We start from the raw sequence: 72,089 nt of genomic DNA, 5'->3' as shown, positions 1-72,089 counted from the left end.
TGCTTACGTTTTGCCGAAGTGCAAGAGAAGAAATTCAGCACTATGCAATTCAATTGTTGGGAAAAAACGCTTCAAGGACGGCTAGTGTTTCGTCCGACGTCAAGTGCAATCAGATGTATGCCTTTTTGTTGTTGCGGCTGCTTGCAGTGAGCGTAACCAAATCATACACTTATGTTACTGTAATTGACCTATGCTGCAATATACTGCAATGTATGAGAAGGGTAATCAATACTTCCCAAGAATAATGGATGCTACTCTGCATGATAATTGATTGTGTTTGTCAATCAATCAATCCGATAGGACTAATTCAATTGATGAATAAATTGTGATATATTTACAGAATGAAATTCGTTCCTCAGTCATTCGTTTAGTTCTAATTGACTATATTATAAGTGTGCAGTGTGCCTGGAAGTGTCGCATAATTTTATTGAATGATTGATCGTGAATTTAAACATATTGCATATTTTCAGCCGTATTCATTCATGACAAATCGAGATAAATTTTATGAAGAAATCATTGTTGTCGAAATAAATTAAAACGTATTTAGAAAAAAAATATTAAGTTCGATAATAAAATATTGAATCTTAAATAAACAATTCGGATATAATACACATGAAAGATATTCCAACACCAGTAGAATATCGGAATGGTGTGCTCGATGATTTTTTTTTACTTTCTCTAAAGCAAACAATTGTTCCTTCATGCATAAATTCTCTTGTTTGAATTGCCTTGCCAGTGAGCAGGTTCTTTGATTATCTAAATAAATATGCAGTAAATTTACCGCCATGATAGACGGATGTACAAAAAGCGCTGAACAACGTATCGTTCGCTATCGTTCCACAGCGCGCCTTCAAATACAACGCGAGGATTGATGGTTTCACGGTAGGAAACGTTTCAAAACTATTTGCTTTTCATCATCATCATCATCTTTCACCGCAAACTGCATTGGCAATTTCTCAGCAGCGTAAATTGAAAAAGTTCATTTCATCATATCCAGACGGTGTGCAGGTGCGTTCAAAAAACACAATTTATCATTTTCGTGGCATTAAATTTGCTCAACGATGCATTTTGGCGTTTTCTTTTGATGAAACGATAGTACAATGTGAGAAACGAGGGGTTATGTAAAAAAAACACCTCTAAATATTGTACAAATATAGCTTCAGCAGCATCTTTTGTCTCGAGATTAAATCCTTAGCATAAATTGAAAGCAGCTTTGAATAAAAGATTTCAAACCTGTCAGATTTCAGATCAAGCTATTGCCTCATTGTCCCGCAGTATATGACTACTAAAAAATACAAACAAACCCCCATTGTGGGTACCGCTATAGGCACGCATCAAATCGGATTGATTAATACCTCATCGCATCATCGGTTGCACACAGTCATGCCGCTAGGATGTTAATTAATTTTTCATTGCGATGGCAGCTAATTGATGTCCGCATTAAAATTGATGAAATAACCTTTACCTTCGTCACGCGGGGTGACTGATCGCAGGTTGTCGGGTTGACGAGTTGTGAAAATTCAATTTATTTTACCATAATTATTTTAAAGTGGTTGACACTTCACTACACACCGGTGGTTGAACTTTGTCGTTGCGGTGAAAATTCCGACATCGATCAGTGTGCGGTGTGCGGAAGTTATGGAACGCAATTCGATTAATTATAATACTTTTCCACCGGCAGGGAAGCAAAAATAGTTTTAAAAAGAAATTGTTGTGTTATTTCATGCGTAGACAAATTTCCAGTCATTAAAAGAGGTCTAAGATCTGGTGCTAAATTTGTGCATAACGATATTGTAACATTTCGTATGAAATAAAAGGAATACTTCTACTAGGAAAGGGATTGCATACTATTAGGCGTCATAAAAAGTTCCTTATTAGCGTTGAAAGTAGCAACACAGTTGTTACACTTTGCAGTAAAAGTACACCAAAATTCAGTAAAACCCATAAGCTAAAGTAGTTTAAATCAAAAAATGAAAGCAGTAGGAGTTACCATCCTCAACCGTACATTTGTTAAAGAATAAAATTACGTTCACGTTACAAGTGTTACAAGTGATATGAAATGGCCTACAGCGCATGAGGTATTAGTGTTACAGGCGTACATCAGCAAAGTAAATCAATCCCATTTTACGTTTGAACTGCATTTGTACTTGCACGATCCTTACCGAGAACACGGAACGTTTTCCATGGAACGGAAATGAATCCCTTCCACCGTGCCACTGTCTACTAAACAAGTTTTCACTTGCAAGGATCTGAAACACACTCAAAAAAAAACCCAGCACAATGTTCAATACACATGCCAAAAAAAAAAACACATACATACACACACGTAAAACGGATACCATTTCATATCGGAACGCATGAAGCGCCCGGTCCCGTTCATGGCAGTTTGGAATGATCGGTTCGACAGTTCGCAAGGAGTTCTTTTCGAAACCTTTCAAGTGTTACATACCGGTTTTGTGTGTAAGACGGTACACTACCGAGGAGGTACTATTTGTTCGCAGCCCAATGGTACTACACACACAGCCGCACCCGTGCCAACGCCGATGCCGGTACAGAGACTTCCGGGTGCGGAATTCCGTCTGGTTCGATGTCAATGATGAAGTACCTCGACGTGGTCGAGCTACATGAAGCGTGTGTGCTTGTGTGCGCGTCCCGGTGCCCTGGCGTTGGCTTTCAAGTGGGTAAACTGTACCGAAGGTTCGTTGTGATTTCATGTAAGCTGGCGGAAGAATCGTAATATTGATTTAGAGCTTCATCGGTACGCTGTCCGATTGAGTGCGCGGGCAGAAGAGGATCTGTTTTGGAGCACATCCTTCAACGTCAGAAGCGTTAGCACTTCCGTATTCAGTTTGCGTGTATGGTTCGATGTAGCACAACCACACCATAGATGCCAGAAACGGCAAAATTCGATTCAGTTTGCAACCCATTATTGTTCGGATGAATTTGTTCAAGTTACAAGAGCATTGTTTGGTGCTCCAGTTGTAAATGTAGTATAGTTTAGGTGAACAATTATTAAAATAGTTTCAATACACTTTCTATTAAACAAATATGCAAGGCTAAGAGTTACAAAACTTAACAAAAAGTTCCAAACTTTAAAAGTTCTCAGAATTTTTTTTACATTTAGTTTTATCTTTTCATAGAAGATCGGTGTCATTTATTCATAAATAATAACGAAAATTGCATTTTTTGTTACCACATTGCCAAGAAAGGCAAAAGCACTACCAAACAGATACTTCAAATTCAGCCACCATGAAGGACAGCCCGCAAACTCCGCACTAGCATTCGGTAGTGATCATAAACAAGAAAGTATCGACAACGCTTTAGCGCGTCTGGCCATAAAACGAGACCATAAGATTCATGTACATTGTTCCTCTTTGCAAACATATTGAAGATTTATGAAGCCAACCGGCGGTCCCTCTATTAACCGCCTACCACCGTGTGCCCGGGTATGCCAGCTGCGGTCATTTACTAGCGAACGTGTCCTCCGGTTTTGGGGCGGAACGCCCTTACAAGAACTTATTCGGCACGTGTAGCGGCTTCTCCCGTTCAGGCTAACCCTTCCCGGCCCCGCACGAATCGGTCGCGCCTGTACCAGAGGCGTGGTACGTAAAACACCCCAGAAAAGCTCACTTCCAGCCGGGAAACTGTAAACCAGACTATTTTTATTTTTCATTTTATTACGCTTCGTTATGCTCGGGCGAAATTGTTGGGCCCCGCGCCGTCACATGGCGGCGGCTTTACGAGCCATCGTCATAAAGCAATTTCGCTGACGGGAGAGAATAAATTAGATGAAGTGCTTTCATTTGCCGCCCAGCCCATTGAAGGGGCTGGCCGACAAGCGTGGTATAGCTTGAACGGTTTACAGAGTGGTAAATTCAAAATTCGAAGTAAATATCGGTTGTAACGAGAGCATTCGGATCTGCTAGGACGAAACACAATACGAGAGACGGACAGCTTATTATGTGCCACAGGCACGGGGTTGGCGACCAGTATACCCCATTAAAGATGCTGCTGCCTCAGTAAAGTCAAATATTAAACTTTCCTACCTAGAAAATGCCACTAAGCCCCCCGCTCAAACACTGAACAGAACACAGCACTGCTGCGCAAGGAAACTTTCCGTCCACTGTGTGAACACTTCTCCGATTTCATCGGTTTCGGGGTGAGGTGAGTGTTTGTGGCTCGCATAGTTGGTCGGTTTACTCGCAAGGTGCCATGTGGTTGAACCATGTCTACACTTTCCCACCGACGGTCATAGGTCATCCAGTGTTGATCGGTTGTTTAATGGAGGCAACACACGATGCAAGTGTGGTTAGGATGAATTCTTTAAGAAGCATTCGAAGTGCTGTTTGTTGTTTGCTGCCTGTGGCTACGATGTCTGCAAGTGCTTCTCATAAACTAAAACACACTGATTCTTCGTGCGAGTTAGCGGAACACGAGATATTTACTCTCTTTAAGGAGATTAAAGCACGTCGCTAGAGTAGCCGTTGCTTTTCGGGGTTTTCGGTGGTGTAATTCACATGAAAATGTTACATCCTTGTTGAATGCCTCAAACGGAATCAAAAAGATACATCGATCTTACCCGAATACCCAACAAAACCAGTTTGGCTGTACGAAAATTCCCAACAAGTTCGTTGATAAACTTATCCAAACCCTCCCAAAACACACCTTGTGGAAAATGGTGGAAAAAAGAAGCGCAAACAAATAAAACAAAATATCGTTACCGCTGCATTTCCAAAGACTTCCCTTTTACGCTGGCATCCATAAAATGAAACGTAACCCATTTCCCAAAACCGATCCGCAATCGAGATTTGATGTCGATGAAAGGGCGATAGCGACTTTTTCGAAAGGCTTTTAAGTGAATTAAAAATCGCTTTCTGCCCGAACGGGTTAACCGTGCGATGTAGCTAAAAGCGAATGCCGTTCGTTTTCTTTCGCCAGTCGGTTTCGTTGGGCCCGTGGCTGGTTCCTTTTCTTCGTGCGTTGTCAATTTTGTTAAGCTGCTAAACTTCAAAAGGACACCAGGCCAAACCGTGTCGGGTGTCAGTTTTCCACATTTTAATGGTATTTCTCTTCCGTGCGTTTGTTTTACTTTAGGTCATTTAATCCGGAAACGCGCGAAACGGCCTGAACTGCTCAAGATGCTTGGTTGGGGATTAAGAATAAGTGCTGCATGGCCCAAAACTGTGGATTAATGTTGCTATAATCTTGCGTCGGTAGATATCTTAGAGAGAACGAGCTGAAGATTAAAACAATGATATTCATTTAATCGAACGATAAGACTTCTTCGAATTCTAGGAACTTAACAATGTTGGATATTCTGATTAATACTTCGACTGGAAGGTATGATCAATTTGAAAAATATCTCTTCAATACCGAGTATTCCCATACAAATCATTTCAACTGCTCCAGTTTCTGTATCCTACCATTTTGTGGTCTGGATTGAGTGGATCTGAAGCTAAAAGTTATATTGTGCCTGAAAAAAGATATGCGATGCACTACGAATTTAATCATTACATCAACAATAAATAAAATAAAATATAAAGTCATTTACTATACCAAAAGTTATTGCTAATCATATTCAATTATAGACAATAAAAACACCTATTTATTATCTGTAGTCTCTTCTGCAATTAATCTGCAAATTTTTAGGAGGAAAACTCCGTTGCATAGCAACCAGACAAGTTGCAGATTTTTCCGCGACAATGTGGTGCAAAATCTGGCCGAGATTCCCGGCCTGCTATGCGCCTGCAGGTTGCGACAAACACAAACACTCGTACTAATTCACTGCACGGTTGATGTAGCATGAAACATTCTTTCCTTGCTCGGAAAACATCGGCAACCAGTTTTCCCGCATTTGCTCACCCGTGGTACGCAATGTGGTTTCCCCCTCCGTAGAAAGTCACCATTGATTTTTGTGTGGTAAGCCTTCCGGCAAAAGCTCGGCGTGCAGTAAAACTTGAATCGAAAGTATTTTTCTACCTCATCATCCGTCAGATCGGTATGGTGTGTCTTTCTGTGGCATTTTGCTTTAAATTTCTCAGTACGGCAGCACTGCAGGGTTGGAACACGCGCAGAAGGTGAAGCATGGGGAGAAAATAAAATGGTTCCACTGTACAGAGTATCGATACTGAGAAGAAAAGAAGCCAGGTTCAGGAAGGCCACAGGACATTGGGACGGGAAATCGAAAGTGATTGTTCGGTTGGTATCTGGAAGGGGTGATATGGCAACTTCCGGAAGTATGTGTTGAAGTCAGCCAACATCATACACACTGCGATGCGGGCTTTGTTTGTGGGAAAATAATGGAATGATGTAAAGCGGGAAACACTGTTACGTGAGTGGTAAAGGAGGAAACACTTGCGACTTCTTCTTTCCGATTACAACCTTAGCTTTTCTTCCTTTTTCAAAAGCTACACCAAAGCAATACATCTGTGCTGGCAAGTTGCTCGGTCTGCGTTGGTGTGTGTGTGTAAATATTTGAACTTAGCTTTCGTGTCACTTTTCTGTCAAAACTTAACCTTCAAAAGCGTTCGCCCTTCAATGCCATGTGCCGCCGGGTTTTGATTTATGTGACACCTGCACAACACTCATTGCCACATCGCCTTCTCGTGTGTTCGCTTCGTTAGTTTGTGCCGTAAGGTTTTACGGGGCACCATACCATATCGATAAGCAAAAGGACATCAGTTTCTAGTGCTGGGAAAAAGGGGAACAAACATTCTTGTAAAACATTCTCATTTCTCACGAGCCATGGCCAACAGCACGCGTACCCTAAACTTTCCCAAATGGAAAAAAAGGAAAATTAATCCTTGGCCAACTCGAAATAAATTGCCCAACTCATTACCTTCGCTTATTTCGATGTTTTTCTTTCACCGCAAGCTTGCAAGCCCGTACGCACACACAGGGACCGAAAGCGCGAAAATAAATTAAACCTGTGTCGTGCTTAAAGCGCAGCGAAATGTTGTCCCTTTTCCGGAAGCGGAAACTCACCACCGGGCGAAAACAGTCAAATGCCAAACACTTGTTGCTTGTCAGCCTGGTGGTTTGGGAAAATGGTTTATCTTTTATCAGCTCCCTTCAAATCACCGTACGCGGAACTGGGCGGAAATTGAAAAACGTCTTTTGACTGCGGTTCCGTGCAGCACACAGCAACAGCAGTGTGTGATTTTCGAGTGTTTGATTGGCCACTCCAGCAGTGAATGCTGATGCAGCTGACATTTTTCACGACGAAAGACGCGCTCAACAATCGGGAGACGCTTCGCGTAAGTGCACGTCAATGGGAAGTACCAGCCGGTACCCATTTTTCTGCCACGAGAATGGCAGGTAGAGCAAATGTATTGATGTTTGATGGCGTTTCGAGCAAACGGTGGCAAAAAAAATCAACAATCTCCACAACACGGTACGGATGTGTGCGCTCAACCAAGCGCACAGTTTACCCGTTGCCATTCAGCGTGGCTTCCGGTTAATGCTGAAGAATGGTGTTGTGTCAAAAGTTCCACTAGAAGGTGTTTTTCGCCATTCGCTCTTTACCCCACTGCCACGAATATTGGTGGCACATTTTCGTCACGACACGCTAACAGCGACGTCTGCTCGCCGAGAATTTGGGGTGAAAGCAAGCAAAGAACAAATAACTGGCGGGTAACAGCGCCACATCGTACACCTTCGCCATTCGGTTGGCAGTGCGCTAGTTGGGGTGAACCAAAAAACAAAAAATACAGAAACAGCAAACCGAAGTGGCTCGAGATGGTGCTCCTGCGGTGAACGATAAACAAGTCAATTGATTTTTGAAGTAAGTAAGCGCTCGCAAGCAGCTTGTGAGAAGCGATTGACTGTTGACAATATTTTGCGTACTCGGGATAGGTGCGCTTGTTCGATAAAGCGTACCGTTTCCATTCATGTCTTATGCTACGTGTGGAACAAAAACGTGGTATAAAGTGGATGAAGCTTAATGAAAGGAAAGTTAGGGAACGAAACTTAGTTTAGAAACTTGTGAAATATCTCATGTTTTATTTCAGAACTTTTAAAATTAAATAGTTTTCTGGGAGAAAATGTTAGTATGTGCAAAGAGACACTAAGCATTATACAAAACTGCTTGATAAATTGTGTATGTTTCGCCATCCCGTATCTTAGCTCTTGAAGTACTTCAACTTGGAACAGGTAGTGATTATTATGTTTATTCAAAATTTCTTCTAAATTGTTATCAACCAACCTTTTCTGTTAACCTATTACTTAAATACTAATTTACAATATTCCTAACTCTATATGCTTTTCCAATTACACACTGTCTACAATATATGCTCCAAAAAGCATAAAATCGATGCGATCCGATGCAACGAGGAAGAATCTTTTTTTGTATGAGTAGTGAAACATTTGTGTAGGTTATTTTTTTAAAGTTAAAGTTTGGTTGCTCTTCTAGCTGAACAGTTTTATTTTAACGAATTAACGTTGATCGAACTACTAGCGAATGGGAAGCAAAAAAAAAAGTATTCCTTTTTTCAACATCCAATTATATTCTCCTTTTATCTCCATGTCAACAACAGTACACTTCTGTCATGATGTACTAAACGCTCACCGTCTTATGGCCACTTATCGCACAATTACAGGAAACACATTTCAAAATGGCTCCACACCTCTCCACTTTACCCAACCGTCACTGCACTCAGCACACAATTATGCCGTCAGGTACTGCTGCACATCAGGAAACTTCTGATGCCGGTTGTGCTAGTTTAATTAGTGACCGGTTGTGTGTGTGTGTGTGTGTGGACAGCCTGACAGGTGCACAGGCAGCACACTAACCGGTGTGTACGGTCAAAAAGAATGGCCAGCAAGAGATAAGGCTTCACCGAGCGCTGTAAAACGTGATGATTTCGTTTCACTCCTAGCGACTTCTTGAACGGTAATCTGAGTGTAAGTGAGTACAAAGAGAAAAAAAAATGAATTCCCATTCCTTGCGTCCTTGAGCAAGCAAATTGTACGACGGTCCAAAACAATTCTCGCCCGCCTAAAAGCCAAAAGGTCCTATGTTTCGCTGCAATACGATATAACAACAGCGATACAACAAAGAAGCCAATAACACACCCATACAAAAGCTCAAACACCGAAAAAAAAAGCTTCGCGAGAAGCAAAAACGCTGCATAATTGCAAAGCCATTACGCTGACATTTCCGAACCCGAGCATTCCATCGTTGGGAGCAGCACGTTGCGCTGGAAAGCGTTCCGCTCTGCCGGGCTGGCCCTTTCACTGCTCCGCGGGTAATGGTTTCACATGCGCAGAAAACGTGCCCTGCCAGGAAGCGTGATTCTGGGGCATAAATTTATTGTTCTTGGCCTTCCTCAACCAGCTGCTAAGGGCCATCAAGTGGTCAAGGAAAAGGCAGGTTGAGCCGAGGTTGCAACTGCATTGTGACGGCTACTGCAAGCTGCTACGGCCAACCGTTTCGTACGGGTTGAATGAAGGCACGTGAAAGGTGCGCGGGACAAATGGTTTCTTAATTTCGAACCTATTTTGCTGCCCAGCACGGTGCAGGATTTAATTTTATTTCATCTAAAACAGCCTGACATTTAGAAAGAAAATAATGTTCATGAAGCAAGAATGAGCAATCTTCACCGGTATTGTTTAATAATCGCATCTTCTGAATTGTTTTGTAATAAAATCATTTTAAAAATTCAATGATTTTTCGTGCCCTCTAATTTATGCAATCCGTATTGCACTGCAGCAAAAAAAAAAGTCTGATCAAGAAAGGCGCCGGCACAGGAGCGAAAGATAAGTGGGTGACCAACCATAAAGAAAGAAATTCAATAAATTCACCTTCAACTTACTAGCAAATTGGCCCCCCCTCAAGCGCAGGGCATTGGAATAATTTCTTCCCGCAAGATAACTCAATGAAACAAAACGGCGGTGGAAAAATATGGAAAACAGTGCCATTGCCACAAAACCCGGCCCATGTCCAGCTGGAATGGAAAACAAAGAATACTGTGCCAGTGGCGCTTTTTCCAATAAAAATGGAAATTGGCCCCAAAACGTTTCACGAGTACTGAGTACCGTTCCTTTCGGATCACTCCAACACCGATCCCACTCTTGTTTACTCCACTCGGTACGTACCTCGGTACGAATCGCAAATAATCATTACAGACAAAGCGCCGGGAAAGCTTGCCGGAGGGTGCAAATGTACGGAAGGCGCCTATTTCGTACGGCGCCGCAGACAACATCGTTTACCGCTAGCTACTACCTTTGATCATTTGGTTGTATTAAAATAGCAATTTCCATACCTTTTTACTGTTTCGCTTCGTGCACGGCACGATGTTTTGGTTTCATACGATTTGACCTCGCGTTCTCTCGCTCGCTCGCGTTCTCTTTTGCAGGTGTACTTATACCATAGTTGGCCCTGGTCACTTTTCGTGAATCCATGCGACCGGATTCCGGTGTGTTGCGGTAAGTTCAAAGGAATTATGCAGAACAGTTCCGGGTTTGATCGTCCGTTTTGTTGGCTACACGGCTCCAATTAAAGCAATATGCTGTTTCGTTGATTCGCCACTACTTGTGCCCGTAGCCCAAAGCTTATTGAGTTTTGGTATCCTGCTTGAATAGGACCACCAAAGCCGGTGGAAAGTGTGCAGCAAATCACATTTCGAAGCATTTCTTAATTAAACTTTATCGCCGTCCCGCTTGGTTGGATATTCCCGGAATAGAGGGAAAATTTCGAGTTGTCCTGGAAATGATCCCGCGGGAAATTCTCTTGAAGTGAATTAGTGTTTGTTAAAAGTGGTGGAAATATACGGAGAACCCAATACCTTCTTTAAACGATCATGAAATGCCTACTTCGATTTAATTAATCGTTTGTCTTCAGCGAAGAGTCAAACATTTTTGATTAGTTTGACCTTTCGCATGAAAAATGTATGAAAGAAAATGGTAATAAAAGCATTGAAATTAATGCACAAACATTAAACATTCTTCTCTGGGACAAACGCAATCCTTTTTATCTATCTCTCCTCCTCTCTTTCTCTCTCTTTGAGTCCACAAAAGCGCTTACCAATGTTGCGACTTAAAACAAAGTTGGCTTTTTACGATTTTCCAAAGTTATTCTTTATTTGTTCAGTTTCCGATTTACATACGATTGTCCCGGGTGAAGCTGCCGTACCCAGTGCCAACCGATCGTAACGGATTATTTGTCTACGGTTTCGCTGGTTCGTTTGCATACACATGTGAAAGAGATAAAATTTATGGATTATGTAAATTATGTACAGCGCCTTTGCTTTAACAGCTACAGTCACACGATTTGCGGAAGCTTTGAAGAGTTGAGCGGGCGGGCTGGCTGGCTTGGCTTTATTGATATTTTATATCACAAAATAGATACAGTAGAACGTGAAACAAATACTTTCATGGACCGTTAAAATATTCTAGCTTTGCGTTTGTGACGGTTGAAGCAGGATAGATATTTGTAACGAAATAGATGCTGCTTTATCCAGCTGCTTATCAAATAAAAAAAGGACACACACCATAGTGTAAAAACGTTCGATCAATTTATCATCCATTTTATTCATTTTAATGCAAAAATGCTAATCGTGGAGCGGCTGGCTTTAGCTTTCTACTTCAAAACCCCATTAACCACTGCACTGAGTGTAAAAAGCTCTTATCGGATAAGGCAGGATAAATGGCATTTATCAATCACAATATTTTGTGGCGTGTAGCAGTGTAACGAAAATAAAAAGCTCCAGAGATTGATACAAAGGGGGCGAGGAGGACGAAGAGAGAGAGAGAGAGAGAGAGAGAGAGAGGTGGGATAAACCACCGCAAAATATCATGGTTTTCATGGTTTCGAGTTTTTGTTTTCGACTATGGACAGGTCGTCCATTTTCCCGCTGACCGATCTTGACATCTACTCAGGTTTCATCCTTTTTTTTTCTATTTCACCGGCTTTTTTTTACCGCACGATTTACAGAAACAAAAAAAAAAGAAAAAAGCCCCTACTCAGCTCAGGGGTATTTAAAGCAATCACATTCGATTCGAACTTCTCCAATCGTGACATTTTGTGGTTTTTGTGCTGGACGTCGGATGCTGCTTTTGCACTTCACGACCATCTCGAAATGCCCCCACAGTGCGGAACGGATTTTGAGGAGGACGAGGGGAATCAAAAAGAGCCTTGCTTGTCTCCCGGCGAAAGCTACCGTGACCGAGCGTGTCTTTGATCTTCCACCTTTTCCGTTTCCGCAGTTTGATTGATGGAAAGTGGAAAGCTTGCTTTTTTCGATGTGAAACTGTTGCCGATTGTCGATTTCATTCGTTTATTTCATTTCCACGGCCATGTGTTCATTGTTGTTCGTTTTTTTACTTGGGCCCACCCCGACGAGGTCTAGATTGAGGTGTTAAGAAACTTTCTGTTTTGTTCTTTTGCATCTTTGGTGGGCTTTTGGTTTTTTTTTCGTTTGAATCAATACAACTTATTTTTAAGATTCTTTTCGAATTCAGTTAACATGTTTAGCAGTTCAACTGGAAGTTTTTCGGAAGTTTATATACAAAGAAAACCCTTTAATGTGAGTCGTTACTTGTCTTCTTCCGATTAGAGTTTAAATCAATCGAAATAAATCGAAAAGTTAAACATGTCCTGTTCGGAAAAAGTTGACTTGCCATTTCGTTTGATCAAATCTGCATGATCTGAACCTTCGCCTTACGTCTGTATTTTTCCCTTCCAAGACCATCGCAATAAAAGCACAGAAATCTTGGTCAGGAAATTGTTTTAGCAAATGTTTACCAACCGTTCGAAATGCGCCGCTTGAAAGATGGCGACCCGGACGGCTCTACACGGCTAAGTAACAGCATTCGTTACGTGAAGAACCTTTTTGCCAAAGCACCATTTACGAGCTGTGTTACGCTAGTAGCATTCAACTGAAAAGCATCGGAAAATCTGTTGCTGCCCAGTCAGATGTCAGACGCCGCGGGAAGGAATCCGAATCAAAGCTTGCTGCGACCAAGCGAAGCGTATGTTTGCCTTCAGCGATCGGAAATGGGAGGGAGGTGCATTGAGACGTATTGCCGCGTTACATCCGACGGGGCTGTTTGCGACTTCCGACACGTGTGCATAGGTTTGGAAATGATTTGGTACCGATAAGCTGGGGTGGAAGGCATCATACAGAAAGCCATCTTTAGCACGCTGATCGGGAAAAATCACCCATCCCGATTTGCGTACACCGATACAAACGTGTATGATTTGTTTTTTGTGATGTTGTTTTGCAGAACATGACTAATACGTACGGATAACCTGTGTGTTTTTTTTTTTGCTGATGTATGCATAGCTTCGTTTGCCGGTATTTCCGTTGAAAGGTACATAAAACACGAAAGGTTGCGCAAGAAAGACACTACAATGTTGCTTGTTCTTCTTGAGTATAAGTGAAAGGGAAAAGGTTGTCTAAGGATGTTTGAAAGTGGGAAAGGGAATGCTCTATATGGTCTAAATAGCAATTCCGTGTGTATATAAAACAAAATTGGTTCAAAGGAACATCACATGGATCTTATTCTTGAGAAGAGTACAGAAGTGATATGAAACTTGTTAGTCCATCAATGTGCAATATTATCTTCCATCCATCGTCGAAAGCCGAATTTCTGCAAAATATATAATGAAAAATGATTCACTTAAAGCTCCGCACTTAAAGAAATTGCGTAATAAAGTAAACGATATCAGCCAGTTTCGAGAAGCATCTGCCACCTTCCGCAGCCATCGATCGAATGTTAAATTGTTGGCACGGTGAGAAGGTTAAAATGCGAAAGGTTAAGAGCACTGCTAGATAAATTGCAATCAATGCTCAATAATTCTTCATCCCTTTTAATGGCTTTTGCGTTTTTTTTTCTCTCTCCTCTGCTCTTACACTTCTCTACACCGGCACTTGAAGCACTCTTTTTTTCCCCATCTGATTCTGCATATAACCCACGTTCAATTTACACTCGTCCATCGACGTCACGATTCCTTTACCAATAGAATAAAATTATAGTAAAAAACACTAAACGCTCGTGAAAGGACGGTGGTGACAGGGAAAAACTTTAAGGATGCTATGCTGCAACCTTGCGTCCCGTGATTCTCGAAGAAGCAAAAGGACAACTCACGGCAAAAGTGGCAAAGTGGTTGTACAAACTGAACCGATGTTTAGTAGCACCGGCAAACCGATGCGCTATGGCACGGGCCCTCGGCAGCCACTTGTTTTTTGTCCGATTTTTTCCTTAATCTTGTTGGACCCTTTTTGTACCCCGCACGCTGAATCTGGGGCCCAGATACTGGTACGGTAAAATCTGGAGAAATTACGACATTTGCATTAAATGCGAGATTCATTAGTAATGCCAGTCCGGAGCGCACGGTGCGCATGTTGAAGAAGGAAGCCATAAGCTGCCATTAAAATAAATTGATTTTCCAATGCCTTCGACGAAAGACAGCCATAATCGGTATCGGTTTACGATGCGGTACCCCGACCGGCACGGGTGGCACTGTCCTTTCTGTTGTCTTTCTTTTTGACATTTTTGTTCTGCGAATGAGTTTTTATCGTTGATACTCCAGCATTCAAAGCTTTTTAGGTCACGGGGACAAACGTGAATGGAACCGTACGCAAGGGCCTAAACGTATTGTGCAAAAAAAAAAATTTGCATTAAGCCATCGACCTGCGTCGCCCGAAGGTGTTCAAGGCAAGACGTTGGAGTATAATAATAATTGCCCTAATTTTAGATCGGGACCAGCAAAAAGGACATCTCATGATTCCTTAGCGAAGCATTGGAGGCATTCCATTCTTTTCCCTCTCGATAATCGAATTCCTGCCTTCGTCGAACGCAAAACACTCGAACAACCGAAGATATTCGAGGGTAAGCCCTTGAAGCGACCTGCACTATTAGCATTCCAATGGAGTGTAATTACGAAGGCCAGAGGAACAACACCGAAACCCCGCAAAAAAGCCGTCTTGGCACCGATGGCTTAGCGCTGTACGAGAAAGGATTGTTTTCCTAGTCTTCGGCCACGGCAGAATCGGTGGACATGTTTTGGTGCCCCCGGGGTCGATTGAACGCCCGAATTGGCATTCCCATCGTGCCCGACTCCAGTTGCGTAATTCCAGCGTCCCTTGAGGCCGTTCGTTGGCCGTTCATCAAACCGAGCACCTTATGGAACGTGACATACAGACGCGTTGTCTGTTTGAGCATTTTGGGCCTGGCGAGTTTCACTTTCTGGCGAGAAGCACAACTCTACCCGAAGCGTGTGCCAACAAAACGTTTCGCCAGTGGTATCGCCGGCAATGGCGATCGTTACTTTCACTCGTTCTACAGCAGCGTGCCAATTACGTGGCGGCTGTTTCGAGCATGCAAGAAATCGATCGGGCTTGAGGCGGAAAAGAGAAAGCAAACTAGAACGGTTTGGAACATGGATACCTAACGAACCCGAACGAATGGTACTGGGTCGCTAAACAAGGGCTACCGTAACGTGATGGTATGCAGTTTGAAAGGACGAGATGAAATCTTCATAAACGTTATCATTAATATTACGGTTATGTTCGCGGTGAAAGGAGAATGCGAAACCGTTCTACATAGTAAACAGGCGCAAGGGAGCAAGCATGGTTAGGAAACGAATAATATTACACTAGGAAACGGGAAATGAGATTTTAGCGAGATATTCCGTGTCTTGGGTTACGATACCTGCTATTTGCGATAGGAGTAGGTGAGTGACGATTTAAAGCCAGCTTCGGACGCCGAAACGTAAACCAGCGATCTGATGGGCGGGAAAATCAATGACAGATAAAGACATAATGTCAGTGGATATTTATTCTCTGAATGTCATTTATAGATCGTAGTAACCATGTGTATAATTAACGGAAAAAATATATTTAATTTACAATCAAAAAGGAAAAACTTTTTGCAAGGTTTTCAACACTTTCTGAATAAATTATTTAATAATGGTACTATTAAAATTTCTTTTTAAAGTTTGAATGTCAAACTTATCTTTACTGCTCTGTACGCAATGGAGGCGCCTGGTGGATGATACGTCCCAACGCTTTTTTCTATCCAGCGAAAAAAATTAAATTTAATTAAAAAAAGAAAAGGAAGTACTTTTATAAACATTTTCAATAATTTCTGAATAAACTTTTTAATATTGGTACTACTCAACAATGATTTTACAAAGCTTGAATGTCTAACTCTTCTTTACTGCTCTTTACGCAATGGAGGCGCCTGGTGGATGGTACGCCTCAACGTTTTTCTATCCAACGAAAAAAATTAAATTTAAACACAAAGGAAAATTTTTAAAACATTTTCAATAATTTCTGAATAATCTATTTAAGAATGGTACAACTAAACAATGATTTTACAAAGCTTGAATGTCAAACTTATCTTTACTGCTCTTTACGCAATGGAGGCGCCTGGTTGATGGTACACCCCAACGCTTTTCCATGCTTCATTTCTACCGCAAATGCATGCCACCTCAGACATTTCCTTTCTAAACGCAGCTGGGTGTGAAATTGTGTAACCGGCACGAAGCACCGACCGACCGTTGTTGCCGACAATGCCGTTTATCGTTATGCATCATTTAGCAAGTCAAATTTGTACGCGTTACTCCATTCTACAGCTGCAACATTACGATGCAAAGCGGCTGCTTGCTGTCGAATTTACATGCCGAATGATACGTGAACGGAGACGTAAACCAGAACCAGCTACATAATTAGCATTTTCACTGTGCGTTTGCATGCGTGGCAAAGAACGTACCGGTGATAGCAAATCGTGACGTAATATTTTGAAGTATAACTTGCTGTGTTTGGTACTATTGTGTCTTACGTTGCATGCAAATGTTGTCTGTGCTAAACTTTAAAACAAGCTCTCATTTGTGGTAGTTTAAAAATAAGTTAAACTTTATAGTATAACAATATATAGTATAAATACTATAATATAGTATAAATTAAATTGCTAAACGAATCGACACATCAACCCTTTAGATTGTCCTGTACCCTGCTGCGAACAGTAAAGTAAATAAAATGTTAAAATGCACCCTTTTCTGAACATTTAAAACGATTCTGATCATAGTTTTCCCTTGGTAAATATTACCAACAATTAGTCGTACCGTTGTTTTCAACAACCCAACTACAAACTCTCGCTGGAAATGTTTAATAAGCCCCAATTATAGGACAGCACACATACCGTGCCCCATGGCAAGCCGTTCCCGGGGAGAGAAATTTAAAATGTAAATAAACAACTCGTTTGTTATTGCGTGCCTCGGTGCTCGGGCAGAATGGGACCAGCAACCATCGCATCGGAATGGATCGACTGGAAAAAGGAAAAGGACTGCCTGTGCTTCCTGTACGTTCCTATCAGGGGTTTGCAATGATAATGGCGATGACGATGGTACGCGGCGGTCGACGGCTGTTTCCTAGGATCGAGGCTGTCGTCAATTTTCTCTCGGCACTAATGCCGGCAAAGCCTCAACCCTGGACAAAGGTTGGTTCATGTTTACGGTTCATAATTTAGTTCCGTTAAGTTTCCTTCGCTTGGTCGTGTATACGACGTTCCAAGCGAAGTAGGTCCGGATTTCGAAATGTACCATGGCCGAAGGACCAAACGGGAACTGTATCGCATTTCCTGATCCTATTGGTTTTGCGTATAGCATTACCAATGCGATTGCCATCTTACATGTTGAGCTGCATTAGTGAATGGCTTAAATGAAAGTAGTGTTTCTATTTATTGCGGCATTCACATTGAACATTTGATGGAGTTTCTTCGAAGTGTTCATTTATATACTTTTTTTATTGCAAAATGGTTTCCAGAAGTTTAATCTTTACAACACCACTGTTAGCAAACAACTAAAATATCACTGCTTACTGAATGGCATAATACAATTTTCTCCTTTCATATCGTAATACAATATTGTAATAATTAAACATGTTAATGCCTATCCAGAACATTTCATTAAATACGTTCAGTTGTAAAGCTATGCTATCAGTCTTATTCATACATTAATTTTGTCCTCCAAACAGGAAACTGATTCCTGATCCATCCGATATTGATGATTTGTACAGTTATTTTGCGATTCCGTTACATAATTATTTTAATGCTCCTCTTTTTGAGGTGCCTTAAGCACACACGGCAATAGTTATAACGTTTTTTTTTCAGTCAGAGAATAAAAAAAACCCGGATAAAACACATTACTGTAATTGTGGAAAGGACATTGATTAAATTGTCAATGGAATCTCACGTTTCAGAACAGGGCGACCACGCGAAACAAACCGTACAGCAAATGATTTCACGTTTCACATTAATAATGTTGGTGATTGGCGGTAACCAGAACACGTATTTCAGGTGAAAAATATATTTTAATTTGACTTGGTGGTGAACGTGTAATCGAAAGACATTTGATAGCTCACAATAACCATCATTTTAATGGTCCTACTAATTTTATAATTTCTATTTCATTTTAAAAACAGTTTCAAAAAATACTATTAAACAGTTTAAAAGTCACACCGTACATCAAAATATTCTTTATAAAACCAATCTAAAATGTAACAAATATATGGCTTTAATCAAATCAAAACATCAAATCAACACAAACTGTCGTCGGTTTCAGATCCTGATCACATTTTCAACGCAATGTGTTATTCCAAACAGAAAGGATCAACAAATAGTGTACCATTCGCCGACTAAATCACCCGAGTAAATAATGTTACAACAAACCGAAACTAGGAAAAAGGTCAATCGAACCTCGAAGGCCGCACCAAATCTTGCGGCTTATCATACTTTAGCGACGACCTATTGGGTGGGATGGTAGAAAATGTATCGGGCAAACTCAGTGCCCCGTGCGTGGATTTGGATATATCGACTCACATACAGCCGCAGCATCATCTCGCTCAATCAGACTCCGGATTCAAATATATGATCCAAACCGGGGCTCGGTGGTGGGTTTACCTAGTGAAAAGAAATGTTGATTTTTTCCCTTATTCACTAGCCCTCCTTTGTCGCGTTGGGTTAAATCACCGTAGAAGCAAAGAAGAGCTATGATTTTTATTCTGCTACTCTTGTGTACACAGGCTCGGCTTCGAATGCATTGCGAGAGAATCGATGACATCGAAAGGAAGCAGCACAGAAATCAATTTCATTTGGTAAACATTCATTTCCAGTTTGTCCTTTTTCTTTTTTGTTTCCTGCGAAGTATCTCGGCAAAGATCGGCACTGAACTCCATCTGGAATTGCAAACTTTCTATGGCACCAGAACACACATGAATAATGTTCAACTGACCATAAGGAGAGCTGTTTTGTTGTTGGTTGCAACTGTTAGGTCAGGTATTTTATTTTATTTCTGTAAAGGAGCGTACAGCCTAACAACGGTGAAAGCCTGATGTTGAGCCTTGCATGAACCTAATTCTAACGTGGTAAAGCATCAGTTCCATTTGCTACCGATGTCATGCTGTGACTTTTTTCCACATAACGTATCACTTTTGTGACAAATCATCAATAGTTGCAGTTGGTAACAGCATGATAACAATATGAAAAACAACCAAAAATACGTTCTCGTGCAGGATATCAGTTCAACAAAAATCGACCATGTTCTGTTGAAATTTATGGTAGCTATCAACTAAAAACGAGTGCAAAAAACAGGAAGGAAATCGCATGCGATGCGACACATCAGCTATGGTTCGGTAGCGGATATGATGTATCTTTCACAATTGAATAATAAAAAAAAAATCATGTTCTCTTTCGTGTAGGTCGAAATTGGGCATTACGTTCCTTAGAAGAAATTCTTCTCTTATCTGGTAACAGTGTTTGTTCTGCTTCCGAAAAGCTCCACAATACCGGCTTAGGTACGACGTTATCGGCCGAGAAGCTTATCGATTGAAACTACCGTATAAACCTAACTTTGCCTTACGTTTGAATGGTTTTTTTCATTCAATAGCAAGAAAAGAACATTTTGTTACATGTTGCAAGGATGTTTTATTTTCCCTAGCAAAATTGTTTGATTTGTGCATTTGTGATCGATTATTCAAACTTCATTTGATTCCAAGAGAAGAATAGAGAAGAATGTTGGAATATTTGTGAACACACTTTCGTGTTTGATTTCTGTTGAGGTTTTACTGTCGTATTCGGGCGTGTGCTGTGTTCCTAGACAAATTCGCATTTTTTATCACTTTTCCGTCTAGCGCCTATCGTACATGAAGAAAAACATGTGTCGAAAATTATTCCTTGTCAGGGATTTGCCTTCATCGTTGTGATCATCGTTTGATGGGGCGCAAAAAAAAACACCCATTCGGGTGATACGGTGATGACACTTCCAGCAGCAGCGCTTTCACCGTATCGATCCGGCCACGGTTTGATGCGTGGCAGCTTGCACATTCTGGCACGAAGATATTTCAATTTTGGGCCCATTTGCATGCATGTTTCTCTAATCTGCAGCTTTCGTTTGTTGCCATTTCCTCATCTCTTCTTTTTCGGTTCCCAGCGTTGTGTGAACCCGCCTTTGCATCCCGGGCATTTCTTATCGATTGCAAAACCCGGCACGCTCTTGACACTCGCTCAACGTTACCAGCGTTGAAGGGCACGAGACGCTTCAAGGCCTTTTGGTGGGGGTGAGATAGGTCAGGGAAGGGAGTAGCGTTCGGTACGGTTACCGTACGGTAACTCCAGTAACAACACGTAAGCCTACTGCTAGAAGGGTACGTTCCATGTCGGGTGTCGTACGAGATCGTTACTGTCGTAAAACGGGTGCGGGTATGATTTTGAAATTTAAATGTTTATGTTAAACCCGGGAAATTCGCCTCATCGGCACGTGCGTCACTCGAAGCCCAAAACCGCTTGTTTGGAAATTTTGGAAACAGTTCATCCTGTAAGATTTTGAGCTGGATTACAGAAGTGTAAAACTAGTATCGCACCAGTCAACTTATTTCAATTGAAAAATTATAGCATTATACATTAATCCTCCTGACAGCAATTCATCGAACATATAAAGCAAAATATTATCGTAAGTCACCGCTGCTTTAATGAGGTTCCTGTAAATTTCTCATCTTCCAGGAAACCAACAGGAAGGTTTACTTCCTTAAAAACTTTGCTTTTTCTTTTATCATTTAAATTAAATTTAGTAACGAATGCAACCTCGCTATGCTCTACTTCGTCCAAAAACTCGGAATAAAATGCTTTTAGACATTCCATTCCTGACGGGAATAAACAATATTATTATTTCTCCCGAAATGAACTAGAATTCACCGGAGCCAAACTAGGGGCGGCTGAACCGTCCGTAACTGATCCCATGGATTCAGACGCATCCCTAATTGAAACAACAGTAATGATGTGTTTTTGTTGTACGGAAATATTCCAAGAAATTTTCCTTCAATATTCGCCTACACATTCCATCGAAAGACTCTGTTGATGCTTTGTTAAGCATATTTTCAACGTATACGGCACGTGTATCGCTTTCGCTTCGGAACACACCTCCACCACCGTCTCGCAATATTGCACAATTTACCTTAATGTACCGAATAAATATAAAGCGTATGTAAAAGACTGGAAGGCTGAAGGAAAATGAAGGCTACTCGTCCCGGAAACGATCACGTTGATGTTAAATTTCAGTCGTTTCGGACTGGCAACTACTTTTCACTGTCATATGCTACCTCGGCTCGGTATTTCCCACAAACACACACATACACAAACTCACATACGTTTAAGACATCTTAAAACCCGTCCCACTGCCTTTGCCTACATTAGCTGGTTTATTTATTAAAAGCACCAGTCTCGTTAGGTGCCATCCTTTCACGAAGTTAGCTATCGTGCATGGTGCTTTTAACCATTCGGTACCATCGCAAAGCGTGTAAGTAAAAGTGGGGTTGAATTCATTATCACAGGGTGCCATTTCCGGGACCATGGGACCCGGCACCCCGGATCGGTAAATGGACGTTATCGATGTGATGGATAAGTTTCGTAATCGAGCCAATTAGGCACGTTGCTGGAAGGGGGAAGGAACAGTATGTGTGTTCGTTGTCATAAGGTTGCATTTGTCTCGCACAGACACACGCACTAGTTTATGATGAGCACTGAGCAGGCCATGATTAAGCTAGGTTTGTTCAAAGCAGTCATCAACCCCATCCCGGGGAGTTGTTTGATGTTAGATAATATAACTCGTTATAACTCGTTACTTACTTCGTTGTTCATTCTTTGAAGCTACTCACTACCGAATTGTGTTTGTCTTTCCTGGCAAGGATGGCCTTTTCCTTCGCCATTATTAAATAAACAAGGTGTCAAGCAAATTTTCATAAAAACAAGATGGAAGTACAAAAATAAAAACAACATTTGACATGTTCTGTTGGTGTAGGAAGCACCTTCGGTAAACAAATTTTGTACCAAACAGGTATGCTACATGCCGTTCCGGCTTTGTTTTCCTATCACTGTTTTCGCAACTTCCTACTTCACACAGTCGCCCACAAGCTGCACGACACGAGCCAGCTTTTTAAAGTGCGGAAGCAATAAAAAACCTCCGAAATGAATCAACATAAATTGACATAATTTAATTAACGCGCATCATTCAAAGTTGCTCGCTACGGTGTCTAATGAGTTTAGTCGATTGAATAAAACTTTGGCATTTAGGAAGCCGCGTTGTGTGCGCATCGGAAACGTACCCATGCTCACACGTGTAGGAAACGGCAGAACTGACTCGAAGCAATGTACGGCCCACGACCGAAGAAGTCTTTACCTTGAAAATGTGTCCTCCGACATTTGTCGGTGCGGGTTGATTTCATTTTTCTTTTCGGGTTTCTGTTGCTCATTTTCAACGGCACCGTTAGTATATTACGTGAATATTTTATATCTGCACGACACGCACATTAAGTGGGACGGGGTGGGAAAGGAAAATCGAGACACTTTTATTTCTCTTTATGTCAAAATCATTATCATTCTTCGAGTAACCCAGTACTTCTCGCGTCGCGTCTCGCGGTAAGATGTTTGTCTCGCTGTAAAGCTTTATTTTTTACTCATTTCATGCGATACGCTCTTTGCTTTCACAAAAGATGATGATGAATCACATCGAGACAGAGCTTAACGTAGGAAAAACTCCTGTTCTTGAAGAACACAGCCCGTAACACCGCAATCGTTAAACTGCACACGGACACTTTTTGCAGTAAAGCAGCTCTCCGCTGGTAATCTTCTTAGCATTCGCTTCCATAAGACTCTACTCTTATTATTGTCTGAATTCTATCCAGTGCAATCAGACGGTAATGGTACGAAAAAAAAAGTATGTGTCGGTTTGGCACAATGGTTCACATTGTTAGGAACGCACGCAATACGTCCCCTGGGGGTCATTTGTTGAAGGGATACACGCGTGACGGGATGTACGAGATTATGTTTTATTGTCTCTTTGCCTCCTACTGGTAGGCCGCATAGGAAGGAAAAGCCGCACGATCGTACTGGTGCGTGATGTGGAAGACGGGAAAACCAGACCCCGTTACTCGTATCGGCCATTCAAAGGATTCGTCCCAGCACAACGCTACATGTTATTATGTGCTATTTTGATACTGCCATTGAGCATTTCATGAGACAGCTTGATGTCTTGCCGGTTGTACAAGCAATCGAATGTGCATTTTCATTTCCCCATTGGCCGACGTCTGCAACAATGTGGCTGTGAATTTATGCAGTCAGGACCGAGCAGTAGATAAATTAAATTTAAGGCTGAAAAACAACGGTTTAACAGAAAATTATCCAAAGTTATTCTTTATGTAAGTAAATTAATTATGACACAACCACAAACTACATCCATTCACTTTACCGGTACAAACCATTAATTAAATTATTAATTCTCCAGAATCAGCTGAGGAGTTTATCATAAAACAAACCATACCGTGGAATGTGCACGTTCTGTTAATCAGGAAAAATAAATAACCCACAAAAAACAATCAGTCAGGAAAACTATTCAAAACATCAGTAAACAAAATCTTGCGTCGCGAACTTTGCAAGAGTAGTTCGTAGTGTTCGTATCTTTCCATTTCCTCCCGAATGCAAACTTATATTTAATATGACATTTGTCACGTTTTCTGCGGTAAGAGCACAGGAAAACGCTGAGTACGACGCCGAACGAACGATGATGTGGTCGTGCCATTCGACATACCGACAGTGTGTGGTAAACGAATGTGTACGAGATAAATAACGCAACGCAAATCGCGAAAGGAATGCTATTATTTCTGGCACTGGATCTAGCGGTAGCGGACTCTGCCTTAAAAACGACGTCCGAGACTGTTCCTGTGCTGAGTAGTGACCCGGTTGAGTATAACTCGACCGCGTGTACTGGGGAAGCGACTATCCCCTACTAGTGTGTTTGCACGGGCGTTATTTACACAGCTCCACCGTACTGGGAGAGTAGCTAGTACCGAACCGAATCGTTGTCAAGCCGGAAGTGGTGCTATCTGCGTGACAACTTCTTCGAAAACTCCTGCGCTAAATCACGCTCTGTACAAATACGCGGCATTGCTTCGCTCAGCACTTTGATATCTTTTCCAGCAAATGGGAAAACATTGAACGGAACGTACCTCTGTTGGTCTAGACAGTGTTCTAGCAAATTTCCCATCCCCTCGACGGATTCAAGAGGATTAAACGCAACCTGTCAAACCGGAGTCTATCGCGATTCTGTTTAGCGACGGTGTAAACGGTACGAAATGGAAAAGTGATGCGTTTTGAGGAAATTGTTGATTAATTTTACCATCCACAAGAAACCCACAGGCGGCCGGGGTCGCTTGCAAAACTTACCCAAATATCAACCACAGTAGCAGCGCGTCTGTCAATTTTCGGTGAACTCGCGTACGCCAAGATTGGGCGCAAGTTTACCTACGACCCCGTTTGTTTACCTTATCTAATCGAACGAAACGGTCGTTCCAGCTATTCGCAGGACGATATGGAATGGCATTTGAGCTTTTCCTCCGCAATTTTTTTTTGTTTCGTTCTTGGAAAATTTCTGTTAAAGATTAATTTCATCCCTCACCAGCCGGAAAGTCACACGGTATCAAACTCGTTCGCAACTTTGCACCGGAATGGTTTCGAAAAGATCGAAAAGAAAACCAATGAAGAACCTTTTCAAGTACCGGCACAGCATGAACAAACTTTTGCCGGTCCACCATACCGTTGGAATAAGCTTGCTCACCGTACAAGTAAATTGTTTTTCGCTTAAGTCGATAGATATTTCTTACGTTCCCTTTTTTTTTGCTTCTCAGCTCCCCATATCCCTGTTTGGACACCCCTCGTACTCGTGACAACCCCCGGCGGAAGATTCTGAACGACCCGACAATACGGGAACGGCCGAAAAGAATGCGAAAAGAACGAAGAAAGATAATTAAAATTTAATGAAACTAAACTTTCGCTTCAGCCGGTTATCAAACCGATCCCTTCGTGTGCCACGGTGCGTCTAGTTCCCCCTGCGTGTGTCTGTCCCGGGGCGGCTTATAACGATGGCGGAAGAGCATAAAGCAGGAAAGCAATGGTACCCGGTGTCCCCCCGTAGCTCATTATGAGTTCATCATTAGGGCCGGTCGCCCCGGTCGTCCGGCTATCGAACGCGCACGGTACAGGGCGATAGCTGGACCGGATGTCCTTTCGAGACTTGGTACCTCATTACCATAAAACTTCATCATTCGGGTGCGCACGGACCTGTGCACCACACGGATGAAGAGAATTAATTTCACAACGTGCCCAACGGTACAGTCTTGTGCCGGACAGCGCGGCTACATAATTCCTCACGCATGTATTACTTATGCGCGTCCAAAGGTCATAAGGGCTGGCAGTGAGGATCAAGTTCTTCAATAAGGATGTGACGGATATTGGCACGGATACCGAGCGTCACTTGTTGCGATAAATGACACACTTTTATTGCTAAATTTGAAAACGTTTAGGACGGTTAGAGCACTATTTGAAGTACAAATATGCATCTTATTGTGGTTTTTTAATTAGGTCTTCAAGATAATTCTACTTTTTAATTTGATTTTCTTCTGATTTTATAAAAGTATGGAATGCATCAGTCCATACAAACTGATCTTTAATACATATTTAGAAGCTTCAAAGACTCTATTCTGCTTTTCAACTACTGTCACATCTGACTTTAGGTTTGTTTTCTTTGCCACAGTGGTCTTAATTCGAGTGTTATCAAGCAATATATCTTAATAGTTTGTTAGTATTAAGGACATACGAATATCATATGCCTAGTGGAATTTTGTGCATTTCAATAAATATTACTTTATGACTCTAATACTTAGACAGACCAAGTCCTGGGTTGACATAAAAAAAAAACTAAATATGAATATTTCTTTACACAATTCCCATCTGCTCATATTTATATCCCTCGTTCTAAAATATACAACCCACAACGAAGGATTAAAAGTGAAATGATCAATTTCAATAAAGCCTTCACCGCCATTTGGCACGTTTCTCTGTGTGTGTGTGTGTTTCCCGTGTGCAGCAGGGCGATGGTATCATCGTTTAATTTTATTTCCCTGTTCTTATCCCTCCAATATCGCTAATGGGCAGTAAGTGAAAGCTGGCCGATACTAGCGTCCATGTAACTGCTATTCAATAGCTTTTTCTTCCATTGCTTTTCCCCAATGCTTTGCTTCTGTTTTTTTTTACATTTTCCCCCTTTTTACCATGAGTCCACACACACACACACAAAATCCGGAAAAACACGTCGCCTCGGGAAAAATATACGGTCCTGACCACTGTTTGGAAAGCACTTCAACCTAAACCCCCCCTTTCTATTGAAGGACGAAGCACAAGTGGAAGAAAAATCGATTTTCCTATTATTACTTCCTGGGACAGCTTTCTTCTTTCCCCCGAAGGGAATCGATGGCGTCCCGGTCCGGATGGTTAGCCAACCGGAGCTTATTGTGCCTGTGCTGTGTTTCAAACTGTCTGCTCCGATTATGATGCACTTGCACCGAGCAGCATCAATGCGGAGTGTGTTCGTAAGGCAAAACCCAACCGAACCGTATCCATTACCAGCCGGGAAAAAGGGAAACGAAGAAAAAACAGATTGGTGGAAACAAAAATCGTCAAAACAGCCAGTGCCTGGGAAAGAATGAAAGGGAATGAAAGGAAAGCTGCCAGCTGCCCCTATCCGAATGTCGTCGAGTGGCATCTGTTCGGAGCCGGACCAATCTCCCATTTCACTCTCAATAATCCTATTTTTATTTACACTGCAATCGATGAGGTTGCTCTCGGGCGTACCGGACACAATGGCGAACTGGGGGGCTGGATTTTTTTGGCCATTTGCCCACCGACAGACATATCTTCCTCGTGCAGCGTATTCACGATGTTCAAACACCGAATAAAACCGGTATTGCCTCCATTTGCAGCAGATGATATAAAAGTAGCACACCATTAGTAACGGTTTTGGGGATTTTTGGGGCTGAAAATGCATTGCACTGCAGGGGAGAGATATAATTGATAATTATTATGTCCTGTCAACAGCAAGATTTCGTGTGGAATTGAGTTCCTGATTTAAAAAAAAAACATCTGTGTTACGAACCATTACGTAAATTTGATGACAAACTATTTACAAATTAATATGCTTACCAATGGTTGCTATGACTTTCCATCAAATAAATATTCATTAGTAAACGAATCGTGTATACGATATATTCATCACGAATCGAATCCCGCGGTATAATCACACCCAACACTACAAGTCCTGTTTGGCGCCATTTTGTGACAAATTACTATAATTCCACGCACGCAAACCACTCACTTTACTAGAGCCTGTTCGTCTTTTCCTCACCCGAAACATGGTTTCCGCTTGTATGTAATATGCAATCTAAGCCACAACACATTTCACGGTAGCTCCATTCTACGATGATTGGAGGTGTAAAATTGGTGTGTCAAAGAATACCATTGCAATAGGGGTTTGGAAATTTGGTGCCACATTCACTGTCTGCTTAAGAGAAAAAAAAATACGGAAACTGATCCGTTTGGCGCCTGAACAACGCTGACAGTTCCGACAGGTACGGAGTTGTAGAACGAAGCAAACTGTGCGACATACGTATTCAAACCCGTTGACGGAGTGCAACGATCCTGCTCCATGGTTTGGTTGACTGTGCTCGGAACAGTGCTGTTAACGTGTCAGGCCACGAGCAACGAGATGGAAATAACGCTATTTCCTATTTCAATTACCTGTAAACTTGCAAGATGGTTTCCTGTACCTTGTTTCGATGCCTGCACACAGAGTTTGAGCAATGTTTATTGGAAATGCTGTAAGTTTTCTCATTTCCCAAAGACCTGCATGTTTCAATATCCATTTATTAACTGCGCAAATCGATCCTGCCTTACTCTGCAAATGGGCCTTCCCCGTGCTAGCACAGGTTGTCATCGAAAATGGAAAACTGTTCCCAAAGTGCACAGCTGCCATATTGATTGAATTGCCATTGCGAATTGGCCTGTAGTTCGTACGTTCGCAGGGCAAATGTTTGAATAGAAAAAGAAAGTTTTTCAATACGATAGACGGTAGCAAAGAAATGGAATCATAATTTACGATGATAACATGGAGCTGTTTTGAAGAGGCAGTCTTCGAAAGCTTTTTTTCAACTTTGAGAAGCGCTCAGACGTATGATGTGCTGTTTAGTTTTTACTGAAATTGCTTCCAATCTGAATAAAAACAATATTTTTAATATCTCTTTTGGCACAGTTGGTAATGATTTGTTTCTTTTTTCTCCCCTATATTTCAGCTGGAATTTAACGCTCCCGCATTCAAACAAACCAGCACTAAGTAGACAGCTGTTCAGCTTCGTTTCGTTTATCGATCGATTGATGTAACGACAGTTGGTGTCACAGCAAAAAAAAAGAAGGAAGCATTGTAACATCCGCAATAGCATACGCAGACCGACCAATTGATTTATAAATTCTGGCCGCCACGTCGGCATTGGAAGCAATCGCGCAATGGAGCTACACACTTAACGGCGTGGCCATCTTTGACAGCCAATAAGTGTGCGAAAGATGCGGCCGGCGGTGATGCCATTGGGGTGATAAAACAATTTGCGAAAATCAACAGCAAATCACTCCCGGTGGGCTCGTTTGCATAAACATACATACAGTTATACAGTTTCGTCCTTGCGCTAGCCACCACCACCCAAACAGCGCCAGCCGTTCCGTGCAAGAGGGTTGTGACCATTATGCTGAAGGTGCGACAGAAGCTGCTTGAAACAACAACGCACCCCGTGTCTGGTTAATACCCACTGTACCCTCACGCTTCATTACGCGCGAAATTCCGATCCGCACACCGAGGCATCGAACAGTTTTTTGTTTGCGTGTGTTCCAGCCGGTCGCTGTGTGCTCGATGCGCCCCAACCGATGTGCTGAGCAGCGCAGGACGAAAGAGCAGCAAACGCAACGCCGGTGAAGCGTTTAACAATGTTACGTCAGTACCAGGTTGTGCTCGTGTCCCTGGCGTGCTTCGCGGCTAATTGCAGCGGCTCCAGCTCGGAGTATTTAATCATTCGGCATGGCCGGTCGCGGGTGCGTCACTCGAGCGAGAAGGACCACATCCGGTGGGGCCTCCAAGTGTTCGACAACTTTACGCTGCTGGACTACGATGCGGGTGGGAGCGGAAGTGGCTCCGGGGGCGGTTCCGGCAGTGGGGGTAGCGAGGAAACATCACAGCCATCACCCGCCAAGGAACTGCCGGCAAACGGTGCGCGCACCGGAAGCACGCTCACGATACGGTTTGACGAGTCGGAAGAGCTGGAGCGCATGATTGAGGTAAGCGATTTCGAGAACTTGCGCTTCAGTGCGGCCCGCAACACCGGCGGACCGAACGGCGAGCCGGGATCGATGCCGCCAACAACTGTCACGACCGGCCGGGACAGGAAGCTTATCAAGAAGGAGATAATGGAAAACATTCGCCGTACGGTCGACAAGGGGCTCGAGTACCTGAAATCGCACAACAACCTGGACGAGGTGAAAATCGAACTCGTCCCATTTCGGGCCACTGCTGCGAAACACCACTCGACGGCGGGAAGAAAATGGCCACCAATCGAACCGACCGACCCAACGGTTGACAGCCGTGGAAGTAATCGCGCGGAAGAGCAATCGTACTGGGCGACGAGCAGTTCCATCCCGGTGGCCGGTGCGTCCAGTCGTCGGCAGGGCGTCAACTCGTTGCCATGGATGGATGAAATTGCTAAAAGCGTCCAGCGTCCGATCGGGAGTGCTCAAGTGTCCGCATCCAATCAACGACTAATCTCGTTAGACGCGATTCCACGGACAGAACCCCCGCCGCTAGCGGTACCAACCGATCCACCGGAACCGACCGGTTGGAGTTCAGCGTCAAGGGTTGGATTGGCGAACGGGGAGGATTATCCTAATGACATGCCGGCGGTCGTTGACATGGGTAACCCTGGTAAAGATGGGGCCGATAAACAACAGCCGGAAAAAGCTGAAGAAGCAAGTGACACGAACGCTGATGCGCCACAGGATGACGATCCGCTGCTGCAGGATGCCGAAATGGAGGACGACCCCGCCGGGGAAGAGGAGCTCGAGTCGGACGGCGAGGGCGGTTCCGAGCTGGACATTAACAATGTTTTTCACATGGAGGAGATCGATCTGAGCGAGCTGGACGAAACCAGCCGGAACAATCGGCGCAACCTGATGCGGGGCCAGGACGTGGTGACGCAGTTTCTGCAGATCGTCGAGAGCCAGCATCTGCTCGGGGCAAACTGTACCGCCGGGACGGCCCTCAACCTGGGGGACGGTGTCGTCGACCGGTACGCGCAGGATCGGTTTCGCGTCGAGGCAGAAATAGCCGTCAACCGGGCGAACATGCTGACCAGGTGAGTGTCACACGGCGGTACGATGTTTTACATTTACGTGTCCTTTTTTATCCAGAGGTGAATCCGTGTTGCTGTAGGCTGTGCCATCCACCACTGGGACTGTAATTGAGCTACGGTCCACGCACTCAAGCGGGCCTGTGTGCGCTAAGGCTGAGAAGTGATTGCTTTTCGAAGGTTAATCCGGGTCGGTTGACACGATGTTTCCTTTCATTGGCTTGTTTTTGATTGGTTGTGAGATCTGGCGGAAAGTTTTTTTATTCCAATTTTCCACCCATGCACGGTGCGATTTGATTGGACTCGACCGTCTACTACGGTACGGGTATGGTCCCATGGAGTGCATCACAGTGATATGATCAGAAATCAACGGCAGTGCATCCCGGCACTATGGAGTTCATTAAAACTTTACCATTTTCGTGTTGCGGCACAAAGCATTGCCATAGAAACGAGAGTGCTACGAAAGGCGCTTGCTGAGGTTTCTAGTCCTCCATGTCGGAAATGTCATATTGAATGTTTGCTTTCCAGAATTGCTGATTGATTCGTGTATCGTTTTAAAAATGCGATGCTCATCACTCACAAACCTAATTGATCACATCCCACACACGAATCTCGGTGTTTCAAAACACGGCCGGTGGTGTGAAATATATTACCACTTCTCGCGCTAAGCAGCTTACCAGAAATAATAGGCCATCCGGGAATGCTTTCCCCATTCGAGGTGGGAAATAATTTAGTTTGCCTCCCTGGTGTGTGTCTTACACTTTTCTACCGTGCCGGAACCATAAGTCATGCCGGAGATGGAAGAAATTCGATTTTACCTCGTACTTCTAATATGTCACATTCGATCAGTTGTCGAGACGCTTCCCCTATTGATGTGGTTTAGGCCCCGCCGGGCGCCTCTGGCGTCTTCTTCGACACCACATAAGGGAAGGCATTATAATCGATTTTGTTTGCCAGCAGTGGGACCAACACAATCGGGACCGAACAAAGAGGGTAAGATGTGGCACGGCTCAAAGTGAACACTCTCACTCGAAAGTAGGAACAGAAGAAGCACACACTCCATTGGCAAACCGTTCGAGCGGGACCGTAAGAATAAGTGGCGCTGCGTCAAGTGCCGTTTAATCTGGCCTGTTGAAGGCGAGCCCGAAATAGCGTACTGTTACCATTGATTTCTTCCAATTTCGTGGCTTCGTTGGACCATATCGAACCGAACCGTCAATGAAGTGTTGCGAAGAATTGATCTCCGGGAGCCATTACTTCTGTACTTCCGACGCTACCGGGGACTTTCCTTTCTTTTCCACTTTGAGGTTTTGGCTGAGCAGATAGGGCCCTCTCAAAGCACTCTCAAGTCTTCAGCCTCGGCTCTCGAAACTTGTGCCTCATACGTCATCCGAGCCAAAAAGACGCCTCACGACGGACGTCACGGCGTTTCGATGTCTGCTGTAGTAAGAACTTAATACTTTTGGTCTGACATCCGAGACACGGCACTCGGATGCTTACGTTCGCCAAACAACGACATCGGATTGCTCCAGCAGCAACCTTCTAATGAGTCGAGTGCTACCGGGATGGGCATTAGGTTAAGAAATGGTAAATTGCTATTCCACCTGACGTTAATTGGTTGTGAGTGCTTCCATTAATTAATTTCGGATTCTCTCCACCAACGAATGCGAGGTTTCAGGTGCGTGCCCGTATCCCACGCGTCGATGTTGGGGACCTCAATGCCCCCCAAAGGGCACAGCACACTCGCACGCACTCGTACGAAATGCTTGTCGGTATCGATGATTGGATTTCGTGTTCAATTTTCTTCTTCCCCCGGCCCGGTGGTTGCGTTTGTTTGAGTTTGCGAAGCAGTCAATCGGGCCACTCGAGCCTATCTGGAAGCTAAATTGGTTCCGGGCAATGAATGATGGGTCCCAGTAACCGCTCATGCGTGTTCACACAAACATGCGGGAACATGCTGTACACTTTACTGGAAACACTTGTGCTTCCGGTACCGTGTAGGGATGGAAGATGGTTTTGTTTTTCCGCACGGAAATGGCTAGCGGGAGTTTGCACACGCACCCGCACAGAACCCGTGTGGGAGGGATCGAACGAGTGTTCGATCGGGGATCAGGTGCAGGAAGGCCAGTTTCATAACCACAGCCCTGGGCGAAAGGTTGTACGGCCTGGAATCGAATTAGAAGGTGAAACATTCTCTAAGGTGTGATCGTAGGTGTGGTAAGGTGCGGTAGTACCAGAGACGATGCTGGGTACTAAACGATTTAATTGAAATACAAATGGAAGGGTTCAGAATTCCTGACCATGTTTCAACAATCTGTACAGATGTAACCATTTGAATAATGCTGTGATTTACGTATGTGTTAATTGATGCCATTTAAATCACTGCCTACACTTTTCGCCATGGAAATGTAATCAATGGGGAGGAAAAATAGTGGAAAATAGTAGAGTCGAATGCGTCACACATCACACTGCATTGACGGAAAAATAGTAATAGTAACAATTTGAGAAAAAATGTACCATAGTATCACTTTATTCTTCATATCGATTCTATTGGTAAATATAATGGCCTCCTGTAGTTGGAACACACTGTCGATCAGCATTTTCGGATGAATAAAATCAAAGTGAATAAAATAAAAATCTCCAAGGAATTTGTCGTCTCTGATCGTGCCACCGCAAAGATGTACACCACAAACCGCAGAATTCCATAGACTCTCTCACTAGGAACGTGTACTTTCATATGATTTTCATCGGGTTGTTTTTTCTTCCCGAGACTATAAAGCACTTCAAATAATAAGCGTAGGACCCAACGCTCTATTCAACTTCCATTCCATGGCAAGAGAATGATCTGCATTCATGACAATTCCAATGCTGGAAGAGGATTTTTCCCTCCCCTGTTTGTGAACGGATCTCGACGGAAGTTCCGTCCTGTACATGATGAGCTGCTTCTGTTCCTACATTAGCATACCCTTTGGACCGTCCGGAAACCCCCTGCGGAGTTTTGTGGAGAACGGAGCACCAGCTCATAATATCTACAAAACAGCTTACCATCATTGTTACAAGTGGAAGCTTGCTGCGTGGTCTGTGTGTGTTCTGGAGGCCAAACCGACTGTTCAGCTTTTGTCTTTCGTGCGCTAGATTTGCCGAGTAAAACTTTACCACCAGGGAATATACTATCGCTTACTCCTGCTCTATTTTTTTGTCCTCCTCATGTTCATAGCGCATTTCCTGCACACAGTAAGCCGAATGTTTGTACACTAACGTAGCAGTAATTTATCGTACCACCGAAACAATGCAACAATAGTCAAACTGAGCTTTAACCTCGGTGGTGTAGTGTACAGACGATTGTGTAAAGAAGGTTATTTGAATTAAATCATAACGCGTCGCACAGCGTCCAGGGTCCGCTGTATGATAATTCATCGAGTAGTTATGCCACCGGACAGTAATTGTAGTTGGACACGTTGTTGGTAACGAGCAAACAAATCAATAATAGCACATTGTTGCGGGATATTGAATCGCTGCCGGTAGAGATAATTTGTAAACAAAAGTGGGTACATACAATGAGGCACAAAGATGGAAGTAATTTATGCCTGCCCGCCGCTATTTAGATAATCCATCGCCCTAATCCCAGCGTGGTGTGTGCAAACTACGGAACGCATTCGTAATAAGTTTTTGTTGACTTTGACCTCGCTAGTAGACGAAGCTTTTCCCGGAGAAAGGTCAACAGGGTAGTGGGAACTGTTTACCTTTGCTCCGCCGGGACATTTGAAAATGTCGAAAATGCAGTTAGTTGGTATGTGGTTCACACATTGTTTATTCAGCATTCCCGCTGTCACACTAAGCCTTGTGGTGAGTTCAGGCGAAAAAAAAGCACTCGAAATAAAAGCTTTTTGCTCGGGAACGGAATCACACTAGCCCTCAAACCACATGTTGGGTTGGGTAGAAAACGTTATATTAATCGGATTGCTAATGAAGAATTCAACGCTTCAGCTCCCTTGTCCGCTTAGCCAGCCATTGTGCTTCGTAGCTTCATCGTTTTGGCATTCTTTACGCCAACCTGCCAGTCGACCCGTTGACAGTGACGACAAGGCAGTGACGAGGTTTCGGGAAAGTGTACCCACCGGTATGGGACATATGATGACCGTCGTCTTGTGGCGAACTATGCCCCACCATTCATCCAACCGCCCCAACCAGCCTGCCATGATGTTGCGATCTCATTGTGTCACACGCGTTTGCCACAAAAAGGTTGATCCATCAAGTAGCAACATGCTGTGTGGGTGAGAGTGTGTCCACAATGGCGGGCCAAGGGAAATCTCGACGCGTCCATCGCTACTACCTTCCATCAGCGGCTAATGGTTTCGGCTAATTTTCCGGCACCGGGAACCGTTCCATTTTCAACGGGTGGTACCGTCCAAATGACGGCCCGCTGAAGGAAGCTGACGCAGAACGGTTACCCCGGAGGGATTGAAAAGCCCGGCAGGATCAGGGTGATTAAACGCCTCGAGTGTTGCAAATTGATTCGCTAAGTATACGGTAATCAATCATCGAAGATGGCTATCGGGGGCCGGGGGGCGAGAAGGTATCCGCGTCATATCGAGATGAACCTTTCTAGGATGGTGTCCTTCATCCGTGGGTTATACATCTGCCAGTTGGCACCATAATGAATAGGTAGGCTACTCGGAAAAACGGACCCCAACCGGTCGGGCAGGATTGATGAAAACACACTCCGGCAACCCGGCCATCGGAAAAACACTCCCCCGAAAGCCGGCGCTAAAGTCACACCGCTGAAGGATAAAGTTTTCGATGGAGGTACATTACTTTCCAGCGATTGCTGGCCCCCTGCTGGAAGGTTTTGTGGTTGTTTTTTTTGTGTGCAAGGAAAAAAAACAAAGCGAAGAAGAAAACAGGCAACCTCCCCGGTGGGAACTCGGTTTGGGAAAATATTACACAGCACATTTCTTCTAATTTGGCCAACTTCGTGCCGTCGCTGGTGGGCAGTTTTGCGGTGAAATATTTGTCAATTTGTCTTGATTTCAAGATGTTGCCCATTATCCTTCAACAAGCTGCCACCGGAAGATCGGTTCAGGTGGGCTTGTTATGGACCGCTGGAGTGGTGTTTAGTACTTTGAGCTTTCAAGTTGCGTGTTGTGCATAATATAGGGATTTTGTTTTATTAGAGCCATGCTTCTTTAGTTTTATTTAACGTTCGAAAGACATCGGTTTTCTTTATAATTTTCTATATCTGATATGTTGTCTTCAAAATTTTATCTTCAAATATCGTTACCAAGACATATATTGACATATTGAAGTAGACGTCTTTTATCACAAAAATTCTGCTAAACGTCATCATTTAAAATTTAAAAGCTTCATTCGCTCGCCAAAAAAAAGCCCTGAACATCTACATTCGTTTCATAAAAAAACACGATGAAAAGTTCATAGATAAAACGTTTACAGCAAGTCGTCAAGCGGCGTCATCAGCATGCTTTCGCATTATTTTTATTCCGCTTTTTAATGCTGTCGCTAAACGATTGCAAAGCACACCGGATCAAACTGGACCATGGAAAACCCGTGGCAATCGTGGCAGCGCTTAAAACAACTGTGGTACAAAAGTTAATTAGATGTTCTTTGCACTCTCGCCGTTCTTTCAATTCCATGTACAACTGTGATGGCCATCTAATCTAACCGAACGGCAGAATATTCAAGTTCTCGTCCGCGGACGTACAAGCGTCCGAGCACCTGTTGCACGCCTCCGTCCTGTCGATGGTCGAGTTTGACGATGATATTTTTGCCGGCGGAAACTGTTTCGACTGGAACCAGCATCCGGCCAAGCGCGGTTTGTTCTGCCCGTTCGCCTACCGTCTGCCGCCCCCGGATCAGGGCGCATCGCTCGTCAAGGATCTGGCGCTCGAGTATCACTACTTGGGCAACACCTCCGAATGGTTCTTTCTGGCACGCAAGAACGCGGAGAAGGTCATCGAGCACAACGAGCAGTATATTAAATGTGAGTATATATGCTTTTCTTTCTTTTCATTCGTTTATGATTGTACAAGACCAACGACTTACCCCTGTGATCACGTCTGTAAGATGGCGCGCTTTTAAGCTACGTTAAGGTTTCCGTGCATCAAAATAAATAATAACAAAAACCATTGACCACGATGGACCTTACAAAAACACTATTCAATGCACTTCTTGAACCGTGTTGTTCCCAATGCTTGTCCACGTTCAATGTTTGTGACTATTTGTGGGCAGCAAATCACACCATCATCTCCTGACCTAGCCCTCAAGACGACGCTAATGCTGTTGCTGAAACCTGATGGTGGTTACTTTCTGCGTTGTTCGAGATGCCGTTCGTGCCGTTCGAGAAAAAGCGACGATAACTCATTTTTCTTCGTCATTTGTGTGCTTTATTCAATTTCAAAAACTACGAACAAAGTTATTTCACCATTTCTGCTAGACGCTTAAACCAAAAGCACAGCAAAAAAAAATAATTACCAGCACAAGAACCATAACTGCTGCCACATTATCGCGACCTTGCTGACCTGAAGCATTCGTAAACGGCTGAAAGTTCGTGGTGGTTTCACTGTGTAAAGTTTTCCCTTTTGTTAACTTAAAGTTGAACAGAGCGGCAAAGTTATGGAAAACAGCAAACTGTCAGATTTTTTCAAAACTTTCTTTCTTTTTGCGCTTTGCGCTGTAGTGTGTACTCGACAGTCTCGGTGCTTTGGAATGGTAGTTTTAAAAATGATAAAATGGGTACGCTTTATGGATTCCTACCATACGTTTGTTTTACCTTTCATCCCAAAACAATCAAAGCAAACCTAAATAAATATTGACAATGTCATACAGGGGTGGATGTGCACATTGAGGATGTTATTTTTTTTTGCGTTACAACCGACTGCGCAAACATGTGAAACATTAAGACAATCGACTGAGTGTACAGTGAGTAAGAGTGAGTGAGTGAGTGAGTGATACGTATTAGTTGATACGTATGAGTTACATTAGCTCATGACGGGGAGTTTTAATGACACTTTTTTGTAATATTCAGTCGTTAATTGGATACCAATTCGTATGCCCTCGCAGATAAAATTACAAGGATATCTAGCAGAGCCTAATTTTCAACTTAAACTATGAAAGCCAGTATCTAAATACAGAATTTGTAAACCAGTTTACTTATAATATTAATTACTTGGTACACAAATACTAAATTATTCAATCAGAATAGTACGCATGAACTGAATTTCGGTGGTAAATGAGTATACATAGTATATAGTGAGTATATATAGTAGACTAGTGTTCGAAATCAGTATTCTTCATAAGTAAACATATACTAACGTAGTCTACCAAATTAGTATACTTCATATATAGAATACGTTTAAATTAGTAAATCATTTCTTTCTTCAAAAAAAGATTCTTAGTCTATATGAGTGCTGTTTGCAAGTAAGTGTATTAGTGTGCGTTCTTAAGCATGTTTGGCTGAAGCATCCTTCACCAGCATCTTGATAGCGGCACACGTGTTTGCAAATCAATCAGCTTCACGCAAGTAGGCCGTTTCGTTCACTCCGCCTTATTTAAGCTTTCTACACATCCGATAAACACATTTCCGACTAATTAAGCAACGTCGTGTGGCTGCTTTCCCAAATTCAATGAGAAGGGTGATTAATCAACGAGCGGTTGACGGTATCCTTTTTAATTTTGTTTTGTTTCTAGGTTTTTCCTTTCGTAGGTTTTCCCCGTGTTCGATTCATCGTGTTTCCACCCGAGGTGGTCGGAAACACGACACTAATCGTGTTTTCTCATTTCTTATCGCTTCATCGCGTTCCGAATCGACGTTAACAGCGGAAAAATCGCTTTTCATTGTCAATAACGTTAAACGTTCTAATCTTCGGCCCGAAACATGGCGACCCGTCGAGTCTGGTCTGCTCCATTTACGCTACCGTGGGAGTTTTTTTATGCATCTTAATGTACGTGTACTTGTTGAGGAGCACTCCTTAAGATCGCGATGAATTGTCGTTTTTTTGTGATCGTTTATAATTTGATTATGATGCACCGATGAAGAATTGTTACCACAAAAAATGGGTGGTTAAAGATTTCTATCCTGTGCAGCAGTCCAATCCCATCCCAAGAGGGTGATCTACTATGAAGAACCTCTTTTAAATTTTACTTTAAATATGTTCCTTGCAACCTAAACGTGCCAACTCAACACACTGCTGAACGCAAAACCGCAAGTCAGCAAAAATTGATTATACCGCCAGTATCAGTCACGTGGTGACGAGCCTTGGCTCGATCTTTCGAATGTGGTGTGGGAAACCATGGCACAAGCCTCAGAGAAAAAAGGACACGAGAAAAATAGGAGTGTGGTCGAAAAACCTCAAAAGCTCCACTAAGCTTCCCATTAACTCATTATGCTTCAAAAAGGCACTCGATGGGCAGCTTACGAAATCAAGCCGGGGCTGACGACGGCGAGGATGATGATGCTGAGAGGCGAATATCTTGAAGGGTTCTTTTGGTTCCGCTTCCATTTCGCTTTGCCGCCCGAAAATGGGAACAAGAATTTGTAAGTAGCCCTTTCTTTGCATTCTCCTTGTCTTGCTACTCGAATCCGGTTGTCGATACCACTTTTTATGTTCCACCGACAAGTGGGCCAGTAAATTGGATGATGCTACTGATGTCCTGTTTCCACCTTCTCCCTTACGTACTCTCTTTCCGGCAGGCTTCAAGGCCCTTTGCCCGCTCCAAAACTTGCCTGCGGCGAATGTTTTTGTTTTCCATAAAACTTTGCCATCCATTTGCCATTTGCGTCACGGGCAAACCGAAAAACGCCATTAGAGGTGGCCGAACGGATACGTTGGCACGTAGACGGATTGTGTGAATGAATATTCACGAGCGGCGTTCGCTCCATACCATCAATCATTTTGTGGAATCTATTAACTATTCCTGAGGGCCGGTGATGGGAAGTTTCGCTATTATCAATGCGTGGCATGTTCGCTACAAAACAATCGTGTGCCCTTTGTTTTGCAAATAGATCAACCATTCGGCCGTGTCTAACGTGTTTTGGTTGATGCTGTTGAGTGTCTGGTTGACGTAAAGCGCGTTATGTGGTTGGTAAAATGTTGCAAATTTATTTCAATTGGTTTTGAATGATTGTAGAAGTTATCCACACAGAGGAAAAACTATCAAAATTGTCTTAAGCTAAATCTGTAACAGAATCATTCCAATTTAAATTTTTAATTCCATAAAAATACAGTTCTAAATATTATAAATAAAAAAGTATATCAAGGCTATAAATTGTATTACTTGCTTATTATTTATTATAAGAATCTTTAATTATAAAAAGTACTCATGGTTTGATTATTTTGATCAATTCAAGAAAACTTCTCTTTTCGTGACGATCTGACCTTAACTAACCAAATTATGTCAAACGATATCGATCTATAGTTAAGATTTGAATATGAAGACGTTTTTTTAAGAAGTAAGGTTCATTTAATTCAAACAGTGTTATATGAAACAAAGAGGTACTCTAGAGGTCAATTATTTACATAAAATCAACTGCTAAAGTGCTGTAAAAGATACATTGCAGTACAACTTTCGTGAAACCCTTGCTCCCTGGATTTGATGTCTCACATGACGCTACCAAACCGCATTGAAAGGGTACTGCAGTTTTCGTGGAAATATCCACTTTTCTTCCTTCACGCTAGTACGTGGAATATACTCAAAAAAATCAGACCTCCTAGCACCGTTTAACATTTGAATCCACCGGAAGGCGCTGTACAAAATAATCTTTTCCCCTTCCTCGGTCGGGGTTTCGTTTCTACGGGCTATGGGCCCGGATTTATCGCTCCTGTGCGATCGAATTTTTACCGCAGTAACAAAATTCGCCCATTACCAGGAAATTATGCCGGGACGAGAGCCAGAGATAAAATATTCAATACAAACGTGTCATAATATGGTTTCCTCGGTGTGTACACGGGAAGCGATTTAAACGCTTCCCGTCCGGCAAAAACTAAAATGGGACTTTGAGCTTTTTTAAGGAAACGCCATAGCGTGCCTTTCCTCCCTATTCAACCCCGAAGGGATGCACGAAGTTTTTCCGCATCGCAGATTTGAATACGTGAGTTGCAAGTTTTCTGTGCGCTGACTTTTGTTTTCATTTTTCCCAATAGGTATAAACTATGGCTGTGGGATGTTTTCGTTTTTGGTTCCAAAATCAAAGCCTTTCGCGGCGCAGAAATACCGTAGGCAATTCAGGCGCTATCAAGTGAGATCGCGTGCCGGGAAAAAAACGGCCGAGCTATTTTTAACCAGATTTCACTTGAACAAATCACCGCGAATTGCGTCTGGAGTGTCTAGTCTTATTTTATCGTTCCGCTTCGCCGGATGCGTAACATATGGCAGCTAATGTAACTAATGTCAAGCTTAATATTCGTCGCTTTTTCTAACTTATCACCATTTTCCGTCAGTTTTGAAGCGTGACAATTCATATTTCCGGCCCATGCTGATAGCGCACCCATGTGCAACTCTTTGCCATTCAGTCACGCCGAAACCCGGGAAAAATTACATCACGAGTGGAGTGAAATTTGGGAAATTTTCCCCAGCACAATTCCACCCGGCTCGGAATGGCAAACCAAAATTTACCCGCGGTGCAAACAGCTTGCAAGACGACTGCAAACAACAGATAAGCCATAAGCATTGACTGTCAGCTGACAAATCATGCTACGCGATGGGTGGCTGGTGGTTGCGTACCATCTTTCGCTTGCGAGGTAAAACTTTACCATGGATCTTGCTGCTATCTCACCTTACGCTGGGTGGGAGAAGAAATTAAAATAATTAATCGCAGCAACTTAACGGGAGCATATTTCAGGCCCGCATGACAGGGAACGGTTTTTTGGGTACAGCGCAATTCGAGCATGTTCCTGGCAAACAATTAGTCTCGCTCTAATAAGCTTACATTGATATTAATTTGTTAGGTTAAGTTTTCCTTCACTTTTGTTCTTGATATATGATCCCTAATGCTTTAAATATTGCAATAAAGCTAGCTTTTTTTCTATTTTGCAGTAAAGGATAAGAGATGAAAACGCCAAATATTGTTTGATAATTTTCCCAGCAAAACAACATGCAATCGTGGGGATCAGTTGATCTTACTATCACGCTAAAGTTCCTTTCTTCCATCAGCATCAGCAACAAATGACCCTTTCAGTCGCCGAATTTTCACGCTGCTCTGTACCATAGCAGCATCTGACGACCATTATCCTAACTATCCCAGAATTGGACACGTGTTCCAATTCATTGACTTGATCATGGTACGAAATTGGTTTCATTTTTACCACGGCATACATCCAAAACCTCAAACCATCCGGTAGCTGATGATACAGTGAAGTGGAAATGGAATAAAAAATATGCAATCTACCGTAAAAGAATGTACCGCCTAGCATAAATACCGATTGCCTTTTTGTTTGCTGTATTTGCTTTTCCACCCCCTCCGGAAAACCATTCTTTCGGTACCGGACACACCATTAAGGGCTGCAGTCCGGCCATTAGATTGCGAATGTCGGTAGCACCGAAAGACACTTGTATGGACAGTTTTTATTTTTGCAATATTGAACCAATCAGAAAATGAAACCATATCGTGTGAGAAAACCATTCCGCGTCCGTTGTGGTTCGTAGTCGAGTTTTTTGCTACGTTAAATAATTCCCTACCAAAACAAAGTTTTGCACGACAAGCTTTGCAATGACTCGAGAAGAAAAGTCGTTTGGCAAACTGTTTAGATTGTGTTGAGCTTGTGTTTTTGTTCTTTGCCAATTGAGCTGTGCCGAAGTAACACTCGAATGCCGGTTGCGTACTTCAGGCTAGCTGTTTGTACACGATTGCATGTTCAACAACTTACCTTCGTTAGCGAAAGTGAGTCTTCGGGGCAACAACGGTCTAATAATTTTGTCTCAAATTCTTCCCAAAATTGTGTCTCCTTACTGTGCGCCGATAAACGGGCAACTAAAGAAATTATTTTTGCTCCCACCACATACATGCCGTAGCGTAACGTGAGCAGACAAACTTCACGTCCCACAAGCTAAGTGGCAGAATGCATCATTAGACGGGATGGTAACATGAAATCCTAAACCCAAAATCCGGCGATGTCGCTCTCTTGTCGCTTCAACGCACACACTGAAGGACGTTCGCACAGTTTGGAGTAAATGTCAAACAGACCTCGACGTCCTTCAGCATGCTGCTTTTTGTTTCTTTTGCGTCCTGGTTTCATGGTAGCCGAAGCTGATGCTTCATCTGCTCTTTAGCGTGATATAATGTCCCGCCGCATACGTTACGATGGTGTACGTGTCCCATCGTATCACTCTTTCCCTGTCAAACGAGCACACCGAGGATGATTATTATAACTCACTTCGGTGTGCGCTTTACCGGGGCTTTCCGGTCCGGTGGTGAAGCGGTTGGTAAACGGAATCACCACACATTGATAACATGGTTTGGATTCGTAAAAAATCATCCTCTCTGCAATGCTCCTTGCCCCAGCTGGAGTACATTCCACACGTGCCACACACTGTCAACAAACATATTTTTCCAACCTTCAGACACCATCATCATCACTATCAACGGGGGGTCCGGGCCCGATTGTAGCCTAGCGTGTGGCCGACGAGTCAAGTCTCGTACCTCTCTCTCTGTACGACGAGACACCACCGGAAAACTGCGTAGAAAAATTTCAACCGTATCGTAACGCTTGTATCCTGAGGCTCCATGCCGGTAGGCACTTTGCTTGGGCAAGCCCACAAGCTAACGCAACCGGAATCACTTGGATAAGAAGAAAACACGATCACGATGTTCACGAGACAACACACCGGTAAAGCCTTGTGGTGTGGCATGCCCAAAACCAAACCTGCTAACCCCTGTGCATACTCCCACTCAATTTAACGAATCAGAAACAAGGATATTTCACTGCAAACGCTTCGCATGATGAGCCTGTTTGTACCGCTTTTCCCATCCCAAACAAACCCCTTGAAATGCTCTTGGATGTTGTCGAATTTTCTAAAAATTTCATCACCTACTCCTTCAGCACAGGATCATGCCTAAACTTAATCCGTCTCCTCTGGAGGTGTACTCCTTAAGGTTAGAAACAAGAATGCAGACTGTACGTGCATGTGTGTGTGAGTTTTTTTACAGGGTTTTCAAGTTCATTTGTCAAAGTTGGTATCTGTTCAAGCTGAACTGGAACTTCATGCGGTAGATCTGAAGACTTTGTAGTCTGAAGTTTTACAAAACTTTCAGTGTATCAATCAAAGTAGTGTCGAAAAGTCTGCTGCAAGGATTTTTCATCAGAAGAGAAAGTTATAGCGATTGCTGGATTCGGTTCAAGTTGAATTAGAATCTGTAGAGATAGTTTAAGTGGCAAATCACCTGAAAGCTACTTCAACTAGAATAGATTCCAGCTGTCAAACTTTTTGACACAATCTGCCCATCTAGAGGATCGGAGTTCAGAACGAATGACGGAAGAGGGCGCCACCATCAGTGCGAAAAAAAGGATTGCATTTCGACGAGACGAGTGAAAGACCAGTAACATAATTTTGAACGTCTCTCCCCGTAATCGAGGCTGTTAAAGATTTACTGAAGAAATCCGAAAGCTTGCAACACCAACAATTGTTGCAGATTTATTTGTTAGACTCGAAAACACTGTAACTCATGGTGAACATGTAAAGCAATGAACAAAACACAAGCAACTGTTACGCAAACAATTCCACAGCGTATGTGTGCTCTTTAAATAGAAGACATCAGATGGATCGCCATTCGGTGAAGTTTGTTTGGTAAAACATAATGCTTTTCTTCGTGTTGACATGGGAGGTATGATGATTAGCATAATATGCGCGTACAACAAAAAAATGTTTCACCTACATTATGGATGTTCTGCATGCTTGCGAGCGTTTATGTGCTTACGAATATCCTGGCTAAAATTAAGCGTGTACCATCACCGGCGGTGGTGATTATGATGTTGAGCTCAGATGGTAGAAGCGATTTACAAGCTTGCCGGCATAACAGTCGTAATGCTGTGGATTACACCGCCCAATAAGCGGAAGTGGAACGATGAGTACTGTGTGTAATATCCTGTTGCCATTATGAATGACGAACCGTCCTGTTTTGTGATGAGCTCGCACCCTGAACGGCATGGAAAGCTTTTTCGAGGAACATTTAAATTTGGCTGCTGATTACAATTCGGTGCCCTTTTCTAAGAAATCTTACTACGCTAGAAAATGGGCCTACTTCGTTGTGTTCTTCGGCGACAGGGCTTAAATTGATTTTATGATTCTTGAAAACTAGGCCACGTTTCAAAATAGACCAATTGTTTGTGAGGCGATACGTTTCCGAATTCTTAGCAGTTAAAATTATGCTTCCATAATTTCCGTATGCTTCAACGAACGCATCTTGCTGTACAATTTTGTCACCTTGGTACGCAGTAATGGTTTCATCTTTTCGCGTAACATTTGACATGATTATACATTCAACGTTCTACGGCAGTTTGATCCAGTGGATGGTTTCGAAGCTCACGTAATATGACAAACGTATCCTTCTTATTGGAGTGGAATTGAGTAATAAATCAAAAATAAAGCACAAAACCAGAAGTGTATAAAAGCAAACCAGTACCAAATTTCATTTGCCATTGTTTCACCTACCTCAATCGTGAAATCTCGTCCAACTCCAGTATGACAGCGTACACACGCGTACCATACTATCAAGGGAATATTCGAAGAAAATTGAAACTTTTTCCCGAATCATCATGAGGTTTAACGGTTGATTAGGTCACGCAATTGACAACAAAAAAAAGGACAACCCACAACACAACCACGCGAGATTCGACCACAAATTGGATAAGTTGCTGCCAACTTGGATAATGGTTTCGATGGAATCTTGAATCAGGGTGGCAGCGATGTATTGTTTTTCTCTTTCTCTCACACACTCTCACTCTCTCTCGGCATAATACACCACAAATAGTTGTCGCCGTACGAAATGAAGCTCATTTAAAGAAATGGGAACTAGTTTTGAAAGGAGTAGCAGCAAGAAAAAGACATGGCGAAGCCACGCCGGAAGTATCAACCAGTTTGTCTTTTCGGCGTTTGATTAATTTCCCATGCTGGCGCTTGTTTTGACCTTCCGAGTAAAGTTCAAGTTTCTTGTCAGGAGTGTCGCAATAAATCTTCGAAAGTTTTCGCGAGCAGTGCCACCGTATTATCCTTACTTGGAAACGCCTTCGGGACACGACCATCCCTATCAACTAGTTAGTGGTACACTCTCGGTATTGCTAGTTCGCAAAGCGTTACTGTGGTGAAAAGTGACGAAGTGAAAGTTTCTCGTTTGAAACTTTGTTTGCTTTTTTACCTATCCTGTTTGACTTGACTTGTGTAGGGTTTATTTTTTCGTTACTTGAAACAAGTTTTTCGAGTCAAGCTAGTCCTTGTTCGATGAAAGATTTCAAAGTTCGTGCTTGAAAGCGCATCGAAATTATAAAATGCTGTCTTTTGTGTAGGATATTATTCGTTATATAGTTTATTTCCTTGTTACTTATGATTTCCTTGAAAATGTTTGTTTATATCTGGAACCTGAACATAAAATGTGACCTTTTTAAAATGCATATGAGTCTCAAACCACGTAGCTAGCGTACACACAATCAATTCAATTACCAATCGTTGTAAAGTAGCAGTGCGTTCCAGGTATAAAAAAATCTTAAGGAATTTTTTATATTAGGCAAAAGTGGCTCAAAAAATATGAACCTCCTGGCAAGTAATGCGGCCAACACTAAAAACCTTTCAGGAAAAATGGATTGCTGTTTACGGGAACCCATTGGAGTTGCTTTTCACTTGATTGCTTCAAGCATTTCCATCAACCACTCACCGAATCAAACCTCCGGTTGTGCGGGTCTAAGGAAAATCTACAACCAAGCAATGAAAATAAATAAATAGCTTCCCGGTGCGTTTTAATTTTTCCAGCTACATTTAATATTAATTTTCTTGAAACGTGTTTCTGCTCTGTTTCACACTGTTTTCTTCCTTCATTTCCTCTCTTTCTCTCTTTTCAAATGGCACCGTTCGCGTCACGGTAACAGCTTTTCACGTCTACACCAACAACACCGAGCGACAGGCGGACGAAATTCTATCGGTAAAGTACGAGGATGGACGCTGGTCGAAGCCGTACTACGACTGCGGAGGTGGCAATATCTGGATGCTTACGTACACGGTACCTTTCTTTGGCTACGAGAATGGGACGTACTTTTTCAAGTAAGTCAGTTTTTTTTCTCCTGTATTTCACAACATTACGCTTGGCGGCGGTGTGACGGTGACATGGACAGGGAATTAATTGCAAACGGCATAAACATTATTCAAGGGATTGCTTTTAGGTGAGAATTGCTAGCAGACGATTTATTATTCCGAATACGCATTTGTCACAGCGTCGGTCATTTGGAATGCGAAAAATCCAGAAGCATTAATAAACGAAAAGCTTTTCATTTATTTCACTATTTTTAGGCTACTGGTTGTGGCAAATAAAACATACTTTTGTACAAGATTTCATGCAACAGCGGGATAGAATGTTTTGAATAGATAAAAGCAATTGTTCACACTTGCGCCCACGATAAGTCCTTTGTTCATAGATCATGCTTTGATCGTATCGCAAGACCTAGCGATATATTTCAGCCTGTAGAATTATACCCTGCCCCTACAGCTCCATAATGAGCGCGCATTGTTGCGGTTCAACATCCAGAACCAATAATAGTTTTTGCTGTCTGCTACAAACGTGCTGAAAACGTGCAAATGTGGCCACACACAAGGCACTTCTTCTTGTGCAACAAAAAACCCCCAACAAAAGCGTGCCCAGCCTCACATAATTATAATCCCGTTCGACAATAGCATCAAGCATCGGAACCTCAGGACTGGCTCGGCCCCGGGAAGGCGCGGATCAGAGGGTGGTGACAGGAAATGAAAAGCTGCACGCTCGATTATCTGCTCATGATACGGGTGCCGGTTTCTATAGTTCGAAAAGCGAAACGATTAGCGATTCGTTGAAACATACCATTCCACTCGGACACGTGCCGATTCCGTGCCGATGGTAGGGTCGGGGGGTTGTGGGTAGGTGTGGCCGTGTGTACGATCAAGTCCCTTGTCGACATTCCCATTATTAATAGAGCTGAGGGTTGCAAATAATTGCCGAGCTTTCAATTTCCCCGAGATCCTGGCGATGAACGGACGGTGCAGAAAGACGGAGCGCACATTAGGGGAGAAGAATAATAAAAAACGCTGAGTAGAGAATGGCCATCGCCGAACCGAACGCTAACGGTAGCGAAAGATCGTTCGATGACAGGGAAAAACCAGGGAAACGTGCGCCATTGCACCACACAGAGCGCGGGACACAATAATACAAAAGCTTCCCAGCACGAACAGACCACACAGTTCGACCGCTATGTTTAGCCTTCTTTCGCAGAAATATTTGTTCACATTCTCCGGCAGGCGCACAATGCATTGAAGTTTGTGTGTATGCGAGTATCGGTTCCAGCACCCGGGGAGGCTTAGTTAGACGTCTACCCACGCTAACGCGCTGTCCCAATGGGTCCAATTTGAGGCGAACGGTTTGGTTGGACAAGAAAAATCGCCATTGTACTCCGCAGGCCGGAAAAAGGATACGAGTCACCGCCGGGTGGGGCTGGTACCTTTCGCGAGGGGATGGAAGATATCGGAACTGAAGCAAAAATCCCGAAAGGGATCATGTTGCTCGTGGCACAGACTACACGGACACGGGTGCTACAACTGTGCCTTCGCATCCCGACTTTCAGACAATCGGCTTCCATCGGGGCAGGAAAGTTTACTGTGAACGTCTCTCCGCTGCTCCGCACGTAAGAGTCTCCCGATTGGAACGAGGAACTTATATAGGCAGGTGGCAATAGACACAGCAACAGCACGTCGCCCGCAAAGCATTAAAAAAGGGAGGAAAATAAGGTTCAAGCTACAAAAAAAGGGATATCGAACAACGAACGACACAACTATGCTTCTGCAGAGCGACATTCGTGCTGCTAGGCGTCGGTTGTGGAAGGACTCGGTGGTCACCCATTGGAAACCGCCAACCCCAACACCGTAATGGGGACGTGCAAAAACCGTAATGGGATTTGATTGAATGAGCTTTCGGTCTTCCATCTCCATCAGGTTTCAGGCATGTTTCGGGATGGCCGTGAGCTCGGCGAATAAAAAGCGTCTCTGTGGTCATGATGAAAATTTGGCTAAATGTAGCCGATCTCACCGCAAGAATGTGTCCCACCCAGAAACCCGATAAGCTTCCAACAACTGCCATTCCACCGACCGGGTGCCACACGAACCGGAACGTACAAGTGAAAATTGATTGCGGTAATTTCGGTAGACGACGGCCACTGAACGCCGCCACCGGTGGTTGCTGATGCTGCCCGGACAAGCGTCTGATCGACTTGTTGCGAAATCTTCCCAGCCACACTACGGTCAGCATCGTTAATGTCCGTGTTTTGGTGAGTGGTTCTCCTTGCGCAGAGTGCTACCGAGGTGGAGAAATTCTGACTTCGTTTTTTTCCTTCATCAGAGCCCTTACTCACGCAAGGGCGACGTGACACGATCCGTCAAGTACCGTAAATCACTCATCGTTACATCAGTGGTCAGTAAATCGTGTCGAAGTTTTTCGTGCGTCCAATATAGGTTGTGATAGCTGAAAATCTTGGCTTTCCACTCGGGAGTTGAAGACTGCCACTTAAATCGACTCATTTGTGAGTTGTTGCGGTGAGCAAGCGAGTGATTTAGTAAGCGAATTGTGCGTATTTGTTGAGGTTAGAATGGAACCGAATGGAACCACAACGATTGATCGACTGGGGTGGAACTTTCGGACGGTGGAACGATACGACTAGCTCTTCAAATCATTTCCCACGACTTCGAGCTAATTTGGTAGGTGGACCCAAATGGTGGTGGTTTATCTTGCCTGATACTGTTTACCGTAGCGCTGTCGAATACTGACAAAAGCTCACAATGCTACAGTCTACGCTGAATCGAAAGCAACCGATCCATCACCACCACTTCTATTGTTCCACTTTTCGGTACGCTCTTTGTTAGACAACCTTATAATTAACGAAACAATGCGATGCTATCTCCCACGGGTTGCCCACCACATCCGGGAGATGGTAATCCGCTTATCTGGATTTCTTACGCAGACGTCTCATAAATCCTTGCCGAAAGCCCGATTTTCCTGAAGTGCTCCCGCAACGGCGATCTAGACGCGATGAATTAGGTTTCAAGTACTGACCGCCCGTCTTATGGCTGCTCAAGCTCCTCGACGTTTAAACGATGTTTCCTCCAATTTTTGTGCGCCTGGTCTATGCTGAAAGCCAACTGTAGCGTAGCACCACCACACACCGTTGGTTTGATCTATATTAATCAACACGCTTATCGATGGCACCATCTTCAACTGTGGTCGACAGACTTTCACCTTCTTGAACTAACGAACGCGCCGGGGAGATTAATTATCCGACCGTAATTAATAGTGAGTGAAGTGAAGAGTGAAACAAAGCAAACGAAATGCCTTTGCAACGGACCCGTGCTTTTGCAATTGTGCTTTTTTGTGTGTTTGATAATTCTTCAAACGTGCGCGCTTCTCAGATAAGATGATTAATCGGTTTTGCTTAGCAGTTGTACGGTATCGGATTGTGCGAATCTTTGCCAAAATTAGAATGTACCTTGCCCGTTCCTGGTAATTGTGTTGGGGCTGACTTTGGGGCTAAAAACTTTTCAGACACCGGTGTTTAGACTCATCATGAGCTCGGTTTGTTTTCAGTACATTTCATTAATACATTTTGCCAATGAATAATACTTTTCGATTTCCCAGTACAAAGAAGTCCCTAATGAGCCTTTAAACATTCAATTTTAGGGTTGATTAAATAGAACATTTATTAAACTAAACCTTTGCAGAAAAACATCAGCAAAAAACGAGAACCGATTCGAGTTGTGGGGCTTCACCTCTTCTGGGGTTTCACTAAAAGCCAACCAAGCGGAAGACCGATCAGGTTGCGCTGCCAACGGTGGGAAAAGTTTACTCACTTCGGAAGTTGTTTCCTTGATGGCGTCAAGTTGATGGCGGTACTCGTAAATGAGGCAAGAATAGAAAGTGCCGAAACAAGCAATAATAATGTTAAAGACATCAGAAGTATTAGTCAAGCAGCTGAACTTAGTCCCGTGAGAAACTATTTAGGACAACGTAATAAATGGATGGTAACAGCAAACAATACCGTATGCTACCAAAGTTGCGCCGCACAGCCAGGAGTTGTGGGCGTAATTCAACTCCCACCGAACAACTTTCCCGCAAAAGCTGCACTAAACCATCTCGGACAGATTTTCGATTAAACTAACCTCGTTTTGCTGGCAGGAGGATTTGTTTTACCCAAAGATTACTTTCGCTTATTACAAGTCTCGTGAGATTCGCAAAAAAAAGCTCCCACTTTCCATTGCATACGGGGATGTGCGCATCTACGGCTCATCATCCACCGGTGTTAGACAATTCATTGCGTAAAGAAGGATCCACCAACACTCACGCACACACTCCACGAAACGTCGGTCCATTTCATGTTCAATTAAAAATCAATGAGCGACAACTTAATAGGATTACTTTCCGCCGGATTCACCCGGCATTGCGGATACGCTTCCTACGCGCGGTCTGTCCAGCCCGTGATCGTCACATCCGATTACGGATCTTCACCCGGTCCGTGCGGTGTGTTCCGTTCGCACATCCCGGCTCCAGCGAGTTACCGCTTATCGATTGTTTTGCTTTCATCAGATTAAACTTTCCCTATCGACAGACCGTCGTCGAGTTTGGGAAGCTGATTGTGATGTTGACTTATGCCGCTGTCCGGAACGCGCACTGGACCGGTATTGTGTGGTGTTTCCTTTTTTTCTCTGTTTAGCTCCGATTTTTATATCTGTGTGCGTAGGAGTGGTGCTTTTCGTCGTAAATGTTTCACTCGCTGTCGGTCTCGAGTGCGTCGTACCGATACGGTTTATTAGCTAAAATCTCTTTTTTTTTCATTTTGTTCACCGCACCACGCCGGGTTTTTGCTGGACAGCTGCGGTTGTCAGGAGTCATTTAGCAAAATTTGCAAACCGCGCCAGACCTTGAATGGTGTGGGCAGTTCAAGAGCTGAACATTGCAAGACGAATTAGTAGGATGATGTAAAATGCTGGGAGAGATTATCATCGGTAGATGTTTCACAAGGCATTAGCGATGATGGTCGTATGCCCGAATGAACTAAAGCAGCGAATTAACATATTTGTCTTGTTTGGTAATTTTATTTCAATGATGTCCTGTAGAATCACCAGCAATAATTATTTTTTTGTTAACAATCTCGTTGAGGATTTAGCGCTATACGCTACATTAGATTCAAAAAACCATCAGCTAACAACCGTGTTAAGAGCTGATGGTCATTCGCCTAATCCCACTCTATGATGGCGAATCATAAACCTCAACACCTTCACTTAACATCAAAACCGGGCCACTTACCCATTCTCGCCCATTTTTTTTCCTTTTCCACAGAGGTACATCTGGCATCGATATCGATTTAAGGCGCGTCGACATTGATCAGTGTCCGCAGAAAAACTCCCCATCTGGAGCACCCCAGCCACTGAACATTTTTGCCGGCACGGACAAATGCAAACAGCGTACGACGGAGGTAAGTCCTTTACCGATCTAGTGGAAATTGGTTGGTTTTTGCTCCCATTTGCCATACAATTTTTCAAACCTCCAGTTTTTTTTTATTCAGCTCTTCCGTTTCGTTACGAGCGCACAGTGTTATTCGGTAGACTTTGTTGTAATAAAAATTTCAAACAAACCGCTCCTCCAATTCCCGCCCTCTTCCGACTGCAGGGAGGAAAAGGTTGTTTTTTTTGCTTTGGGTCTTCAGTTTGTTGCCAAATATTACCTCTAGCAATCATGCTTTATCTTCCAACACGGCTACTAACTCCATGTGCGAACGCGAAAATCACGTTAAAATGGTGTTTCTATGGGAACCTTTTTAAACATTCCCAGCGAAAAAAAAACAGTAAGCGCGTCTCTGTTTGCCATTTCCCAGACAAGAAAAGCTCCTTTTTATCTCCTTCTCTCCTCCGTCTGTATTTACATTCGACCGTTACTGTAGTCATTCGGTGCCTAACCGGCACCGACGAGCGGAAGATGTAAGCAACCCACCAGCAAAAAAAAAAGTGTACACCATACGTAAATTCCTTTCGAGCAAGCTTTCCGTTGAGTTATGGCGGCCCATTAAAGCTGGCGATGTGATGCACCTCTCAACGCTGGGGCTTAGTTTTGCCTCAGTTTCCGTGTTTTTTCCCCTTATTTCTTGTTCTCCGTGCACTGCTGTTGAACCTCTACAGGCCTTTTTTTCCCCGCGAGGGAAGCACACCAGGGAAAATAGAACTTGAAGGCGATAAATTTTCATTGCTTTCATTAGTTTTAATTAATTTAATGCTGTTTCAATGTTGTTGCTCTGGGTACTTTAAGGTTGGTGGTTTTTTTCCTGCTTCAACTTGTAAAATGTGGCCGCGTTCTACTCAAAATGTGCTCTCAAGTTGGGTTTTCCGCCGTTTTTTTCGAAAGAGTATATTATTTTTAGAATATTTTTTAAACTCACCCAGTGTGCTCGAGGCGGTACATTTGTTTTACTACTTTTGTTAGTGTATTCGTTTATTTGATTTCTCTTTCACTGCAAGTAAGTATAGGTAAGCTCTGTTGTAAAAATCATATATGTTGATTTATTTATACAGTGTACACCCATTCCCGGGCTTGGCTTTCGACGCGGATCCTATCGGTGCATCTGCCGAAAGGGATACTACTTTCCCGATACGACGATCGAGCAGAAGTATTTCAACGGCAGCACGCTGGAGGAAGAGTATGAAAAACTTATGCTGGTAGGAGACACTGTTTTTTTACGACTATCGTACAGCGATGGCTGCCCGTGTCCAGTTGCATTAACACACACAGCGATTTGGTTTGTTTCCACTGTCATTCCAGAGCGAGTACAGCACCTACAGCATCCCGAACTCGTACGAATGTTTGCCGTGCGCTGAAGGGTGTGACTCCTGCGAGGATGCATCACCGTGTGTGGCTGCCCTGAACTGGCCGATGCGTACGTCCATCCTTGTGCTGGCCTGCGCTGTCATTGGGCTGCTGCCACCGGCGGCCGTGTTTACCTTCAAGTACCAGCAAGTAAAGGTAGGGAGGCAACAACGCGCACGGTTTGCATTTAGAATGCTTGTTTACCTTTCATTCTGAGTAGCGCAACGTACCTTCGTTCCGTTGTTATGATATGGGAAAAAATCACGAAAGCCTAACGCAAACATTTTGCAGCTTCATTTTTTCTGACTCGTTTTTTTGTGTGTGATACTGAACCACGGAATGGTTTGACGTTTGATGAAATGAAACAGATTTTCAATTCATTTATTGAAAGTAAACTATGTACAAGCCTTGTATTTACATTTCAATGTAGATTGGATTAACTTATTTCAAAGTATTATGTAGGGCATATTATAAAAACCGCTATATTCGTACAAATGAAAACATTTATTTTACCTCCGATATGTTCTTCGTGTTGGAAACATTTTTTTATCTTACCTACATAGATTTCGAAATTATATTGAGCATATTGGGAGATTTTCTATATTTCAGTTGAGAGCTGGGCAGCTTTCAAAAAGGAAGGAAACTCTCTTAAATCTAAACATTCTCAACCATCAATTTATAAGCTTTACATTGACGAATTTGCTGGTAAAGTATCAACCGAGAAAGTTGTCTTTTAAGCAAGATCTAGTGCAAGACTAGTTTCCTTTCGAGCAAGCTTCAGGGAGCGTAAAGGATTTCAAATCTATTTTGGAAAATTCTGGTTCTAATTGGAAAACTCTGCCAGACAAAACCGAAAACCCTGCATTATCAATTCTAGAAACAATGTGTTTTGTTTTAAATTAATTAAAAAGCATTACTTAAAGCTTCAATCTTTTGTAACTGGTTATGATCATTATTATAACCATCATAGTAGGCAAACGCCAACTCATATCAGCTAAAAATAGAATTTTAATACACCACACCGACGAGTTAAGCTGCTGTCAGTGCAGTGGTTTTCCTTGGGTGGGACTTGCGATACGATTCGTACTGCAAATTGAACGGCAGGTACGCATCCCTGGTGCTTGATGTGATTATTTTCCACCAGTCGCGAAAACACAAGCTAACAAAACAACGAACAAATGCACCTACATACATATGTTTACATCGCGGGATGTGGTTAAAGCAATGAATTGTTGACACCGTGTACGATCCGACTCATCGAACTTTGTGGTTCGAGCTGCACCGGATGGATGTTGCAGCCGTGTGAGTGTGTGTGTTTTTTTTTGTTCCCGACAAACACAATGAAGGAGTCCTCTCGCGTAACAGGAAATGTAAATTACTTTTTTCTGCTTTGTCACCTTCCCTGCTGACTCTTCGAAGCTGACCGACCTTTGGCATTACATATTTAACACACACTCGCGCGAGCCCTGCATACGTGCCGATGAAACCCACGAAGGTTTATTTTGCCACCTTTTCATTACGAGAATCACGCTGCCAAGGTCGTTACATTAATTTATTCCGGTTTTACAAACGTGTGTTCGCGTAGTACAGTGCTCGGGATCACACTCCACCGTTCGGATGGAGGTGTCAGTGTCTGATTGGATGTTTTAAAAATGCAACAAAATTGCGGTGCTGTCATGAGCATCAACAGAGGGAATATAATTGAACTACTTCAAAAAAAAGGTGGATTACACTGAGATTAACTAAGTGGGCGGCGTTAAAATATTAAATTGAAAGCTTCATTTGCACACTAGAGTGTGTTTTTATGTTATGGCTTTCAAACACTAAAAAAAGCACAAAACCCCTTCTCAGCATTGCACTTTAATGGGGTTCACTAAGTAAAAAGCTTTAATCGTAACAATACAGCAAAAAAAAACAATAATACTATGGCCATCTGTCCAAAGCTACGATAAGCTGCATATGAAGGGAGCATTAGCGTTACGGTTGCCTTTGATGCCGTATCGGGGTTTTTTCTGGTTTTCCACCACTTTTTCGCTCTTAATTTTCCATTTTTTTTCCACCCACCGTCAATGGAAGGAAATTCAATTCGCACAATTATTTGTCCGTGAATTTGTACCAAATTAAATTGTTCCATTTCCGAACCATTTTTAGCGTATAAAAGTAGCTGCCAGTGGCAAGAAAAACAAAACAGTCAACTCATTCCCTTTCGTTCCTTTTTTTTTGGGGCGCACATTACAGGTCGTACGTGCTGCCAGTCCGGCATTGCTGCGTGTAATTGCATTGGGCGCATTTTGCATTTATTGTACGGTAAGTATTCGCTTCCATTTTTTTGTTGTATTTATCTGGATTGCTTCTGGGCACCAATGGTGGTGGGAATGTTTTAATTTTACTTACATACTCAAATATCCATTTAAGCCTTCTTGTGTGTGTGTGTGTTTTTTTTTGTTTTTATTTTGTAATTGCTTCATTTCACTCGGTCTTGCTCTCTCCCGTCTGTTGATAGTACGGAACGGCGCAGGGTCACGCAACCCATTCAAAAGAATACATTAATCTTTCGTTTCATTACATTACAAATGGTGTTTTTCGAAGGGTTGGTTTTTGTTTTTGTTCCTTGCTTTACTTCATTTCCCGCTTTCCGGGTGCCGTTTTGCAACGTTCGGCATTGGCTAGCGAATTGCCCGTTTGAAATAAGATATCTTTATTTAATTCCATTTCGAATCGATGTTTTTTGTGCTTATCCTTTGGGATGCAACACATTACTCAACGTTTCCTTTTTTATGCGCTGGTATGTGTGTGTATAAAAGTTATTTCACTTCGGCGATAGCTATTAATTTGCAATTAAAGTGCCATGTGAGAATGTTTAATCCGTTTTTAATGTGGAAAATTTTGCATCCATCGTTGTGCACGATTAATTGATAAAGAATTGATTAAATAGTTTTACGGATGGAAGGATTTAACATATTGATAAAGTTAACTTGAAATTAATTTGAATTGTATGTAAACAAATGTTAAAAGTGTTTTTGAATAATGTTTCTGAACTACGAATTACAAAAATATACCTTTAATTGATTTAAAATACTAATTAAAGAAAGAACTGGGCAATTCGACATGAAATATTAAAAGTAGCTACTGTTGTGTTAATATATTAACCAAACCATAAACAAACCACAGCAAAATACAGCAGGAAAAATCATTAGCCGGCAAATTGTTGATTGCGATTATACTTTCCGCGTCCGGAAACACAATCTGCATCCTTGACAACTTCTCGTATCCGAGACGCAATGTCCTGACATCCGACTGTTTCCCCTAATACCGGACAACGATGGTGCCGCTTCTACCACCGTAAACAATTCGACGTGAATCAAAGCACGCTTCACATAGTTTTCAACACCCCCAACTCCGCTTAACCGGTTCCCATCCCAGTGGCGATAATATTGTGCCATCGCGAATGCCACGCGCAAAACACACCCGATCGTCGTATCCTCCCGTGTGCGGGTCAGTGGCATTAAAATAAATTTTTCATTTCGCTTTCGCTTCCTTCGCCACAAACCCAACGTGAATGGGGAGGGCAAAAGTAAAAGCAAATTAAAAACTACCATCGTCCATCGGGCTTCCTGTCCAGGCGTGTTTTGAGCGTTGCGAGGTTGTGCTGTTATTTCCGCGGGCATTTTGTGTGCTCTTCCAGCACACGCACACACCCAAGCGCTAGACCGCAAACAACGATATTCGCACCCGAAACGTGGCTGAAAGTAAAAGAAATCTAATTTTAACTTCATTCGAACGCCGACAGAATCACTAATTACGTGCATTTACATAACTAACTGCTGGTGCACCAGAGGGACCAGAGGACCAGAGCGAATTCGGAACGATTTTATTACAGAACCGCTCAGTCAATCGCACTTTTTGCTTCAGACGGTTTATTTTTCTGTTGTTAATAGATAGCGCGCTTTAATTTGCCCCCTTTTTTGATCATTTTCTCTACCCTTTCTTCATTTTCGTATGAAAAAAACAACAACAACACCATGGTGCGGTATTTATTCGTGGAAATTGTGGACGACAGTCGGTTGTGATGTATCCGCCCCCTTCGCTCTACTCCTGTACCGCCCGCATTTGGTTGCGGGAAATTGGATTTTCCCTGACGTACGGGGCACTGATGTTGAAAACCTGGCGGTAAGTATTCGGGACCGATAGGCTTCGTTGCTCAGTTTTTCACTGGACAATCACAATTAACTTGCTGCTGGTGTGCATGTGTAACCATAGCAACCGGGTAGAACAGGGAAGTGTTACTCCCGAGAGAAACACATACAAAACGAAAAACTGACAGCAGCACCAAAGTACAAAGAGAACAAAGCAAAAGAGAAATTCGTTTACGCTTACATCAACAAAGACGCATCAAACTGTATCAAGATTAGTTACTGTAATAGAACAAAAAATCCTTCCTAAAGAACTTGTCGAGAGAAGCAAACCACTCTTAAACACAAGACAAGAAAAAAACAAACCAAGGACTCATTTTTTACACGAGTACATTCCCCGTCTAATCGTTCCATTTTATTTTTTGCTCCACACAGAATATCGGTAATTTTTCGCGTCCGTTCGGCGAAAGCGGTCAAAATCACGGATGCGTACCTGCTGAAGCGGTTGGGCGTGCTGTGCGGTTTCGTAGGAATTGCATTGCTGGTCCGGACGTTGGTTGCGCCTCCGGTCGTGATCGTCGGTCGAACAGCGGACAATCTGAAGGCGTTTCTGTGCAAAACGGACTGGTGGGATCATACCTTCACCTCAAGTAAGTACCCGGCCGCGTAAGATTGCTAAACGATACGGCAGATGGTCGGTTTGGAAAACAAAAACACGCCCCACACAGTGCTCGCCTAGACCTGGGTGGAGGGATTAATTAAAATGTTTTGGCCCGTTAAATTGGCTTCGGCCAAGTAGAAGTGTTGAAAGTGAAGTTTGCCGTGCACCGGTGGGTTTTTGCCGCAGGATGTATGTTTAAGTAGGTCACTTCCTTTTGAAAGTTACAAAAAATATCATAATTAAGGCGCCCTCGATCAGGATTACTTTGAATCGTGTTAATGAGCATAAGCAGCACCTGTTTTGTCTCTAGTTACTTCCGCCCTTCGAACGGGTTTAATGAGTAATTGAGATGTTTGCTTTGTTTGTTATTGCAATGCAAGTAAAAACATACATACCAAAACAAATAGCAAAAAGACTGTTTGATCAATGAATAGGTCTATCGTAAGATAAATAAACGTTAATTCCTTTTAATTCGGTATTGAAAAGGGATTAGGAATCATCCATTCATACCTTGACCTTGACGACTCGCTACCTTTTTTTGTCTTTCCCCATAACTGCTCTGTCAGTCGACTCTGAGATACCGTGAGAGGGTTGGTAATCTTCGGCAAAACATTCATCTTTAATCAGTCTGCGTTGCTTTCTTGGTTTCTCAGAACAATTATGGGCCAAGGCTAGATTATCAGAACACCCTCTTTGGTGATAAATTTCTTCATAAAAGCGACAGTTTCAGCCCAATCACCCCAATTTCGAAGAAAGGAACATATCCTATTCGCTAATCGTAAAGCTCACCTAAAGCTGGCTGGGAAACATGACGCATTTCTCAATTTCCCCAGTGTTGAAGTTCTCACAAACTCCATCAACATTTTTTGTTTTTCAAGTCAGTCAGTAACTTGTTTATTTCAATGTTCAGCAAAGGGTTTTTCCTTGTTCTCAAGCTGGCATTAAGAACACCGATGTTAAATCAAAGCTTTAGCGTTACGGCACCTAAAACATTATTTATTCACTTAGTGCTAAAGTTTTGTAGACAGGTTAATTAAAACACAGTTTCTACCGGGTAACATAATGTTTGTATTTATTCCCCCTGCTTTATCAGGGCGCTAAATGTACCCCCATCTACCGTATAATTTGAGCACCAGCTATTAACACTAGCCATTACCGAGATGCAAACAAAACAACGGCATAAATCTTCACACCTTAGCAGGATATTTATTGGCTCTACCTGAAGTTCGGTGTGTTCGGTGCCAGCACTTGCACACCGCTGGGCTCCGCTGTGCTGACATACTTTGTAAAAGTGATCATTATTTTTCCTTCCGGTCGTAGCGGTTTGTAGGAGGCTTCTTCGTTTTTTCCTACTGCTGCAGGCACCACCTCCAACGAAAGAGTATAAACGTGTATTTTCAAAACAGCTTCCATTGCTACTCTTACTTCAGAAGAGTTCTTTCAAACGCAGCATGCTACGGTTTAAATTACTAGCACATGTTGCAGAAGCCAGCCGGCAGCCTTCGGTTTCAATGCCCCGCTTCAGCGCGTAAAAGTTGCGCTTACAATATTGAACTTTCCCGCCTGGCAGGCACATATTGCCAAACACGGGGGTGCATATTGCACACGGCCAGCTGGCTTCCGCTGCAAGTTGGCTGTAAATCTGTCGACGAGCTCCACCAGCTCACCTGCACTGTTCGAGTGCAATGAAAAACCTATCCTCGTTGAGTCGAGTCTAAAATATAGCAAAGCTGCGAGAGAAACCCTCGCCCGAAAAGAATTGCGTAAAGCTCCAGGGCTTCTACAGGATCAAGTTCAGCTTTCATAAATTGTGTCAAACTTTCCACGAAACAATCTGCCGAAGAATCTGTTTCCAGACAAAAACAAAATAAAGTTAACAAAGTACATTTGAACTCGCTTCACTACACTATCTTTTCACTATCTCCATGCATGTTTTTATCCACCGATGCGATTTATAAGTCAGCGGGAAACGTGGGTCAGATTCTTTTTCCATAAAACAACAAAGGACGCACGGTGTATTGTGGAAAGTTTTGTTTTTTTGTTGTTTTGTTTATTAAATTGTAACGTGTATGTTTTATCGAGCGCACCGAACGGACCCGGCAGCAAAATGTGTTTACCACAGAAAGGCAAAACGGTCCCTGGTCCGCACACGGTACTGCATCCATGTCCGCATCATAAAGCAAACTCTGCACTTTGTTGTAAATACTATATTATACCCCTCCGTCCCAGTGTAGCAGCAAAAACCAGCCAAACTTCCCACTAATGCTAACTTTCTATCCTTTCGTTTCACGGTGTGTCGTATTTTTTTTTCGAATATCTTTTTTCCTTCTGCTCCGTGCGTGCGTGTTCACTTCCGGCTGTACGACGGTACCACGGTCGGAAATATGGACCGCAAAAACCGAACCGGTTGGTTGCCCGCTAACTACAACAATGCTGCCCGCGGACCGTACAGTGGAGGTCCTGTTTCTGGCCTGGGGTGTCCGGCTCTGCATCATGGTACGGAAGGCACCGTCCGAGTTTAACGAAAGCCGCTTCATATCGATGGCGATCTACAACGAATTTCTACTGACGTGCTTCCTGAATGTGTCAATGTGAGTATCATCCTTTAATGAATGTGTTTTGCCATTTTACGTCCGTCCCACAAATGAATTATGTGGTGCGGTTTTGCTGATTGTTGTTTCCATCCAATGCATGCATTGTCCTGGTTTTATTTTTTCCTGATGCTTCCATTTTGTTTTATACCTTTTTGTCAAGCTCAAGGTATAAGAGTTTATCCTTCGTTGGTAATCTGTAAGAAATCTTTAGGTCCTATTAGGAAACCGTTGAGTCTATTAGTTTCATAACTCTCCACCAGATGGCGTCTTTAGTGTGACAATCAACGTAATTCCTGAAAAACACTTATTGCTAATAACATTTCACATTCATTTACATGCAATATCGACAGAGCAGTAAAATTACGAACCAGTACAGCTCGTTTAAATATTAATTTGCGGACGTCGGTCATTTCTGTTCGTGTTCCGCGCTATCCAGCACATACGCACAGTTGCCTAATTGGAATGAATAATTTTAACTGCGCTCCCTGATATCTGCTCTTTTCCACGCAGCCCGAAACAAGAAATGATCACAAACCGAACCGTTTGTGGAGATTAATTATACATTCCGTTTCCGATTGAACCGCCCCCAGGATATGGGCCACAATCGATACTGCGCTTGTCACAGGTTGACTGTAATAGTATGGTTGTTCATCTGTCGGAAGCAAATGAATATTTTAATATGGAAATTATTATCCTTAAACACCTCACTTGTCATTGGACTCGTTCGCCCCGGAAAGTCGCTTTTTCTCCCCTTTTCTGTTTCCCGGTGTGTTGTACAACTTGTTACTTGCATACGGTTCATTTTCACGCTGTACATAACCGACAGCTCCAGCAAGGGGAAGAAGCCCGTTCACCGTACTCGAAAAGCTATTTCCTGCTCTACCTCACACATGCTTTGCGGTTTTCCCATACTGGTGCCGTGCGGGAAACAGATTGCCACAATGAAACCGGTCTACCGCCGTTGCGCTACCAGAACAGGCAGAGTCATTTGTTTTTTGGCTCACACGAACGGCAGCAGCACATTCTTTAATGCATTCCGAAGTAGCATTTGAATATTATCGGTGCTTAACTTGTAGTTGGTATGCATCATCATCCGCTGCGCTGGAAAGCTGGAAAGAGAAATAGAAAATCCATCACACGATCGAAGGCATGGGATGTAGCCGTTTTTCCGCCCACATTGATCTTTTTGTTATCTTTCGCTCTTTCAACGCACACACACATTCGTACGCTTATCGATGTGTGCATGTGTTGGATTTATGGATGGGAAGCCCGGGCTACAACAGCTCAACCATGGCTTCGACGGTTCTTCCTTTGCATGATGGGTTTTTAATGTCCATTCTTGGCTACTGCTGGCCACCGCCATTCCGATCCAGCCTGCTCCAGATTGTCCCTCCGGGATACCCATCTGCTAGGTTTTCGGCTAATGGCCAGCCCAAGTAGATGCTCGATCAACGAAGGCGTCCTGTCGCTATGCAAATAAGGCGCATCATTGATATTCAAGGCGAGCAAGTATTTATGGGAGAAAATGTTGCCTTGCCGTTTTGTTGCCACTTGCCTGCTTCCGCGTCAGCTCTAGGGAGTGTAAAGGAGGGAAACTTTTCTTCTATCACTAGGATTTGTTTGTGAATCCGTTAAGCTGCTGAAGTTTTTGTCTTTCTTTTTGCTGGATGGATGATGGGAAATTATTCACAGTGTATAGATTTTCAATTAACATCCAGAGTTATTGACGAGGGTCACGCGTTTGATTGATTCGTAGTGCTCGTTTGAGGGGGTAACATTTATTTTCTTTAAGTAATCTTTTCAAAAATTGAAGCTTTATAACATGATTGTATCAATCTCTTTATTCTTAAATACTCACTATTCAAAGCACTAATACTTTCGTAAAAATAAGATTCCATCTTTAAACATTTCGGCATTCAAACTGCCCGAAATAATAAAAAGCTGATTCTCAATTCCAACGAAGCACTCAAGATGAAAAAGTAAATCATCTCATGTTTGATGAAAGCTTCCTTCGAAACCATAATGTGACCTCTTTTCTTTAAAACGGAATGAAGAAAGCTGAAATCGGTCCCTAACCGTATCATCCTGTCTGCTCGCAGATGTTCAGAAGAAACCACACTGACCGCGCTATTATCAGTCTACTCGAGAACGGTTCATGCATCAACGGTTTGACGTAAGTCGGCCACACTACCAACTCCACCATCACCCGGTGCGATTCATCTTTTAACGCAACCAAACCCTCAGGAATGACGGCCGGCCGTTGCCTCGTTGGCTGGTCAAAATAAATAGATTTCATTTTCTGGTCATGTCTTGCTGCCACCGGACCTCTTTTTAACTTTGTGTCCCGCGTACCGCACGGAACGTGAAAAAAGATGATGATGTTGGATGATGGTGGTGGATGGCAAAACGAAAGCGGCGAACGAAAAAATCCACTCAAATGCCCACTCATCCGAAGGATCGAGATGAAATACACTGTTCCACCCTAAATGGAGAACGACGCAAAATGTTCCATTTTGTATCTGCAAAGGAAAGAAAATACAAAACCCAAAAGAGGGGGAACACCCGAAGAGGCAAACACACCGGCAGCAGAAGAAAACAAAACATGGTGTAAAATAAATCAACCCCGCTTGATGACCGTGCGGGGATGGTGTGAAGAGCGACTTGAACGCGGATCACAGAAAAAGACAGCACCGGATAATAAATCGCTCGTGCCCGTCCGCTCCGCTACCGAGCGTACTGGCAGCGCGTAGCACAGGCAAGTCAAAAGCTGACGGGTGTCAAACACGGCCAACGTGCCGCCTTTTCATCCCATTCAGCGGTCAAATGCGTACCGGGGGGGGTTTATCTTTTTTTTATTATTTTTGCTGTCAGAATGTTGAGAAACCGCGTATTAAGACGTTTGTCTTTGCGCCTCGAAGCAGCAAATGATGTGGCGTAGGTCGCGAGACCTCCCGCGACATAAACTATGCAAAACATGATTCGCTGTTGAATCTTCCCACCAGCCACAGGGGGGGAGTAATGCAAAAAAAAAACATGGAAAACAAGCCCGAAGCCCTTACGAGCGTCGATGGATTGCCCCTGGAGTGTCAAATGGTGTCGCTTTTCACAGCACTATTTTTCGCCGCGTGCAGCGAAGAAAATGCTTCAACCAAAAAAAAAACCCACAGTAGAATAACAAATGTGAAATTGTTTGTGGGGAAAAAATAATTTTACTTCGTTATTCATTGAAAGAGAAACCGAATCGGTGCAGCAAAATGAGCAAACCTTGTACTAAAAGCCATTACTTGATAACTAGAAAATGTTCGAGTGGGGTGGTCACGAAATATTTACATCCCCCAACATTATTCACTTTCATTATACAATACCATTATTGAAAATATTTACTTTACTACTCTCTTCTGCCTTAAACATTTCCCCAAACATCGTAGCTCCCCCAAGACATAGTAGGCCCCTATAGAGATGGAGTGATGGAGTGAGTGAATGAAGGTGTTCTACTGTGAGAGCCATTTACAAAACTCCTGCCGCAGGTCAAGACCGCGATGCGGTTGTATCGTCCGATAAAAATAAGTAGAAACATATTGTAACAATATGTTTAACAAGATTAACTGCCTGCAGTTTGAAATATTCATTCCATTTTGTTCTAGCTCTAGACACAAACATATGACCGCTAGACTGCACACCGTGTATGAATTGCATTGCACGTCGTTTATCTTCACACAAAAGGTAGCAAAAACTATCATTTATTTAGAAGATATTTAAACGACCTCTACTTGCTGAAGGGTAGATTGTTCTGTTCACTCTCAAAAGTGGAAGTGTTGATGATCATTATGCATCAGCAAAAAACGCCATTCAACTCCGTGCCGGAAGAGATTGCCATTTTATCTGCCATTTCTACGAGTTTATTTCTATGTGCACCGTAAACTGATGCAGTTTGCTACAGTGACCGCAACCAGCATGCACCACATAACCTTCTTTCGTTCGTTTTATCAACACAGATCATCTCGTCTTTCTGTTTGTGCTTTTTTTTTCTTCTTTCAAACAACAATCTGCAAAATTGCTTCCATCTCGCCGTTTCATTCTGAATGGTCGTTTTTATTCACCCGTTTTTTTTTCTTCGCTCTACGATCTTGTCTCGTTCCAGGTTGTTCCTGCAGTCACCGGCTAATCCCGATTTATTGTACATCATATTTTTCTGTCACACGCAGCTCACGGTCACGCTACTGTTGGCTTTGATTTTTGGCAGCAAGGTAAGACAAAAGAAACCCCCTCACCCGTGCCCCCCGTGAACGACCCCCGTGAACTGCCATCGTGCTGGGTGCTGGTCTTTCACATCAGTTTTATTAGTTTCGCATTCGCTCGTTTCTCGTACGCTGGCCGCATGATCCTCGCCGGTTTTCCCTCGATTGTCGAGAGAGTGCTTGATTGCTTTTCTTGCCATGTGTAAGTGGGTGGTGTACCTTTCGTATCGCCTCCCCCGAAAACGAGGAAAACAAAACAAATGTATCCATCGTTAAGACAAACAATCGTTAGCCGCTTTCTTTACGCTCCGTCAACGGCTCTTACGATATTGCTCTTCAACCCAAAAAAAAAATAAAAGGCTTCAACCGAAAAGAAACACGTTCTCGGGCCACTTTCGTGGTGGGGGCCTCTTGTGCGATGAAAGGTGGCGTCGGTGAAGAAAAGCGACCGCTTAAAATTCAACCATTTTTATTTGGAGTTTTTCAGTATGTGCTTTGTCCAACCGGACTAGCCGTCTTGTATTGAAGCCACCGTAATCGGCGCTTGGAAGGATCTATTTTTACAGGTCTCGAAGAAAGTCTAAGAAAACTAAAAGGGACAAGAAAAGCAAAGCAAAAAAGCGGGAGGAGATAATGAACCAGTGCTAGATGATAGCGATCCGGTAAATAAAACCCATCGCTCTAAATGAAAAGTACACACGGTGGCACTACGGCCGAAGTTGGTCGACACTTTACGCTTCCAGGCTACCGCAGGCAAGGACACTTGGAATGGGTTTCTGTTTCTGTTTCTGGTTCCGACTATTTCTGGCTTCAGCCCCCTCAACCGTTTCAAGTGCGGTTGACAATTTCCAGGAGGTGTTTTATTGAAACTTAAGTCATCAACAATCATCCGTTGCCATCATTTTTCATACAGACAATCGAGGAGAGGTGAGAGAAAAGCGGGGATTGTTTCGAAATTAACTTCAGCGCTCGAGGATATTCTTCGACGGTTGTTTGCATTCGATTGCAAAATAGCTCGAGTTGATTAATTCAATGTCAATAACATGGGACGGATTTTTTTTGTTCGGAAGAAGAAAAAAAAAGCACAAACAGAAAGACGAGATGATCTGTGTTGATAAGTATTGCACACTAAACATTTCCTAACGATGTCAATGTCCTACACAGGGTTCAACTAAGGTGAAACTCTTTTAAGCTATTGCCGATACCGTTACCATGATGGATCTCGTTAGCTCCCTCTCCCATCAACTGTAAGTCATGTCTTGTTACAACTTTCTCCGGTCATCGGTACGAAGTTTCCAGCAAGCCGCGTCACCTTTTTCGAAGGTCCACCTTCAACAGGAATTCAGCCAGCCATTGCTCAAGACACACTTGGAAGCGTAAATTCTCCACCTCCTCAAACAACCCGAACTGTCAAATTTGATTCCGTGTAAATACCGTACCCAATTGCTCGAAGAATCTCGGCGCTCCAGACCTCATCTCCACCATGGCCCATTGCCACCGTTGGAATGTCATTCATGATTACTCTCTTTTTCTTTTCCGTTCCATGACCACTCGTTCGCAGGTGTACCTGGTATTCCGGGGTGGTGGCAAACATCAGGACGACCCAACCGGGCTCGGCATCAAACCGTCCGGTGCCAAATTTATTAGCCGCTCGCACGGACGAACATTCGCCAACGCTAGCAGCGTCACGACGTCTACCGCTCAGCTCGGAGCCAACATGGGTCAGTATCAACCATCTGTGTGCCGTTAGTGGTAGTTTGCCTTTTATTTCTTGTTTGCTTTAAACGGTCACCTAAGGTAAATGCCGATGCAATGTTACCGTTTGATGTCCAATGTCCAATCAGGAAAGAAAGCTGACCCGGAATTAAAACAAACAGTGCGTGTACGGGCACTAATGGAAGTCATTGGGCACACAAATCACACATGGTCGGCAGAACGTACAGGAACTAAAAAAAAAGTAGTTTACATTTTTCTTCCATCGACTGCATTGGGAGGGATTCGGTGTTTTCACTTCTCAGATCCAATTCCGGTCTGCCGCAGTTCCGGACTTCGACTCCGGACTCAGATGGCAAGAGTTAAGGTGGACAGAATCTCTTTACAACTCCTGCCACGCCACACTTTCCCAGAATGCCAGATTGTTTTCGTTTCATTAAATTCAATTTGGGAAACTATTTGACATCTCGGCCTCTCGATACTGGGCGACCGGGCGAGTACGGTTGGAGAAAACTGTTGAAAAACTCGACGCTCCCATTTGTCAATGATCGTTGCGGGAGGGATGGGGACGATCAACGAAAAAGCAGATCAAGGGGTTGAATTGCATAGAGCAAAGCAAGATAGAACGAGAAGGAGCGAAAGAGTGAGCGAGTGCGAGAAGAGGTTGAAATTCGGACAACCAAATTGCGTCCTTTTGCGTCGTTGTTCACATCGAACAGCAATGAGAGCACTTTTCCCCCTTTTCACATACTTGTATGCTTGAGCTTGCTCCATTTTTTTATGCTTCTCAACCCACATTTGCCATGTTATACACTCGAGCGTCCGGACACGGTCCAACTGCAGACGCCACTTTATAGCTTTGGCAGAGCAAATAACGGACCAAACCAATTACATACGAGCTTGAGGCAAATTTCGATAAATCACTTTTCGGCAGAAAGGTTGTTGCACACTGTGTGCAGCGCGGGACAAAAGGAATCGTGTGTGCGCCTGTCCTGCCCGAATTATCCCCGAAATCGATTGTCTCGAGCGGAAGGAGAAATTATACTTTGACCCGCTTTCTATCGTGCCTGGCAGTGATCAAGTGCCCTTTTACTACATGGCCATCGATAGTGGGCCCCGAATGGCGGTACCTCCGATGATGAATGCAGTCCTGGAGTGGGGAATGAGCACTCGACAACTGGACCACCTAAGACACATCCTTCAGGAAATGAATTATCGTTATCACATTCTGCACGAGCGCCGTATTTTCGGACGCGATGCGTGAACAAAACGGGGTTGGCCCCGCGGTAGAGCCAAATGATCGATCAGCCATTTTCATTATAGGAAATACCAGCGGGCGTCGCCTTTGTGTGCGAAAATATGAAGATGGAGTTGGTTGATATGAGCGAATATTAGCGTGTCCCCGAAATTGATTAGACGTGTGAAAAATGGCATCGTTTATTTAGCGAATGTAACGTGAAAAATGTCTAACAAACAACATTATTCTTCGGTTTGCTTTAGTCTATGAAGATAAAAACGTACGGCTAATGTGGAATACCAGTAGATAGTTTGTATTGAATATTAAGTGATGGGACGTCCGAGGGTCTGTTTCGACTCCAAGGACGAAATGTTGGATTTGGCTTTAATAAAAAATAGTTGTCAATTCCGGTGCTCCAGATTACTCCATTTGCTCCAAAGTGCTCCGGAACATACCTACTGCTCCAAGCTACTCCGAAATATTCATTCTCCGGGCACATTCAACTACTTCAGTGTTTTTCCTAATAATCCTGAGATTTCCGACATTGGATCAATCTACCTCCAGCAGAAAGGAGCAAATTTCCCATGCCTTCTGTAAACTAATTAACAATAACGGATATTAACCGTCATTATAGTCGTGCCAGTATGATTATCTCATCAACTTCCCTTCATGTATGATTACATTCAATCAGCTTAACTTTACACATCGTTCTAGCTACTGGAGTTATTTTCACAATTACGCTCCTTTTCCGTTTATCTAATCTTAATTCACTTTTCATCCATATCTTCCAGCCAATGAAGGCCGGTTGACGGAAACGGAAGCACTGGAAGAGCTGAAGCTTCTTTACACCCAGCTACAGCGGCTGTACGAGCGCATTCCACAGCGTGGTGCAGCTATTCTGACCGTCGCTAGTCTGATGGAAGCTTGCCGTACCACGTCGCTTCGGCCACCACCTGCCATCGGTGCGCCCAGCCCACTGAAAGCGATCCAGAGCGCCGGTATGACGGGCGCACCGGACGGCTTATCGATGGCATCGGGGGCAACGGGCATCTTGGCAGCCACTCCCACCACCATACAGAGGATGGACAAGAGCACTAACACCAACACGACGGCAACGATCCCGAACGGGTCAGTGGCGACTGCACCCGGAAATGGGTCGATCGTTCCGATGCCTTCCCAGACGCGCATCACCATCACGGACGATGCGGACGGCGTGCAGGAAGCCGGAGACCGGGAACGCCACAAACTGGGGGCCCGTTCGATCGACGGCAGTGTCTTCCGGCTCGACCATCAGCAGCTGCAGTGCATGTGCAGTGGGGCGGGCGACGAGGAACCGTACGCCGGCAGGGATGGGCTCTCGCGCTCGATGGACCTGGAGGTGGGCGGACGGAACAATAATTGCTGCTGCAGCTGTAGTTGCTGCTCCACGACTCGTACCACCGGCAATCGGCAGCAACAGCAGCAGCAACAGCAACATCGGCGTACCGATAGTGTGATAAATAATTCCACCAGTGCCGTGCTGCTGAACAGTGCAAGCGGTGCGGTTAATTGTAATTGTAAGATAAGTGGAGTGAACGACAAATCCGGTTCCGGTGCAGTGAGCACCGTTGCCGGCCGGCGGAAACCGGACGTGGACGGTGCGGTGAGTGCGGTGCCGTTGCATAAAGCCAAACAACACACCTCGGAGCTGGTGCTGAACTGTCAGTTTGTCGGTGGGAGTAATGGTGGTGGTGATTGCGGGTTGGGGTACGTTGCACCGAACGGTGCCAGCACGGTCGGTGAGCACCGGAAGCAGCAACAGCAACAGAACTCGGAACAGCACCATCATCATGCACCTTCCCATCCCCAGCATCATCAGCGTGCCTCCAGCACCAGCGAGTGTGGTGAGTTCAGTACAAACGCTTTCGAATCTTGTGATAATCTGCTACATCAGCAGCACCACTACCAGCCACAGCAGCAACCCCCACACCACCACCAACCGAACCAGCAGCGGCACAAGCTAACGGGCAGCGGTGCCGGTGACAGTGTAGATAGCCATGCCACCCAAACGGGCCCGACGGTGGCCGGTACCCTCGCCCAGCTAACACCCGCGACGGACGAGGCCACGATCCGGTCGGTGAATTTAGAAAAGTTTAACAAATTGTACGCCAATAACAACAGTAGGATAGATAGCCTGAAAGAGCACTTTCTCATGCGGAACGCACTCACGACCGCGCTGCAGAATCTCGAAATTGAAAATCGGTCCCGCGGTGCGATGGGCCATGGACGCCTTCGACCACGGCATGCGAGTGACGACGACGGTGGGGACAGTGCGGACCGTGGCTTACCGGAACCGCGAGATGTAGGGGACGACCAATCACGCATCGTCATCCGTGGGACGGCGGTTCCCGCGGTCAGTAATCCCGGTGCGGATGAAGCAATCAATAGTAAATGCAATAGTAGCAATAGTAGCACCAGTAGCTGTAACAGTAGCAGAAGCAGTGGTACTAATAAGCGAAACAACAATGACAACAGTCAGAGCAGCAGCCGAAACAGCAACAGTACGAATAACAGTGCCAACACACCGGAAACATCGGCTGCCGGAGAGGGCGGTGGCGTTGGAGGTGATGGCGGTGAGGCAGGGAGCGGTGCGAGCGGGAGTGCCGAGGTGGGTAGTTCTAGTGGTGGTGTTGGTGGAAGCAAAAAGAAGAAATCACCCGATAAGCGACTCGTTATCGATTTGAACGATCGCTCCAAATACACGGAAGAGGTATCGGTATGAGTTTGCTAGAAATTGATCACCGGAAAATGTAAATTTTTTGCAAACGGAATGTGTACAAAGAAACCCCACGTTCGAGTAGGTAGACGAAACACAAACACAAACACACACACGAACGACAGCGAAATGATACAAACTGAGGAAACAAAACGAAAACGAAAGCACAATCAAACTTCTTCAGCCGCATTGATACGGACGCGACCGCTAGGGAGAAAACACCATGTGGACACTTTTGTTCATTTCCCATCTTTATTGAACTTACCATCTCAGCGGAAAAGACACAGCTAGTCGGGCGGTTCTTTTCCTCGCTTTTCCCTTGCCCGCATTCATCCTCGTGGAAGATTGGACTGGTATCGGTTACGATTAAAGTCGAAACTGTCGGTAAAGCTATCGTCGCGGTTGGTAATGTTCCATTTTTATCATCACTTTCCGCTTTATCTCTCGTATACGTCATTGTGTGGAAGGACAATTGTATTCCGCACTGGACGAGAGAATGTTTTAGAAAACAACATGACCAAACAAGATTACAACTGTGGAACTTCTATTTTCTATTTTTCAACTTTGTTTGCATTAGATTTGTATTTTTCGCGTGAATTTATTATTTCAATAATATTATTCAATTTATTAAACAATTCAATCAAACATTTTTTTTATTTTAATTTCAACAAATTTGAAATGGAGACGCCTGGTGCCGATGACGACACAATGGAGGCGCCTGGTAGTTTTCAACACTTCACTTAACTTTACTTCGCTTTTTCACATCGTACATTAATTGTCCTTTTCGTGCCTGATTTTTGATGCTCCAAGCTTATCATCACACAAATCATTGTTTGTTATTGGTACATTTCGATAAGATCTGAGTTTTTTTTATGATTCATGATTGTGCTGCTGATCGTACCACTGTATGA

General features: G+C 43.5%; 1 protein-coding gene across 1 annotated transcript; it reads left to right on the top strand.

Annotated features, from left to right (window-relative positions):
• The first annotated feature begins 29,352 nt into the window (after positions 1 to 29,352).
• On the top strand, positions 29,353 to 71,184 carry LOC128304336 (uncharacterized). The gene is made up of 13 exons (XM_053041514.1): positions 29,353 to 30,770; positions 36,455 to 36,762; positions 46,853 to 47,024; positions 52,330 to 52,465; positions 53,556 to 53,699; positions 53,803 to 54,003; positions 56,086 to 56,154; positions 57,908 to 58,017; positions 58,416 to 58,630; positions 61,094 to 61,232; positions 65,377 to 65,482; positions 67,035 to 67,194; positions 69,215 to 71,184. The coding sequence occupies exons 1-13, from the start codon at positions 29,353 to 29,355 to the stop codon at positions 71,182 to 71,184; spliced, it is 5,148 nt and encodes a 1,715-aa protein (XP_052897474.1).
• Positions 71,185 to 72,089: the final 905 nt, after the last annotated feature.

The sequence above is a fragment of the Anopheles moucheti genome, chromosome 3 (assembly GCF_943734755.1).
Source record: "Anopheles moucheti chromosome 3, idAnoMoucSN_F20_07, whole genome shotgun sequence".
Classification (NCBI taxonomy): domain Eukaryota; kingdom Metazoa; phylum Arthropoda; class Insecta; order Diptera; family Culicidae; genus Anopheles; species Anopheles moucheti.
This window is presented reverse-complemented; position numbering and strand designations above follow the sequence as displayed.

What these genes read in the sequence shown, in the direction of transcription:
- LOC128304336 (XM_053041514.1), top strand. Translation starts at nt 29,353, where the DNA reads ATGTTACGTCAGTACCAGGTTGTGCTCGTGTCCCTGGCGTGCTTCGCG. An exon ending in CAACGAGCAGTATATTAAAT is followed by an intron (nt 36,763 to 46,852) that starts GTGAGTATATAT and finishes TCACGGTAACAG; the next exon opens with CTTTTCACGTCTACACCAAC. An exon ending in CTGATGTTGAAAACCTGGCG is followed by an intron (nt 58,018 to 58,415) that starts GTAAGTATTCGG and finishes TGCTCCACACAG; the next exon opens with AATATCGGTAATTTTTCGCG.